General features: G+C 39.1%; 3 protein-coding genes across 3 annotated transcripts in view; 1 reads left to right on the forward strand and 2 right to left on the reverse strand.

The window, feature by feature from the left end:
* Nucleotides 1–8,808: 8,808 nt before the first annotated feature.
* LOC124282916 (macrophage mannose receptor 1-like) lies at nucleotides 8,809–10,671 on the reverse strand. The gene is made up of 3 exons (XM_046718964.1): nucleotides 10,369–10,671; nucleotides 9,777–9,950; nucleotides 8,809–9,440 (listed from the first exon to the last, which is right to left on the reverse strand). The coding sequence occupies exons 1-3, from the start codon at nucleotides 10,664–10,666 to the stop codon at nucleotides 9,238–9,240; spliced, it is 675 nt and encodes a 224-aa protein (XP_046574920.1). The 5' UTR covers nucleotides 10,667–10,671; the 3' UTR covers nucleotides 8,809–9,237.
* A 14,654-nt stretch (nucleotides 10,672–25,325) lies between these two features.
* Nucleotides 25,326–32,408, reverse strand: LOC124282915 (macrophage mannose receptor 1-like). Its single transcript, XM_046718963.1, has 3 exons — nucleotides 32,393–32,408; nucleotides 31,508–31,681; nucleotides 25,326–25,528 (listed from the first exon to the last, which is right to left on the reverse strand). The coding sequence occupies exons 1-3, from the start codon at nucleotides 32,406–32,408 to the stop codon at nucleotides 25,326–25,328; spliced, it is 393 nt and encodes a 130-aa protein (XP_046574919.1).
* Nucleotides 32,409–44,368: 11,960 nt separating this feature from the next.
* LOC124282890 (cytochrome P450 3A6-like) overlaps nucleotides 44,369–72,089 on the forward strand; it is a 50,418-nt gene continuing 22,697 nt past the window's right edge. Inside the window, exon 1 of the mRNA XM_046718924.1 lies at nucleotides 44,369–44,441. The gene's annotated coding sequence lies outside the window, so the exon portion shown is untranslated. The remainder of the gene's footprint in view (nucleotides 44,442–72,089) is intronic.

The following is a 72,089-nucleotide window of genomic DNA, read 5'->3' on the forward strand; positions in this document are numbered from 1 at the left end:
TTTTATTGCAATCTTCCCGACCACGGTCACACATCAGCCTACTTCCCACATTCTTCGCCTGATGTTTATAAACTGGACCATCAGCCATATACATTCATAAGGCTACAATGTTGGTAGGCCTTCAAATCAATGTAAATATTATTGAAACAAATCTCAAAATGGTTGACATTCAATGTGTTCAAAAAAATGTGCCTGTCAGTCAAAGATTGCATGCTCAGATTTCACGAAGAATTATAACTGCCCACCACACGCAGACCCCCGAACCGGACCACCACCCCCTCAAAAAGATAACAATAAATGAATCCTGCTTGGCTAGGTAGAATTGGTACATATTGTACATCAGCGCTGTGTCCTCGAGGTTACTTGTATAACATTAAACATGAATACACTGTTATCTGTAGTCGGCCTTAATCATCAACTGGCACCCATGAAGGGCCACCTCCTCGTGGTGGGTGCTGGGTAACGCTAAGCGCCCTTCAAACCCCCGTTGTGGACCCGGGGGGATATTAGGTCCACCAACCTGTTTGCCGTGGGTTGCGCCCCTGTGTCGGTGGAGGACGGGATTCTGGTGGTTGAGGACAAGGGCTCCAGGAACAGTGTTCCTTTGCCCAATACACCACTTCGACCCTTACTTCACCTAGACGGGTGGTTGAATGGGCCCGGTTCAACCAATCGGCTGGTCATGCCGAGCCCTGAGCACTAACTTTCATTGCTCTATCATTTTTTGGCTTGGTTCTGTTTGGACACAATATTGAAATGTTCTATTCTGTATATACTCTATTACATGGATTTTTCAAATTTGAGAAAATTTGCCTAGATGCCGGTGCCAGAAGGCGATGGCTCATGGGCCAAACTGGTAGGACTTACTACTGGTGTATATCATCCCTATATCCCTGGTGTCTGTCTGTTGGATATCCACAGGCAATAGGATACTGCCTTTCTTGGCACTCGGTGGCGGGTGGGGAGTAGGGATGATGAACCTTAATCACACAACCATGGCTTTTCAAACCCCATAAAAATCAAAACGTACTCTAGAAGTTGATTCTGAGAACGATGTGAACCATATCACAAAACCAGTGGAGCATTGGCCACGATTCTTTGTGATGGAAACACCTAATCAGACACCAATCAAATTGAACCCTTTTGCGGTTGCAAAGGGTATTTATGGAATTGCGGGTGATGTCAAAACTATCAAACGTTTGAGGACTGGTTCTATTTTAATTGAATGTGCCAAGCGACATCAAGCCACAAACCTACTGTCAGTAGAGGAATTTGTTGGAATTTCTGTGTCAGTCTCTCCACACAGATCCTTGAACACCAGCAAAGGCATCATAAGAGATCGTGATCGACTCTTTGATGACATGTCAGAGTTGGATATAGTTTCAGAAATGCATGATCAAGGGGTTACATTTGTGAAAAGATTTACCAGGAGACAAGGCACTGAAACGTTCAAAACAAACACATATTTATTTTCCTTTTCATCTCAAACGGCACCAAAATCAGTTAAAGCAGGGTATTGCAATATGCATGTTGAAATGTACATCCCTAACCCATTGAGATGCTTTAAGTGTCAGAAGTTTGGTCATGGATCTAATTCCTGCAAAAATAAGATCACGTGTGCACACTGTAGCCAAACTTCTCATGTTACAGAAGATTGTAACAGTGATGTTAAAAAGTGCCAGAATTGTTCTGGAGCACACTCGTCATCCAGTAAACCCTGCCCAGTATGGAAAAAAGAAATGGAAATAAGTAAAATAAAATGTACAAAGAATATTTCTTACACTGAAGCAAAGAAATTGGTATCTACAGATCAGACTGAAACGTATGCTTCTGTTACCAAAACGTCGACAGTTTCCTCAGCTACAGTTCAGTGTCAAACAGATTTGACATGGATTAATTCTGTTAATCCTGAACCCCACTGTCCATCTGATTCTTTCACTCAGACTGCGGATCCCTTCCCAGCTGAACAGATTCCTTCTGTGACACCATCTCAAAGGTCAGGATCACAACATGACTCCTCGACAAAATTACAATCTAGGAAAGAAAGGAATAGTTTAGCAAGGCAAAACCGTGACTCATTGTCTCGCAACAAACAGACTGATAGGATTCCTAAAGGATCAAATGATCCTATAAAACTTCACAACAAGTTTGGATCACTGGAGGAGATGGACGTTTCGGAAAGCATCCATCGCAGGACAACAAGTTTATCGCCTAAAAGAAATGGGCGAGCCAGATCTCCAGTCAATCCGCCAAAGAGATGAATAGTTCACAACGATTGATTCAGTGGAATTGTAGAGGATTTAAAACGAATTTTAATGATTTACAATTACTGACCCAAGACTACAAACCATCAGCTTTCTGTCTCCAGGAAACATATTTAAAGCAGACAGACAAACTTAAACTTACGTCAGTACAACTCATATCATTGTTTTCTCCTCCTGGCGATAGGGCCACTGGATGTTCTTCTATCTTGGTGAGGGAGGGAGTGATACACAGCCCTGTCAAACTGAACAGTAATCTTCAGGCTGTTGCCATTCGAATTACATTAAATATGGTGTTTACATTGTGCTCTTTGTATGTTCCTCCTTCTTTTGTTCTTCGGCAGTCTGATCTTCAGTCATTATATAATCAATTACCTAAACCATGTGTCATCATGGGTGATCTGAATGGCCACAATCCGCTCTGGGGTGGTCTCCACACCAACTCTAAGGGCAAGGTCCTAGAAGATTTTATTACCAATAATGATTTATGTATTTCTAATGATGATTCCCATACATATTTACATCCTGCAACAGGCACATACTCCTCACTTGATTTGTCGCTGACAGATTCTGGACTGCTCAATGAGTTCGAATGGTCAGTTCATCATGACCTTTGTGGAAGTGACCATTTTCCAACTTTACTTTCACTCGTCCATCCAGCTGATACCCCACCTTCATCCAGATATAATTTTACAAAGGCAAATTGGTCTTTATTTGAGACATTATGTCAACGGACAATTACACCTGAATTAATTTTTAATACTTCTGACCCGATTCAGATCTTTTCAGAAGAATTACTGAAAATTGCAAATGAAACTATTCCTAAATCCTCTACAAATCCACATATACGAAAACCATGGTATACTGACGACTGTAAACAAGCTAGAAAAGCAAGGAAGAAGGCAGAAAAATATTTTCGCAATCACCCCACCGTCCACAACTTAAACAAATTTAAGATATCAAATGCTAAAGCCCGACGCACCTTCAAGCAATCTAAACGCCAATCCTGGCACAAATATGTATCTAAAATCAATTCCAGAACTCCAATGTCCAAGGTTTGGAATATGATACAAAAAATTTAAGGAAAAGGTTCCGGATCTCGTGTTCACCATCTAAAGGAGGGTAACACATTACTAACAGATACAGCAGATATCGCAAACAAACTTGGGGAATCTTTAGCCAAACATTCCTCCTCATCAAATTACACACCAAAATTTCAGAAATTTAAAGACCAGGAAGAAAGAAAGAAACTTAATTTTAATTCTGCTAACGGTGAGGACTATAATGAGCTTTTCTCCTTACATGAATTGCACACTGCTTTAGGGCAAGCACACGATACAGCAACAGGGGGCGATAATATTCATTATCAACTGTTAAAGGTCACATAAACCCTAGGGGGGTACAAATACATAAATCACTAACTGGCATCGTTATAAATGAAACCCTGTCATTAAAACTACTCATTTCGACCTTTAATTGACTTAAATCGACCTTTTTGACAACAGTGCACAATTCTCACCCGCGAACGAAATTTCAACCAATCAGAGCGGCGCGTCTCTGTGACGTCATATGAGGAATAGCTTTGAGGGCCGATGCAGAATTCATCTACATTTTAGGGGGTAAATTATCTTGTTTACAGGCTTGTATAAACCTGAAATCGTGACAATTCTTGTGGAAAATGAAAGCTATATGTTCTCACAATCTACTGTCATTTAATTTTGTCTCCTGCTTTGCCTAGTTTCGGAGTTACAACTTGTTTTCATAGACGATTCTGTCAAAATCGATTGGTGTCGTTAGGCCCTATTTGTATAATGACTGATCCAAATTGATCCCATTTCTGTGTTGTTTTACCTCGATATTTAATCATGTCATGTAAAAATCTGTTTGTATTCTCAAAACAGTATCGGCCCATAAGTTTTCACATGCAATACAGCAATTAATACTCCCTCGTTGTAACCCGTGTTAGGTGGTATAAGCCTACACATGTTATTTGTCATCATTCACTTGATGGTCAGTTAATGAATTTATAACAGGTATAATTAGTGGTAACACACTTAGATTACCCGACAAAGGTTCCCATTTGGCATTTCTTGTGTCTGGAGTAAATATTCAACATTATAAACATCGATCAAAGGATTAACCGATAACACGCTGATTGATTAATTACTTTTATCTTACACAGCGGAATTGTCAAAAGGTAGTGTTTATGTATGTAGATTTACTAATCTATACTGAATACACTCTGTCGTGTCGGTGTCTGCGTAAAAACAACGTCCTTCTTTCAAAGGATTAACCGGCAATACATTGATTGATTGCCCATTATTGGCTAACTGAATTACTGTTTTTAAAGAAAGGCGGACATTATGCAATTAGTTGCCAGGTGTGCTATCTTGGGTGACCAATGAGACTATACACCAATACCTGAAAAGATTTATCACTTTTTCGTATATTAAACTGTTAAAAGACACATCATTTGGAACAGTTTTGTGGATATTGATGGATACATTCCTCGGACAAGGTAATGGCCTGATATTGTTCCTATAACTTTAATCTGTTTTAATTTTAATATTTGCATTTTGTTTTCATTCATTTGTCGTAGCATTCAACAGAATCATTGTTTTCGCCGTGAAGTGTAATGAGACAGACAACATGCACTAGGGGGTGTGTGCGAATTATGATTCACATTGGCAAACTATAAAATGTCTAGATATTACAGTTCTGTTATAAATTCACTATAAGTATCAGCAGATCGTCTACTTTTTATTTAGTTTCAAAATGCATACAAGTGTGATAATAAACTAATTAGGATTATAAGACCAAATATAAAGACGCACATTGACTAGTATCTACATACTGGTGAGTGGACATTAACCATGGGAATGTAGCAAAAGAAATTTATCAGCGCAGTATTGTGACTTTGACTCCCCACCTCGCTTCCGTGGAAGAAATCGTTATGTTATAAGTTGTGTCATGCAAAATCCGTTTGGTTATGATTCCATTACATATTTAACAACGAGTAGAAAGTAGTCTTGATTTTCTAACTTGATGAAAACAAACTAATCTCATTAATTCTAACAGATTTTTATATTTTTTAAAATGGCGGCGCCCTGTCGCGAACATCCGCCAGTCTGAGGATAAATGGTATTTAGGTTTGTTTTCACCGAGTTACAAAATCAAAACTACTTTCTACTGGTAGTAAAATATGTATTTTATTGATGGCCAATAGGATTTTGCATGACATAGCGTATATCATAACAATTTCTCTCGTGGCAGCGAGGTGGGTGTCAATATAATACTACTTACAATATTATTGTTACTTCGACCACAACCTCACTTCCGAGGAAGAAATCGTTATGTTACAAGTTGTGTCATAGAAAATCTTTATGGTCATCAATCATATGCATATTTTACTACAACTAGTAAGTAGTTTTGATTCTTTAACTTCCGTGAAGCGATCTGAACACAAGTAAGATATCGTTTCAGGCTTCCACAACGCTCGCTTCGCACTCACAAACATAACCCATTTAGCACGAACTGCGGGGTCCTGTGGAAATCTGTGCATGGGGACACCATCGCCCGACCCCTACGTTAAAACATTTACCTGATACAACTTGTCTATGACGAAGTCCTACTAATGTATGTTTGAGCAATGGCCACTTTTAATGGACTACTAAAGAATAAATTTGGTGTTCCGCATAAGACTAACCACAAATCTTCATGGCGAGTAACAAAAACAAAGTTTGCTGTCGTCATTTCCTATACTTGTCTAAACCCGGACTACTGGGATCATGGCGGATCCTTCTAATTATAGGATCCTTCTAATTATAATATCTCTTACCAGCTGTTTATGTAAAACCATGGAGAGAATGGTCAATAACCGACTGGTATGGTACCTGGAAACAAATAATCTTATAACAAATATTCAGTGTGGTTTTAGAAAAAATCGAAGTACCATTGACCATTTAGTTAGACTGGAAACGTTCGTAAAGGATGCTATCATCCAAAAACAACATGCTGTATCAATATTTTTCGATTTAGAGAAAGCGTATGATACGACCTGGAAGTATGGAATTTTAAAAGATCTTCATGAAATGGGATTGAGAGGCCGTTTGTCTCAATTTATATCTCAGTTTTTAACAGATCGGCAGTTCCAGGTACGTGTCGGTTCCACCATGTCTGATATGTATGATCAAGACCAAGGTGTACCACAAGGTAGCATATTATCTGTAACGTTATTCAGTATAAAATAAACAGCTTATCTAAAGTTTTAAATGAATCCATTGATGGTTCATTATTTGTTGATGATTTTAATGTGTCATGTCGAGGTAAAAATATGCACACGATTGAGAGACAATTGCAGTTATGCCTTAATAAAATTAATGATTGGTCAGAACGAAATGGTTTTAAGTTTTCAAAAACTAAAACTAATTGCATTCATTTCTGTCGGAAATATAAGCCGCACAGAGACCCAGAATTGCATCTAGCAGGCTCTCCAATTAAAATTGTAAAGGAAGTTAAATTTCTGGGAATAATATTTGACCAGCATCTTACTTTCTTACCACATATTAAATCTCTGAGAGCTAAATGTCTGAAGGCACTCGATTTATTAAAGGTAGTTTCAAACTCCAAGTGGGGAGGGGACCAGTCAACCCTCCTTCACTTATACAGATCACTCGTCCGTTCTAAACTCGATTATGGTTCCATCATTTATGGTGGAGCCTGCAAAAGCAATCTTAAATTATTAGATTCTGTTCATCACCAAGGTCTCAGACTTTGTGTTGGATCTTTCGAACTTCTCCTATTGACAGTCTTTCCGTAGAGGCTGATGAGCCATCTCTCAAACAACGCCGTATAAAATTATCGTTACAATATATCACAAAACTATATTCTAGTGAGTCTAACCCGGCATATAACTGTGTTTTTAATCCTCTTTATGAGGATCTATATAACAAAAGTCTTCCCTAGTTCCGCCTCTTGGGCACAGAATTAAGCCATTCATTTCTGCTGCCGGCATTGCGCTGGAAAATATATCTCCTTCGCGTCTTCTTTCTTCTCCTCCTTGGCAGCTGGTGAGGCCTGAAGTTGACCTAACTCTGACAAATTTTAAGAAATCAGAAACCAATGAATTACAATATAAACAGGAATATATTCAAATAAAAGTAAATATAATACATACAAGTCCTTATTTACAGATGGGTCCAAGGACGGTGGCGCAGTGGCTTGTGCCACTGTTATTGGATCAAAAACAATATCTTCTAGATTACCTGACAACAGCTCTATTTTCACAGCGGAAGCTAATGCCATACTCACAGCTCTTAAATATATTAACAAACACCCAAAATCTAAACAATACATAATATTTTCAGATTCTCTTTCTTGCCTGCAGGCTATTAAAAATTTGTCTTCTCAACATCCACTTTTAATTGAAATCGTTGAATTATATAATGATCTTGGTACTGGCCAATGCGACATCGTCTTTTGTTGGTTACCCAGCCATGTAGGAATCTCAGGTAACACAATGGCCGATTTTGCTGCCAAGGCAGCACTCAACAAATCTGTGACCCCACTTCTTATCCCATATTCTGATTATAAAGCCGTGATTAGATCATATATCCGAGATCTAATGCAAAAGAAGTGGGACACCCAGGTAGGTATCAATAAATTACACGAAATTAAACCAACTATCGGTCACACCTACTAGGGTTGTCAGTCCAGGTTTGAGGAGGTCATCATGCGACGATGTTGCATTGGTCATACAAGATATACACATGAGTATTTGTTGAAAGGTGAAGATCCTCCATTCTGTATCCCTTGTGATGAACGAATCACGGTCAAGCATGTCCTGCTTGACTGCATTGATTTTTCCATCACAAGGGATAAATATTTCAGTGTCAAAACACTGAAGGATCTTTTTTATACTGTCAATTCTCATTTAATAATTGTTTTTTAAAGAAATAGAATTATTGCATAAATTTTGAATAATAAGTTTTGTAAATATATAAATGGTATTTTTAAACATGGTAGTATGAATTAGCAACTGCGATTGTGAGCGGCTGTATCCTCAAAGGGGTTAAAGTATCGTAAAATTATTGTCCTCCTGAGAGGGTACGTAAGTCCCATACACTTTCAAAGTCCATATCGCACATAATCATCAACTAGCCGATGTGACTTTAAATCTTAACTTGTTCATCGGGTGCTTTGCTTATTTGTTCTGGATTTTTCGCATGGCTACATTCCACTAATGATGTGTTCCATGGTGATACCTTGTTACATATAAACCGTGAATGCATAACTCATAATGAGTTAAAACATTTAACAATGGAAATAGAAATTGATCACGACTTCTTGTTCAATGAAGTCTTTGAGCTTGCCAAGGCAGATAACTTAACAACATTCTTATTTGAGAACAAGCGTCTAAACAAGCATTGGGACATGATATTAATTGATTATACGTTGACAATAATATAATAATAATAATAATAATAATACTGTGTGCACCCATATTGCTTAAGACTCAAAGCGCTAATAGTATTACCCCGGTCAGCTGAAGAGTGGGCATTCGATTTTCATTTTCACCCCTTAGGGAATATATAATATAAGCTAACGGCCACAATATCCTGTCATCCTCCAGCAGTGGATGAGTACACAGAGTCACAGTAATAATTAAACACTCAGTCATCGAGGTAGAAACTCAAAGGCTGGAAACTCTCATGAATATTATTCTTGTAAACTCCTGCCTGTTTCTTCTGTAGTTTTGTGTAATCCTGTGTATTCTATTGTATGACCGTTTATTTCACTGTATTCCTGGGTATTCAGTTGCATTCCGTTGTTTTCCAAGTATTCCATAATATTTTTGCATATTCCATTGTATTGCATTTTATTTTAAAGTAGTACACAGCACATGCATTTCTCGAATGAAGACTCAAACTTCTGTTTTCAAGTTTCAGTTGTCTGCAACGGGTCTGGGCCTAGACTACTATTTCTCGCAGATGTATTGCTTGAGCACAGTACAGTCATCATCCTTCCACTCGCCGGATGGGATGATCATCGAGATACACTTGGCGTTGTTGTGAGGTTCATTAGGCGCCCACGGTGGGTTCACGATCGTTGTTCCATCCATCCACATCGGGGTTACGCCATTATGCAAGAAAGCCCCGATATAGAACTCAGCAGAAATACCTGCAGACAGAATTGAACAGATCTTGTATCTGTTGGGAAACTGAAAGCTAACGTTGCCTCTAAGATACCTTTTCTGGTGTCCCTTGTCGTGATATTGCTGATTTTTACTAAAAGCTACAGTAGACCATTGCAGACCAACAACGTAAAATATAAGAAAGATATGATAATGCCAATCAAACAGATCAGCGTCAAACAGCATTTTATAGTGGTCCTTTACAGTTGTGATAAGCGTACTTTACTGTATATAGTACTGGTCTACTTCAAGATGAGCAAGACACACATTACTGGTCTTCTTCAGTTCAGGGCTTTAAGTGGGTATTGATCACCTGTATTTACCTGTATTGCTCAGGTGGTCAATGATGTAGGTCTGTTTGGCAGCAGTGTTCAGGTAAATCAGATGACCGCTGTTCTCCCCACAAATCGTTCGTGCGCTGGACCAACTTGACCCGGTACTGCTAGCTCGGAAGGTCAAATGGATGCTTGGGACGCTGATAAATCCATCGCTTAACACTGCAAGACACAATGGTATTCGTACTCACAAGGAAACAGTGGACATTGACAGTGAAACGAAAAATGTTTGTGTCGCCTTAAACGTCATGCATATTGAAAGAACAGTTTCAATTAGCATAAAATAAGATAAGACCTCTATGGACAATGTTGGGGAATATTAATCGATGTTTAAGATGTAAGGTCGTTCAGTGAACCGCGGATAGACATGCGTTGAAATGGTATTTTGTTACCATGTCTGTACACAGAATCATGTTCATGTCGGGCAATTCCCCTGGGAAAGTTATTTACTAGTTGCCTTTTGTTCAACAAGCAGATCGTTATATCGAGCTTCAAAACAGTTCATTATTGTGATTTCATTTCTTTACCAAGTTGTTCGCACAGATAAGACTTTTGTATGACAACACGATTAACATATCACCATTGGCCGTTGCCTCTGTTGTTGTAGTTGATGCTGTTGTGACCAATGCTGTCGTTTCCGGAGGTGTTGTAGTAGTTGCTGTTGTGGCTTCAGTTGTGATCACATTCACTGTGGAGGTGAGTTCTGTTGTAGCCTCATCGTCGTCTGTTGAACTGATAGGTGCTGCCGCTGGATTCGTAATATCTTCTGTCGTACTTTCAGATGTTACTGTCGTAGATGACATCGTGGCCTTCATCTCAGCTACATATGAAGACACGTAATGCACGTGTCCCGGTGCAGCCTGGGAGGTGGCCGCCATGTACATCCGCATCTTGTTCAGACAGCAGGACATGTTGGGCTTGTACACGAACACGCTGTGACATAGCTTGAGACTCGAGCAGTCCTTTAGGCACTCCGTCACGCTAGTGACGTCATGGCATGACATCATGTGTGCGGTCACGGTGCGGTCATCTAGTTCGTAATCGCGTTTCCATTCAAATTCTTCAATGGAAACAACGCTGATCCTGCAAGACACGTAGTGAGTGAGTGAATGAATTAGTGGGTGGGTGGACAGAAAACGCTGAATCAGCAATTTATCGAAATAGTGATATGATATGATATGATAATCATAGTGATCTGATTATCTTTCTAGAGTTTTTGGCACAATACCCGTCTTCGGGAGTGTAGTTATACGTGCAGAACACTAAGTTTAGACTCTCAATTAAATTTGTTTAATTTAAAGTAAAAGTTAATGTTAATATTTTAAAATTGTCAACACATCTGTACACGTGCTTGTGGTGTAAAGGATTGTTCAATGGAACCGCTTATGTTAATATTCAGAAACACACAGGTTGCTGCCTAAACTTTTGCAAATTGATAACATAATTCACATCCTGGCAATCTGATCACATGAACAGAAGCACATGGGCTCAGTCAGACAGAAGGCCTCAATGTTGACAGCAGCACACATTGAGTTATGGCAGAACACAGATGTGAGTTATTTCTTGAATTTATGTTTCTTCTATGTCCACAACGAGAAAACATATTGATTCAATTAATTGAGTATTTAGAAAATATGGATTTTGAAAATTTGTACACTTTATTAGGTTCAGGTTTGGATTGTATACTAAACAAGTATTTTGTGTCTCCTTTATAGTTTCTCTGAACTTCTCGTCAACTGTTTTGTATACAACGATACAACGTATGTACTTAATGCAACGCTACAACAACGATAGACATAACGAAAACGGAAATAAACTTTGGTGAGAGTGTATCAGACTAATGTGTTTCTTGCAACAACAGTAGTGTAGCAGGAATCTAAGACCTGCATCAATGCTGAACTTTGGTTGTTATTCTACAGCAATCGTTATGTGTAAATAATCAAGTGTGGGCCAGATTGGCATCACAAGCATCGACCTAGTCAAATGGGATACGATGACATGCTTGAGCCAAGTTAGCGAGCCTGACCACCTGCTCCGCCAGGCATGAGTTGCTGAAGAGCAGTTCCAGATGCATCTTCACAGGTTCATCAACTCAGGCTTCCTACCCACATCAAATTGACACGCCGTGATAAAGCTGAGATAGCGTTCCTCCCTCCCTCTCCCGCCTTCGCTCCCTCGCTACTAACTCACTCACTGGAGAATGAAAACGATATTTCAAACATTTCTAGCAACAAATCAGTGAAAATATGATTATTTGTTTTTCAGAGGCGATAGTAAATAGCTGCATGTCGGTAACGAAACTTTAAACTCTCCATCAAAAAATAAAAACAACAACGTACTTACCATAGAAAAGCCGTTAAAAGAAGATAACTGCAAAGTGTATAAATGAAGCAGTACACCATATTCTGTGTACAACCCTCAGTTGCTCAGTGATGTTCCAGGTAAATTGTGTTGACGATAGCGTAATATGAAGACATGAAACACTCAACTTCTCACGACTAAAGCTAGTCTCCAAATAACAGCAGAGTTTGACGAACAATAGAATTAATCATCAATCGCTGCGATCCTCCCGAGCTTGCGTGACATCCCTCCCTGCACAGGAACCATAGCGCTCATCGGCTGGTCCGCTACATATGTCAATCACATAAATGGATTGATTTTTAAAAACGTACAAAGACGCTTCCTGGACCAAGGAACAAACAGCATCCCCTCTTCAGAATCTCACAGCAGCAAGCATGTGTCTATTGCAACAAGGATTTGTTCCATGGTCTGGCAGTAAATATTGACTGACTGCTGCAGTGAGTATCGTTATAAAGGCATAAAAGAGTGAGAAAAGATTTATTAATTGTAATGGAGATTCATTCCAGGAAAACACAATTATAAGCAAACTATCCTTTCCAAACGTGTTACCTTCGTATTCAGTTGTAATCCCTTTTATTCCAAGTTTTCCATAATATTTCTGCATATTCCATTGTATCACATTCTATTCCGAAGTAGTACGTACCACATACATTTCTCGAATAAAGACCCAAACTTGCCACATTTTCTGTTTTCAAGTTTGAGTCCACTGCAACGGAAAGAACTGAAAGCTATCTAATCATAAATATAATCACTGAACCTAATATCAAAGACGATGTGACTTTACAGTCACAATGCACGTCTCAGTATGGGGTGATATGGTGGGAGAATGAACGCTACGAGTCTGCTAGCCAAATAGGCTGTTTAGTCTGCCAATTTATTATTTATTACAGTTACCTGCTTTAAGGTTTCACATGACCCGGTAGAAAAATAGGAAGCTATAGTCTCCTGTTTAAATGGGCTGTTCACACTGCCAATTTATTTCGTGTAACTTGTGATAGCTTAAATGTAAGATCAGACATTGTACTTCTTGCAATTTGTATCCACAAAGGTTACATGATAATCACAGCTGCTGGGATATGAACCAATGAACCAGTAAATCAAGGTCAGCGAGCCTGACAACTCACTCATATTAGTCAACTCTTATGACACGCGTGGGCTGCTGAAGACTCATTCATTCACTCACTCACGTAATGCTAAAATGAAAACGATATTTCAAAAGATTCTAACAACAAGTAGGTGCCAATTTGATTATTTGTCATCAGGCTCTATAGAAAGTAGTTGTACGTCGGTACCTTCATATTGGATCTTTCTCATTTCAACATTTGCAAGAATAGGGATAATATTAGCACTTGTAACGAGTTAATTGAGTGAGTTGAAACGGTATTTCAAAATTTCCAGCAACAAATAAGAGTAAATTTGACTTCTTGTTTATCAAGTTTGATAGAAAACAGCTGTATTTTGGAAACGAAATCTTAAATTCTCCACCAAATTAAAACAAAACAAAACGTACTTACAACAGAAAAGCCTTTAAAAGTAGATAACTGCAAAGTGTAGAAATGAAGCAGTACACTATATTCACCCTTCAGCTGTTCAGTGATGTTCCGGGTAAATTGTGTTGACGGTAGAGTAATATAGGGCCATGAAACACTGAACGTCTCACGACTAAAATTAGTCTCCAAATAACAGTAGTGTTTGACGAACAATAGAATCACTTATCATTTGCTGCTTTCCTCCCGAGCTTACATGTCCGGCCCTCCCTGCACTGGAACCAGAGCGTTCGTCCGGTGGCAGGGAACAAATCTCAATCACACAAATGGATTGATGTTTTAAAAATCTGTGAGTCAGTGCTGAAGTATGCATGATCAGGGGGCGGTGGGGTAGCCTAGTGGTTAAGGAGTTCGCTCGTCACGCCGAGGACCCGGGTTCGATTCCCCACATGGGCACAATTGTGAAGCCCATTTCTGGTGTCCCCCGCCGTGATATTGCTGGAATATTGCTAAAAGCGGCGTAAAACTAAACTCACTCGCTCACTCATAAATGATCAGTGGTGAAAGGCTGTTTGACTTTACTGCTATGTGTGGTAATTAGCGTTATTTAATTTGTCATGTGCTTTTTACAGTGCATTCAGCAAAACTCCAGCTAATGACAGCGGTGTATATGAGTATATGTGTAAAGAGATATGGTCAGTCAGTAAGTTGCTTTTAAGCTTTTGTTACACAAGCTCGTAACAGATTCACTGAAGGAAAAGCCGAAAAGCCGCAGACCAGTGTGATGAATCCGTCGATAGCGTGTAAAGTTTAACTGTGGCGAGAAAACAACTTTAACAACACCAGCTGCCACGTGACTAAAAACTACAAGCACCCATCTACCGTTAGTCTACGGAATGTACATTGCTATTAAAGCTGAAGTATGTTTGGCTCCGACCATGTAAAACTGGCGCATATGAAAATCATTCGAATAAAGGTCTCAATATATCACTAGCATTCCATTGTCAGTTTGTTTGGAATATATACTGAGTCAAAAAAGAAACATCACATTCTTTCTTCAGGGCACTATAAAAGAACAAGAGATGGTAAGATGGTTAAATTGTTATTATTTCATTGCTGAGATCTGTGTGATGTACTCGATACACTGACAGTGCCATAATCAGTTCCATTAGGCTACACCGCCGTTCCAAAACATGGGTATACAGAATGTCAAGTCACAAGAATAAAATTGCGAAATTTCTCAGTTCAATATCGTGTATGGCCACCCCGCGCATTCGCCACTGCCAAACACTGTCTCCTCATCGACTGCCTGATGCTTGTGAACACGTGGTTGGGGATTCTGCGCCATTGCTCTTGCAAGGCAGCGCCAAGTTCCTGCAAATTCTGAGGTTGGTTCCTAAGACCACGAAGCCTTCTCCCAAGTGCATCCCAAACGTGCTCTATTGGATTAAGGTCAGGGGCCCTCGATGGCCGGGCATACCATAAGGAACACGTTTTTATGGATAACAACTTCTTTATTTCGTGAGTGCGACGTTTCGATTCAGATTCTTGTACCGTTGTCAAGCAAGAGTGATGACATCACACCAAGAAAAACCGGATTCAGGTATACTAACTGAAAAAAGAAAATACATTTCCTGGACTGAGCAGTGCCTTGTATTAATTAAGGTCGTCAGGGAATCTATTGTCTGTAAGGGAAAAGTCAATCTGGAGAATATTACAATACAAGCCAAAATTAAAGGTTTGGACTGAAAGAAAGAAAAATGGCAAAAGCAGAACACATTTATAAAACAAAATATACTCTTCAGAAATTATGAAAATCACTTTTACAAGCAACTAAGGTCATGTTGATGTTAAGATAAACAGCACCATGGATCCGTAATTACAATCCTGCAATGTATGAGAAACGAAGTGCTATGTCTTTGTGTTACATCTCACACGATTACGTGAAAAGTGATATTTAAAAGTCCAAATCTAATACATCACCAGGGCCTGTTGGCATTCAAACTGTTTACCTGTGTAGAAACACCATTACTTCACTGTTTCAATTCTCTCGTGGACATAGGCAATGGTTCTGCAAATATCGGACAATACTCCTTCCCAAAAAGGGAGACTTGACAGATTCCATTGGCTATCATATGCAGTATAAAATGTTCACAGGGTGTTTGACAAAGCTTGTGTCCTCTTAGTGCTCTTCGAATGATATGATTTATAAAGAGCAGAAAGGAGCGGGGAAGGAATGTTGCGGGTGCAAGCTTTAACTTCTTGTACAAAAATGGTTTGGGAAGAGGCTAAAAAATATCACCGCAACCTCTCCCTGTGCTAGATTGGCCATAATAAAGCATATGACCTTGATTGTATTTACCTTCCTGAGCGACGACCTCATTTACTTAAGTCTTTGATAATTTGCTGTTCGACTGGACGTAAGATATAATCACAAGTGCAGACTTCGGAATCTATTGCAGAAGGACTCGTTCAGTCCTTTGCTTTTTGTCTGTCTTTAATTCGTATGAGCTTTCTGTTCAACAAACAGGACGGATACAGTTCCGGATCTCAACAGCGCTTACTCATCTCTGTTACATGGATGACATCGTGCTGTTGAGCTTAGAGCTAAATGCTAGAAAAAAGGTCAAAGCCACCAATACCTTTGTTGTACCAGTCCTTGGCTATTCCATTGGAGTAGTTAATTGGGCAAACCGAGACACCCGGAGTCTTGACGGCCTACACAGAAGGATCATGTCTGATAACAGAGCCCTCCACCCTCGTTCCTCTCTTAATCATTTGCATATTCAAGTCTGTTCGGGAGGTCAGGTTTGATTAATGCGGTGCCTCTTCATGATAGAATTTCATTGTGTACTTTTGCACATTTTTGTTTATCGAATGATCTTCTGGGTGTCAACACTCATGATAATCTCTTGGCACATACCAGGAGAGTGCCAGTGTTGGGAGTTATTCATATTCTCCCGAAAGTTCTTGGTGGGTTCCACTCGGCAGCTCTCCCCGAGAGAAGTTCCATTCACTGTCCATTCCGTTCAAAGGTGCAAGGGACTAGAGGTGACGATGAGGATAACCAACCTGACTGCCAGGACCACCCAACCTCTCTCCTGGATTTTATTGTGATCTTCCCGACCACGGTCACACATCCTCCTACTTCACACATTCTTCGCCTGATGTATCATTTATATACTGGACCATCAGCCATATACATTCATAAGGCTACAATGCTGGTAGGCCTTCAAATCAATGTTAATATTATTGAAACAAATCTCAAAATGGTTGACATTCAATGTGTTAAACAAAATGGGCCTTCCAGTCAAAGATTGCATGCTCAGATTTCACGAAGAATTATAACTGTCCACCACACGCAGACCCACGAACCGGACCACCACCCCCTCAAATAGATAATAATAAATGAATCCTGCTGGGCTAGGTGGAATTGGTACACATTGTACATCAGCGCTGTGTCCTCGAGGTTACTTGTATAACATTAAACATGAATACACTGTTACCTGTAGTCGACCTTAATCATCAACTAGCGACAATTGTTCATCGGGTGCTTTGCTTATTTGTTCTGGATTTTTCGCTGGCTACATTCCACTAATGATGTAAACACCCGTACACTACTTGCATGTTTCATGGTGATGCCTTGTTACATATATACCGTGAATGCATAACTGATAATGAGTTAAACCATTTAACAATGGAAATAGAAATTGATCACGACTTCTTGTTCCATGAAGTCTTTGAGCTTGCCAAGGCAGATGACGTAACAACATTCTTATTTGAGAATAAGCGTCTAAACAAGCATTGGGACATGATATTAATTGATTAAACAATGATAATAATAATAATAATATTTATACTGTGTGCACCCATATTGCTTAAGACTCAAAGCGCTAATAGTATTACCCCGGTCAGCTGAAGAGTGGGCATTTGATTTACTTTTTCACCTCATAGGGAATATATAACATACGTTAACAGTCACAATACCCTGTCCTCCTACAGCAGTGGGTGGGTACACAGTACATAGTAATAAACATCAAGTCATCGAGCAATACAACATTATCCTTGTACGTTCCTGCCTGCTCCTTCTGTAGTTCTGTGTAATCCTGTGTATTGCATTGTGTGACCGTTTATTCCATTGTATTCCTGGGTATTCAGTTGTGTTCCATTGTATTCCAAGTATTCCATGATATGTTTGCATATTTCATCGTATCACTTTCTGTTCTGAAGTAGTATATAGCACATGCATTTCTCGAATGAAGACTCAAACTTGCCACAGTTTCTGTTTTCAACTTTGAGGCCATTAGAAAGCGCCAGGATCTAGATATTAATTTCTCGCAGATGTATTGCTTGAGCAGATTACAGTCATCATCCTTCCATTGGCCGGATGGGATGATCATCGAGATACACTTGGCGTTGTTGTGAGGTTCACAGGGCGCCCACGGTAGGTTCACGATCGCAGTTCCGTCCAACCACATCGGGGTTACACCATTAGAAAAGACAGCCCGATAAAGAACTCAGCAGAAATGCTTGTTCCTTCAGACAGAAATGAACAGATCTAGTACCTGTGGGGGAACTGAAAGCTATGTCCAATCATAAATATAATCACTGAACCTGGTATCAAAGGCGATCTGACTCAACAGTCGCAATGCACGTCTCATGATGAAGTGATAAGCTGGGAGAACGAACATTGCAAGTCCGCTATCCATCTTCAGACCACAGTTACCTGCTTTAAATTTTATCTTGACTCGGGAGAAATATAGAAGACTAACCTCCCTTATAAATGGGCTGTTCAGTGTGACTTGTAATACCTTAATATAATAGAGCTTGTATAACTCCAGCCATGTAATATGTCCCGTGTCGCAATAAACAACAACCAGCCTTTATATAGCTCTTACACAGTTCTCGAGCATTCTAGCAAAGCTAGGCTCCCTCATTATTCTCTCAGAGCATTAGGCGATTTTCTCGAGCATACGACCGGAAGTCAAAACAAAATAAAGCCAGCCAAGGGAGGCAACTCTGAAGTGCTATCAAAAAGGTGTACCGCTAAAAATACTATTGCCATTGAACATATACGATGCGAGATGCGAGCCAAAACCCACACTCAAAACTTTAAACATTGTGACCCATAATAATTATAACTTAATCAATGTGTTACTACAAATTTCAAATTACAAAAAAACACACTCTCATAACACTGTCGTAGATGACATCATGACCTTCTTCTCAGCTACATATGAAGACACGTAATGCACGTGTCCCGGTGCGGCCTGGGAGGTGGACGCCATGTACATCCGCATCTTGTTCAGACAGCAGGACTTGCCGGACTTGTACACGAACACGCTGTGACATAGCTTGTGACTCGAGCAGTCCTTCAGGCACTCCGTCACGGTGGTGACGTCATGGCATGATATCATGTGTGACGTCACGGTGCGGTCATCTAATTTGTAATCGCGTTTCCATTCAAATTCTTCAATGCAAACAACTCTGATCCTGCAAGACACTTAGTGAGTGAGTGGATGAATGAGTGGGTGTGTGAACAGAAGATGCTGAATCAGCAATTTATCGAAATATAGTAAGAAACTCATTTCTCCCATGACAAAGGAATGTAAGATGTATGTGTGTTCACTTTGTTTCCAAATAAGGAAAACGTATGACATCGTGGAAGACAGTCCTCCAAAATTAAAGACCCGAGAAATGTTATTGTGGAAATTATACCTCAAACATCGGCCTTAGAACTTTGTTTAGCTTAATTTGTAAACAGAGCAAACATTGGTATAAGACAATTTAACATTTGGTAAAATCCTTTGGGGCCGCGGGCCTTTAGTCTTGATTAGATGTTGAGATATGGGCATATATGATACATTATGCTTTCGACACAAATTCAAAACTTGAAAATATATAACTTCAACGTAGGGGAATCACAAGAAGATCTGCTCACTTATTATTTGCATAAAAAGTCAATGCATATTGAAGAAAAAAATAAATCTTGTCAACCTCCTCAACCCGTCTGACGCTGAATTATCAATATTTAATTTTGTTTAACACTTCGAGTGGGCGATCTATTAGCCTTAACCAACTTCGTCCTTAAGGTATAATATAACGGGGACACGGGTGGTCCAAGCATCCAAGTCACGGTAATTCAATGTTTAGATATTTGACCCTGTGGACTTCCAGACACCTTCAATTTTAGGTTCTAATCCATGTGTAGGTTTTTCGGCACAATACACATCTTCGGGAGTGTAGTGTAGCAGGAATCTAAGACCTGCATCAGTGCCAAACTTTGTTGTTTTACGCCGCGCAAAGCACTTGTTGTTTGTTAATAATCAAATCTGGGCCCAAAAAGCCAGTGATTGGCATCACGAGCATCAATTTACTCAACTGGGATACGATGACATACATGAGCCAAGTTAGCGAGCCTAACCGCCTGCTCCGACAGGCATGAATTGCTGAAGACCAGTTCTCAGCCACATCTTCACGTCTTTCTACCCACATCAAAATGACAAATCTGAGATAGCAGTCACTCACTCACTCACTCAATCATTCACTCATTCACTGCAAAATGAAAACAATATTTCAAATATTTCAAGCAACAAATTAGAGAAAATATGAATAGTTGTTTATCAAATTTTTTAGAAAATAGTTTCGTGTCGGCAGCGAAACTTTAAACTCTCCAATAAATTAAAAACAACAACGTACTTACCATAGAAATGTTGTTAAAAGAAGATAACTGCAGAGTGTATAACTGAAGCAGTACACCATATTCAGTGTACAACCCTCAGTTGCTCAGTGATGTTTCAGGTAAATTGTGTTGACGATAGGGTAATATGAAGACATGAAACACTGAACTTCTCACGACTCAAGTTAGTCTTCAAAATACATCAGTCTTTGACGAACAATAGAATTAATCCTCAATCGCTGCAATCATCCCGAGCTTTGTGTGACAAGCCCTCGTGCAGTGGAATAAGATCGCTCATCCGCTGGTGAGGGACAAATTTCAGTCACTCAAATAGATTGATTTTTAAAAACCTATGAGTCAATACTAAAGAATACATGATCAGTGGAGAAGGGCTGTTTGACTCTATTGATATGTGCGGTAATTAGCGTTATATGATTTGTCATATGTTTTTACGCTGCATTCAGCAAACCTCCAGCTAATGACAGCGACGTCTTGATATGTGTGGGGCGGTGGGGTAGCCTAGTGGTTAAAGCGTTGGCTCGTCACGCCGAAGACCCGGGTTCGATTCCCCACATGGGTACAATGTGTTAAGCCCATTTCTGGTGTCCCCGCCGTGATATTGCTGGAATATTGCTAAAAGCGGCAAAACTAAACTCAGTCAGTCGGTGTGATATGTGTGTATGTGTAAAGAGATATGGTCAGTCAGTAAGTTGCTTTTAAGCTTTTGTTACACTAGCTCGTAACAGATTCACTGATGGAAAGCCGAAAAGACGCTGACCAGTGTGATGAATCCGCCGACATCGTGTGTACGACTGAAAAATGTGCCACGTGACTAAAACTGTAACTGTAAGCACCCATCTACCGTTAGTTTACGGAATGTACATTGCTGTTAAAGCTGAAGTATGTTTGGCTCCGACCATGTGAAACTGGCGCATATGAAAATCATCCAAATAAAGGTCTCAATATATCACTAGCATTACCATTGTCAGTTTGTTTGGCATATATTATCAGTCTATGATACAAAATTGAAATTTAAACAGCATCCTACTTTACTGCATTTTATACTACTCAAGAAAAGTTAAAAAACTCCCGATTCTTTCATATTACCAGAGGTGATGCGTCAGGACAGAGTATAGTTTGTTCTTTAAATTCTTTTGAGTAGTAAATTAATGGTCGAAGTCATAGTTCTGGCTTGTTTCAAACTTGTTTCGACTTTCCGTCGAACAACACACAAAAGGCATACACAGCATCGAAACTGTAGACAAAGAGCTATTTTTGATAGCCATGTTGTAAAAGTTTCTATGGGTTTTGCAATGCACTTTTGCCACATAACGTGTCAAGGTGATCAAAGTACATGAAGTACATATGTTTGTACAAAACGTCTTATATAAAATGTTTGGTCAGTGTATCAAACAATACGTTTATGAAGTCATTTCCTTCCTGGAAATACATCTTGCCAATGAAAACCAAAACTGAGTGTTCAGTAAATTCACCTGAACAGTAATGCTTTTAAAGGATTCGAAAGTACCATAGATTCTTGCCGTATGTTTGATATTTGTTGATCCATGTATTGTGTGGACAAGATGAATAGGAAGCACTTCAGCAAACCTAAGTATCGCTAAGCTGTATTAATAGTTAAAATTGATCTGGATCATTTTCTACATGAGAGGTAAATATTTTACACACGACAAACACCATGCAGTTGACGTAAATTAAAATTTAGTGCTTACTGACATTTCACAGCAATGAAACAAGAATAGACAGACATTATTTCAGTGGGGACTCACATATAATAAGAGGGAACAATAGAGAGATGGGCTACATATTCTGATAGAACAACATATTCTGATAGAACAACATACATGAGTACAAAGCAAGTTTTAGGCAGATCACTCCTTGATAATATACGACGGACAAAAAATAAGGGGCCCTATGAAATGATAGTGAAGGTGCCGATGAAAACACTGTGTAAATATATTTGGAGAGGGTAGAGCAATATTTTGTGTGCCAACCATGTGGGCGATACATGCATGACACCTTGAAGGCATACTCTTGATTAAATATCATATGGTTGCCGTTGGTATTGCCCATTATTCCGCTTACAGAGCTACCCCAAACCTGACCTCGTTGGCAGGTGCTGGGTCTCCTGCGTACTCTCTGTCCCATGTAAACATGGCATGAGGTTAGCATGCATCTTTTCCTAAACATTAAATACATTTATTGAAGGACATTTTTTCTATGAAACTTACTTCGGAGTTTTCATTACATTAAGTTAATTGTTGTGTCTATTCTGCCGTTCGACTCTGGAGGAACTGTAGACAGCTAGGAGAATCCATCTAATGACAGCAACAAACACCAAAGAAAAACCGGATTTAGGTAAACTAACTGAAAAAAGAAAATATATTTCCTGGACTGAGCAGTGCCTTGGATTAAGGTCGTCAGGGAATCTATTGTCTGTAAGGCAAAAGTCAATCTGGAGAAAATTACAATACAAGCCAACGAATGAAAAGGTACTTGTCCAAATTGTCGAGTTCCAGAAGGCAAAATTAAAGGTTTGGACTGAAAGAAAGAAAAATGGCAAAAGCAGAACACATTTATAATACAAAATATACTCTTCAGAAATTATGAAAATCATTTTTACAGGCAACTAAGGTCATGTTGATGTTAAGATAAACAGCACCATGGATCCGTGATTACAATCCTGCAATGTATGAGAAACGAAGTGCGATGTCTTTGTGTTACATCTCACCAGATTACGTGAAAAGTGATATTTAAAAGTCCAAATCTAATACATCACCAGGGCCTGTTGGCATTCAAACTGTTTACCTGTGTCCACACACCGCTACTTCACTGTTTCAATTCTCTCGTGGACATAGTCAATGTTCCTCGATGGTTCTTCAAATGTTGGACAATACTCCTTCCCCAAAAGGGAGACTTGACAGATTCCATTGGCTATCATATGCAGTATAAAATGTTCACAGGGTGTTTGACAAAGCTTGTGTCCTCTTACTGCTCTTCGAATGATATGATTTATAAAGAGCAGAAGGGAGCGAGGAAGGAATGTTGAGGTGCAAGGTTTAACTACTTCTACAAAAATGGTTTTGGAAGAGGCTAAAAAATATCACCGCAACCTCTCCCTGTGCTGGATTGGCCATAATAACGCATATGAATGACTGTCCCTCATGAATGAATACTGAAGGGCCTTGATTGCATTTACCTTCCTGAGCGACGACCTCATTTACTTAAGTCTTTCATTAGTTGTTGATCGACTGGACTCAGATATAATCACAGGTGCAGACTTCGGAATTTATTGCAGAGGGACTAGTTCAGTCCCTTGATTTTTGTCTGTCTTTAATTCGTATGAGCTTTCTGTTCAACAAACAAGACGGATACGGTTCCGGATCTCAAGAGCGCTTACTCATCTCTGTTACATGGATGACATCAAGCTCTGGAGCTTAGAGCTAAATGCTCGAAACAAGGTCAAAGCCACCAATACCTTTGCTGTACCAGTCCTTTGCTTTGGAGTAGTTGATTGGGCAAAACAAGACACCCGGAGTCTTGACGGCCTACACAGAAGGATCATGTCTGATAACAGAGCCCTCCACCATCGTCCCTATCTTAATCGTTTGCATATTCCAGTCTATTCGGGAGGTTGGGTTTGATTACAGCAGAGGCTCTTCAAGATAAATTTTATTGTGTACTTTTGCAAATATTTATTTATCGGATGATCCTCTGGGTGTCAACACTCATGATGACCTCTTGGCACGTACCAGGAGAGTACCAATGTTGGGGGTTATTCATATTCTCCAGAAAGTTCTTGGTGGGTTCCACTCAGCAGCTCTCCCCGAGAGAAGTTCCATTCACTGCCTGGGCTGTGTGTAAAAGGGACAGGCCTAGAGCTGACGATGAGCATAACCAGCGTGACTGTGCCAGGACCACCCAACCTCTCTCCTGGATTTTATTGCAATCTTCCCCACCACGGTCACACATCAGCCTACTTCCCACATTCTTCGCCTGATGTTTATAAACTGGACCATCAGCCATATACATTCATAAGGCTACAATGCTGGTAGGCCTTCAAATCAATGTGAAAATATTATTGAAACAAATCTCAAAATGGTTGACATTCAATGTGTTAAACAAAATGTGCCTCTCAGCCAAAGATTGCATGCTCAGATTTCCTCGAAGAATTATAACTGCTTATTTGTTCTGGCCTTAATTTCGACAATTGTTCACATTCCACTTAATGATGTAATTTTTCGCACACATTACTTGCATGTTTCCATGGTGATGCCTTGTTACATATATACCGTGAATGCATAACTGATTATGAGTTAAACCATTTAACAATGGAAATAGAAATTGATCACGACTTCTTGTTCCATGAAGTCTTTAAGCTTGCCCTAGGCAGATAACTTAACAACATTCTTAATTGAGAACAAGCGTCTAAACAAGCATTGGGACATGATATTAATTGGTTATACGTTGACAATAATAATAATAATAATAATAATATGTGTGCACCCATATTGCTTAAGACTCAAAGCGCTAATATTATTACCCCGGTCAGCTGAAGAGTGAACATTCGATTTTCATTTTCACCTCATTGGGTGTACATAGCATAAGCTAACAGGCAGTATATCCTGTCATCCTCCAGCAGTTGATGGGTACATAGAGTCACAGTAATAATTAAACAATCAGTCATCGAGCAATACACAAAGGCTGGAAACTCTAATCAACAGTATCCTTGTAAATTCCTGCCTGTTCCTTCTGTAGTTCTGTGTAATCCTGTGTATTGCATTGTATGACCGTTTATTCCATTGTATTCCTGGGTATTCAGTTGTGTTCCATTGTATTCGAAGCATTCCATAATATTTTTGCATATTTCATGGTATCGCTTTCTATTCTGAAGTAGTACATAGCACATGCATTTCTCGAATGAAGACTCACACTTGCCACATTTTTTGTTTTCAAGTTTCAGTCCACTGCAAAGCGTCAGGATCTACATACCTATTTCTCGCAGATGTATTGCTTGACCGCAGTACAGTCATCATCCTTCCACTCGCCGGATGGGATGATCATCGAGATACACTTGGCGTTGTTGTGAGGTTCACCAGGCGCCCACGGTGGGTTCACGATCGCAGTTCCGTCCAACCATGTTGGGGTTACGGCATTAAGCATTTGACCCCCTATGTGAAATTCAGCAGAAATACCTGAAGACAGAAATGAAGAGATCTAGTACCAGTTGGTGGATCTGAAAGCTAAGTCTAATCATAAATATAAGCACTGAACCTGATATCAAACACGATGTGATTCAACAGTCACTACCCAGCGGGCACACAACGTTGAATCAACGTTGAATCAACGTTGAATTTTGGTTGTTTGGTTGATCAACCTTTCATAAACGTTGATTCAACGTTTATCATGCGACCAAAGAAAGTTAGTCGAGATTCGTTTAGTTGTCAACGTTGTTTCAACGTAAGGAACCAACAAAATGTCAACTAATTGTTTCCTTGGCAAATTTGATACATAATTCATATTGGTAATAGGTATCCAACTTAGCAACTATCATTTCGGAACATTATTTTCATAAAAGATCAAGATCGAGCTAGTGACAGATATAATCTTATATATTATTTGATTGTGCATCGATCAACGGACGGAAATATTACGTAAATCGCAGTTTTAGGTATAAAGTCATCAGTTATCCAAATTGCATTACATTTGATATTTTCCCACAAAACTGTGAAAATTGTATAATTCCCGACAATTTGCTTTCAAACACAAGCCAGATGTTGACCTTTCGATCGCCTCGTTTGGCCATATCCGACATGCGCACAATTATCGCGCGCGCAAAGGCAGCTGATCGTTGTCAGTTCACTTTGGCGAAGTTCAAGGCAATGTCGTTCTATTTTCACCATCTTCACGGCATGCTGGTGTTTATGTGGTAAGTATGTCCTTCATGTATAATGAAAACGTAGGAATGCCGTTTAAATCTAGCAGCAGCAAGAAACTCCGAATTAGGGCTCATGTTTTATCTCACAAGGTTACCGGTATGTCACAGTACATGTTTCTCAAAATTTTGTTTTGTTATTTTTCAATATATTTACATGCATATATTTGGCATTTTATTATATAATCGAATAAGATTTCCTTTCGTACCCATCACCTGATTTGAATTTTGCAAATATACATTTTCAAATAATCAATGAAGTACATCAATATAAGGAACCGTTCATAATTAAATATATGGCTGCGGGTGGGGGTGTTGATTGTAAGGGTTGGAGGGTGGGTGGGGTGGGGTGGGTGTCACCCATTTTGTTCAGGGAGCTAAAGGGTCAGCATTTTTGTACACACGCACTATGTTTAGAAATTATGGGAAGGGGCGAGGGCGTCATATATAATGTACATGACATGCAGGGTGGGCCGTCTCTTATTCTGTACATACTCATACACTTTTAGGGGGTGGGGTGGGGTGTAATTCACATTGTACATAAAAATCAACATCACCCCAAAGCCATACATTATGAACGGTCCCTAAGGGCAGCTATACAAAATCGGATAGGATAAATCAACATTTTATATTGCATCCCATTATTATGAACATTTGTTCGTTTGAATAGATCTATCAGTAAATGATGCATTGAGCACGCCCTGAACCCTATCAACATATGTATATTATTGGGGGGGAAGGGGTGGTGGAGAATGGCGTAAGGAAATGCAACGAAAATTTTCACTTTAAAATGTCTTGTGAAAGTCTTTGTTAAGGATTAAATTGTATATAATTTATTTGAACTTTTATTTATTTACAAAAAGTGTAACTTCACTAATGATTCTTTGATGGGACAATTAACAAAACTGCACCCACAGACTTTCATTCTTACACTTGTTTGGAAGGGATATGATAATTCATGTCTCTTAAAGGTTAAAATCTTACATACAAAAGAAGTAATTTTAATGTAAGGAACATTTAATTATGAAATAAGATTATTTTAATGGAATTTGCAGAAATCTCATCTTCGATGACTGGGTGGCAGCAATTTTGTGGATCACATAAAAGGAGCAAGGCTAAGGTAACACGTTTTTAACATTTCACATGTTTCCAGTATATCCACCACAAAGTTTAAGAGAAAGATGATAATGCTCTTTCATTACCACCTGTTTTGAATATTTGTGATAATGTTTGGTCTTTTTTGGTGATAATAGTTGGTCTTTATTTTCATTTATATATTAAGGTTGATCATTTAAGAGAAAAAAATTGACAAGGATTTCTCCCGGAGATGTTTAGTTTAATGAGCACTCCCTTGCTTGGCGCCATATTGTTTTTCGCCGTAAACAGCTGGATGCAAGATAGCACGCGAGAGGACAGAAGTCATACATTTATAGATATATAGAGATGTTTATTGCTGGGAAACACACTCTTCAGGTATTTGGTCAGCTGTAGAATTTGAATATGATGTTTTTTATTATTGTCAAAGGGTAGGTTTTTCATTATTTGCAATCTAATATGTGTGCAGTGAAACATACTGAGATTTGGAAGAGTCCATTATTTAAAGTACAGGTGTGGTTAGATATCAGCATTTTATGTACATGTTCCCTTGTTAAGATCATCTATCGAGTATATTAGAGAGAAGGTGTATATTTGTAGTGTTTTAAATCAGAGTTATTTTCAGTGTATGACCTACATTTCAATATGTTTTGGCCACCTGTCACCCCTTTGGTCAAATAGAGTAGGACTTCCATTTCTTGGAATTGAATTGAGAGTCAGAGATGCACTGTTTACAAGAATTTGCGTTAGCCAGCGATGTTTATTTACGAGTACATTTAAGTCTTTTTGAGTGTAGATTGGGAGTTGTAAGAGATGTTATTCAATGTCTTATTATTCATGGTATGATAGATTATTTCTGGCAATGTAGAGTTTAATCTCATTATTTTATTGTTCATGATTCAGAGAAGCATAGTTATGGCGTCGCAGATAATACGCACACATAATTCATTACATGAGAGATTTTCTAAGCGTTCCTATAAGAGATTACGTGTTAACATTTATGAATTATAAAAAAGTTATTTATCTGAGTTTTATGAGTGTACAAATGACAAAGAGAGAGAGAGAGAGAGTAGATAATAGAGAATATATTGTATACTTATGAGAGCTCATTATTGTTTTCAGAACTCCATGATCCATACTTCCTTGTGTTTGGGAACAAATGGTGTTGGGAGACCTCCTACAATAGACCTGTTCTTTGACCTGTGAACCACCACCCATTTTGTTTTCTTATCATTTAATGTAAAATGGCTTTTGTTACAATTTATGACTCCTGGTAGCAAAATTGCTACATCAGTTCAACTCCTATTAATTTGAAATAATCATTTCCGAGAATCTCTAAAGAAAAACTAAATCTGACAGAATAACAACAATCTTCCATTGTTTTGCAGGACAATGTCAAACAATTTGATGTCAAGAATGAATGTTGATGGGCAAAACGGCAAGTTTTCTTTTAAGACTACAAGGTTGTATTCAATCATCTCTGGTAAGTTAATTACCAAGTGCAGCATTTTCATCATGACCATAGCAAATAATATATGACAGTAAAGCATCGTCTAATTCATCCTACCGGCAATTCATAGTCTAATTAAATAATCAACTTGCAATTGAGGATTTTCTTTGAAAATGTTTAAGAAAACTTCCATTCCTTCGGTTGAAAATATAAATTGTTTACACTTTTCGTCATATTTTGTATTGATGCTGTTCATATGCTCACATGCCAAGTTACAGCAGTGAAATGAACCTTTCAAGTGATTGATTAAACAAAAACTTGAATCATTTAAGACAATATATCTTCCATATAACTTATTCATGTATTTAAATATAAAATTTCAGAATGTGTCCTATCTCAAGGGAATGAGATGGGAATGCATCCGAAGCAAATTTCAAGAAAGAGTTAGGAACGTTTCTGAAGTATCCACCTGACCGCCAGGCAGGGAGTGGCAGAGAGAAGAGGAGACGATAATTGTGCTTTTGGAGTTGTAATTGTGTTGAAAAAATCTGAACTGTGGTATTGAAATTGGTGGCGTAAATGTCACTTTGATGCTATATGCAGATGATATTGTGTTATTAGCACAACAGAGATCACCTACAGACTATGTCATGTGTGATGTTTTACATTATGCATTAAACCACGTTTTCTGTGTGCGTGTGTGTTCATAAAGATTTCATGAAAAGTGACTTGTTTTATGTGCTGTCTTCAGGTATAGTTCCTGGTCATCTTGGATCCCTTTCATGGTGAAAGTAATTGCATTGTGTTTATTCAGGGGTCTGTCTAAGAGCTGAAATTCAGACAAAATGTCTTCTCGACAATTTTCACCTTTTCAAGGTAACAATACAACAGTAAATAGTTTTTCTTAATTTGGAATACTCTTTCTTCTTACTGATTTCTACGTCTTACTGACATAAAACTTAAATGAACATTATATTGAATGTGGAATTTTAACCAAGTATTTTATCAGGTAAATATTTTACTGCAATTTTCTGTTTGAACACTGTTTATTGCAGGTAGCTTTTGGGTATTTTAGCTGGATGCAGGAGTTTGGTGGTACTTTTATATTGTAGTTTAAAGATGAAATGCGAGTCTATTTACAGGAAAGCGTAATACCTCCCAGACACAACCACGGAACAACCCATTTTCAACGTTAATAATATGTCAGACTTCAACATTGATTCCACGTCGGATATCTACGTCAAAAAAACTTTCATATACAACCTATTTTCAATCTATTTTCAACGTTGAGGATCAACCTTTTTTCAACGTTAATAATATGTCAGACTTCAACGTTGATTCCACGTCGGATATCAACGTCAAAAAAACTTTCATATACAACCTATTTTCAATCTATTTTCAACGTTGAGGATCAACCTTTTTTCAACGTTGATAATCGGTCAAACTTCAACGTTGATTCCACGTCGGATATCTACGTCAAAAAAACTTTCATATACAACCTATTTTCAATCTATTTTCAACGTTGAGGATCAACCTATTCTCAACGTTGAAACAACGTTGATGTGCCTGCTGGGTATGCACATCTCATGATGGAGTGATGAGCTGGGAGAACGAACATTGCGAGTCCACCAGCCATCTTCAGACCACAGTTCCCTGCTTTAAATTGTATCTTGACCCGGGAGAAAAATAGAAGACTATAGCCTCCAGTTTAAATGGGCTGTTCAGTGTGACTTGTGATAGCTTAAATGTAAGATCAGATATTGTGCTATTTTACAATTTGTATCCACAAAGGTAACATGATATTGATTCCAGCCTCCCATTATTTGACCCCAAGTTCAAGGGTGTTTTGAGAGCCTCGAAACTTCCGGTGACCATTGTTGGCAATGGATACTGGAAATTTGATTTGGTGGATCCAGGCCGATATTTTGCTGATTAAGCAACAAGTGGCAGGTTGGTCTGCATGCAACAGGAGAACAGCTTACGAACGATATTAATTTTGGTGGACTGGCACGGTCTCTTTTCACCGTAGAGAAAGAAACATATTGTAGTCGTACGCAAGCCATTGCGTGTCATTTCGAACTACAGAGTATTTCCAATTCATTATCATACAGTACTGTATAATATGATCGTGGATTTTAACCTGTGTCATAACGTTTCTATTTGCTGCCAGTGAGACATGATACACAAACCTGCAACTAATTCATAAGAAACATTATTGTCCTGGGCCTAGATTTTCGAAGCTCTCTTAGCGCTAAGATAGTCGTAAGTTAATGTTAATGTATGGCACTTACGATTATCTTAGCGCTAAGAGAGCTTCGAAAATCTAGGCCCTTATGTCTTAAAGACACGGATGTGACACATTATTGGTCCACTTCAAGACAATCAAGCCATGCTACTGGTCCACTGGCGCAACTCAAGCAATTACAAGATCCCTTAAACTACGTCTGTAAGGAACATGCTTAAAACGAACTGACGGACATAAGGAACTGTTTTCCCCAAGACCACTTGTATATTTTAGAAGCGAGTAGTGTAACGAAGCTGGGTTATTCCTAACTAAAATTACTGGTCCTTTTGAGATCGTGATAACTGTATGTTACTGCATATATTACTGGTCTACTTCAAGACAAGCAAGACTCATTTTCCTGGTTTTCGTTAGTGCAGGACTGTAAGTGGGTATCGATCACCTGTATTTACCTGCATTACTCAGGTGGTCAGTGATGTAGCTCTGTTTGGCCGCAGTGTTCAGGTAAATCAGATGACCACTACCTTCCACACAAACTGTTTGAGCCGCCTTATAATGCAACCCAGAACTGATAGCTTGGAAGGTCAAATTAATGCTTGGGACGTTGATAAATCCATCGCTTAACCCTGCAAGACACAAAGAAACAGTACACATTGATATTGAAACACAAATGTTTATGTCGCCTTAAACATCATGCAGATTGAAAGCGCGGTTTGAGTTGGCATAGAACAAAAAAGGCCTCAGGAGCCAATGTTTGGACAGTGTTGGGTCAAAGTTGTTGAATGCAGTTGACCCAATGTTAAATCAACGTCGGTTCAACGTTAACGCCAGCAGAGTAACGTTTTGATAACGTTGGTTGAATGCAGTTGGCCCAACGGCTTGTCAACGTTAAATCAACGCTGGTCCAACGTTCGACAAAAGTCTATGCAGATATAATTAGCTGAGTGGGTTTGGATATCTTGCATATCATATATATTACTGATACAAACTATATTATGGGAGCCATTGTACTTTCGAATCCCGGATGGGACAAAACTCAACAAAAGTACTAGAATCTGTACTTTACTAAGAAAGTGTAATCCGAAATACGTTACACTGTATATTCGCGATATATGGTATTATAGTGAGTGAGTATAGTTTTACGCCGCACTCAGCAATACTTCAGCTAAATGGTGGCGGTCATATGGTATTATATGATATATGACGCTTTTATCTATGAAATGGTCACAATCTCTTTACCAGTTAATAGTATGTCTAATCAATGTTAAAAGGTATGCTGGGTCAGTGAACCGCGGATAGACATGCGTTCAAATGATATTTTGCTACCATGTCTGTACACAGAATCGTGTTCATGTCGGGCAATTCCCCTGGGAAAGTTATTTACTAGCTGCTTTTTTGTTCAACAAGCAGATCAGTCTATCGAGCTTAAAAACAGTTCATTATTGTGATTTCATTTATTTACCAAGTTGATCGTATGGATAAGACGTTTGTATGACAACATGATTAACATATCACCATTGGCCGTTGCCTCCGCTGTTGTAGTTGATGCTGTTGTGACCAATGCTGTCGTTTCCGGAGGTGTTGTAGTAGTTGCTGTTGTAGCCTCATCGTCGTCCGTTGAACTGATAGGTGCTGCCGTTGGATTCGTAATATCTTCTGTCGTAGTTTCAGATGTTGCTGTCGTGGATGACATCGTGGCCTTCTTCTCGGCTTCATATGAAGACACGTAATGCACGTGTCCCGGTGCGGCCTGGGAGGTGGACGCCGTGTACACGGGCATCTTATTCAGACAGCAGGACATGCTGGGCTTGTACACGAACACGCTGTGACATAGCTTGAGGCTCGAGCAGTCCTTTAGGCACTCCGTGACGGTGATGACGTCATGGCATGATATCATGTGTGACGTCACGGTGCGGTCATCTAATCTCGTAATCGCGCTTCCATTCAAATTCTTCAATGGAAACAACGCTGATCCTGCAAGACACTTAGTAAGTGAGTGGACGAATGAGTGGGTGGGTGAACAGAAAACGCTGAATCAGCAATTTATCGAAATATAGTAAGAAACTCTTTTCTCCCATGACAAAGGAATGTAAGATGTATGTGTGTTCACTTTGTTTCCAAATAAGGAAAATGTATGACATCGTGGAAGAGAGTCTGAGAAACAGAAAAATGCAAATTGTTGGGAAATTATACCTGATACCTCGGTATGAGAACTTGATTTTCCTCCTACAGCTCTTATACGATTAGGGATTATATTGGTTACTCGTAAAGTAAGCGCAACGTGGTTAGAAAAAGGCTCATTTACAGTTTTCAAGAGGTGTTTTCCTCAATTTGTAAACATGAGCAATATTGACCCAGGACATATCATGCATTTGGTAAAAAACATCTTTGGGTCCACGAATTTGGTCAAAGTAAGATAAACGGTAAAGATCTACACATTACACATAATGCTTTCGCCACAAATTCAAAACTTGAAAATATATAACGTCAAAGCCTGGGAGAGGTCACAAGAAGATTTGCACACTCATAAATGTATCTTGAAGAAATAAAAATATTTTGTCAACCTCTTCAACCTGTTTGACATTATATTATAATATATTTAATAATATTGAACATTTTGTGTGGGCAAAGTGTTAACCATAACCTTCATCGTCATTAAAGTTTGATATGATGGGGACACGGGTTGCTCAATCATCCAAGTCACCGTAAGTCACTGTTTCTAAAGATAGTTGTCCCTGTGAAGTTCAATCGTCAGTTTGAATCCCTATGTGGCTGATTATGTTTCTTGGTTTGTCAGCACAATGTCCGCTTTCGGGAGTGTAGCAGTGTGCGAAATAGCAACTGGCCCGCTAGCCCGTGGCTAGTCAAAATCCAGTCGGGCCAGTAAATCTCCACAGTCCCAGTGACCGACTGGCTAGTGAATTTTCATTTGGTCATTTTGTAAATATATCATTCTCTCCGACTTGTTAAGTTATAAAACTCTTTTACCTGATGCAAGATTAGACAGACAGACAGATATTTTATTCAGTATAAAGGCCAAAGGCCCACAATACAAAATAAATTAGTTGAAATAAGCGTACATAAAACTGACAGGTTTATATTTTTACAGTTGCAGCTCTAGTTTTATGTATACATTTCAAAAATTTACAAACATTTATGATAACATTTTTATCTGTACTGTAAAGTAAGTGTATTAAGTTATGTTTGCTGACATTATCATGCAAAAATGGAGTAATAAACCTGTTTCTAGCATCAATTTACAATCAAAAAGGACATGTGTTTCATTTTCAATACAGTTCATATTATTTAATTTACAGTAAAAACAGACTCTGTCAGCCATTGGTATGTCATTATATCTTCCTACTTCTATACCTAACCCAAAATTGCTATACCTGAACTCTGCTAGAAGAGATTTTAGGTAGGGAGAGATAGATAATGATAAGCAGCTTTCTACATGCAATAATGATTTAAAGTGTTTGTAGGCAAATGAATCTGAAAGGTTATGAACAGTGGCAGACCATGATTGTTTGAGATCATCCGAAAGCCGAAGTTTAAACTGCTGCATAAATGCCTTACTATCACCGACATCCTGTGAGAGAGCCATATAAACCCAAAACCGAATGTAAATAAGATATTTTTATGTTTTTAGCCCATGTAGTCCCTACCCGAATCATCAAGAGATTTCAACATATTATAACCCTGAAATGGGAGTCGATGTGATTCTAACTGAATTAACCTACACCAGTATTTAACCGCTCTAGACATATAATTAAATTGTAATGGAAGCCTGCCACATTCCCTAGAACCATACTACTACTTACATTCTTGCCAACTCTAAGATATTGTCTGCAAATCTTAATCTGAAGACCTTCAATAATTTTACAATATGATGTTCCCCAAACCTTAGATCCATAACACAGAATAGGCAGAATGACAGAATCAAACGACTTAAAGAGATCCTGAGTTGACAGATTACCCAAATGTCTTTGAAAGAAATAGATAGATACAAGTGCTTTATTACCCTGAGAGAGCAGACAATGGTGAGCCTTAGTCCATGATAGCCTAGGAGTAAACACTATGCCAAGATACCTATAAAATGACACAACCTCAATCTTTTTACCTTCGAAGAACCAATTTTCATAATGCGTTAAATATCCTGAGTTTCGAAACACAATAATCTTTGTGTTGTCTAAATTAATCTTCACACCAGTATGCCTGCAAAATAACTCTAGTGCACTTAGCCTCTTCTGCAACTGAAGTGCAGTATCTGCAACTCCTGACACATCATCAGCAAACATTAATGCATAGAGATGATCAACATTAACATTGATATTAACACCTTTTCCTCCAAAACTTTCTAGAACATGAAAAAGCTTGTTGATAAAGATAATGAATAATTGGGGACTCAAAATACAGCCTTGAGGGGTGCCATGATTACACCTGAAAGTATCAGTGAGGCCGTTTGAAGTCCTAACACAGGCTACCAATATTGAATACATAGACACTAAGATATTATCAATTTACCAGTTATTCCAACATCCTTTAGACAGTCAAATAAAACTTTATGATTAATTGTATCAAATGCTTTTGCAAAATCTATAAAAACAAAATAAAATCTTCCCCTTTTCTTATGAGCATACTTTTGTGCAACAGCATTCAATGAAAAACTATGGTCAACAGTTCTATAATTAGCTCTAAATCCAGCCTGACACTCACAAATTGTATTATTACTCTCACACCACTTCTGCAGCCCTAGATGTTAGAATGCAAGTAAACACTTTACCAAGTGAATCTATTAAAGGAATACCCCTATAATTACTCGGGTCTTGCTTTGTCCTGACTTGAACAGAGGGCATATAATACTTGTACCCCTTACAGCTGGGAAGTTACCTGTATTAAATATTTGGTTAAAAAGTAATGTTAGATGCTGAACAGAATATGGTTTTGATGATTTAATAAACTCAGCTGCTATGCCATTAGGCCCGGGAGATTTATTGTTTTTCAGCTTGTCAATGTTACAGTTCACCTCCTGTTCTGTAATGATGTCACTGACACACTGCACCTGGAGTGTCACATGAAGATAACATGAAGTCTTGATCACAAGTCAACAGAGAGGAAAAATGTTTGACCCAGTCACGTGGGTCAATATTAACATTTATAACAAATGTTTTCCTAGTACACTTTAGTAAGTGCCAAACCATGTTAGGGTCCTTCCTGGCGTCCACAATTTTGTGCTGCTTGTGTTCATAGTATTGATGAAAGATTATGTCCTAATAAAAATGTTCATCGCATTAGCAGCGTTTCTAGATTAGTTTCTACATTCAAATTTCGGGCTAGTGGATTATTTTGTGGGCTAGCAATTTTCAGGCATAGCTAGCCCGACTAGGTAGCAACATTTGGAAACTATTTCGCACACTGGAGTGTAGTGTACCAAAAGTCTAAAACCTGCCTGCATCCATACAGTTTGTTGTTGTTCAACGCCTCCCACAGCAATGTTTATGCTAATTGGGTGTGGTATGAAAATAATCTAGACTGGACCTGAAAATCCAGGGGCATCAATCTGCTCAAATGGGATACGATGATATGCATGAACAAAGCCTGACCACCCTTTTTCCGTTAGTCAGGGATGGGTCGCTGAAAAGCAGTTCTTCACGAGTTCACCAAGTCGGGCTTTCTACCAACACCAAGTTGACATGCCGTGGTAAATCTGAAATAGTGCTCACTCACTCACTCGATCACTCTCTGCTAATATGAAAACAAATGGGCAAATTTGATTATTTGTATTTCAAGTTCGATAGAAAATAGCTGCATGTCGGTAACGAAACTTTAAACTCTCCATCAAGTTAAAAACAACAACGTACTTACCATAGAGAAGCCGTTAATAGAAGATAACTGCAAAGTGTATCAATGAAGCAGCAGACCATATTCTGTGTACAACCCTCAGTTGCTCAGTTATGATCCAGGTAAATTGTGTTGACGATAGCGTAATATGAAGACATGAAACAATGAACTTCTCACTACTAATGTTAGTCTCCGTATAACTGCAGTGTTTGACGAACAGTAGAATCAATCATCAATTGCTGCCATCCTGTCGAGCTTGCATGACAGTCTTCCTTGCACTGGAACCAGAGCGCTCATCGGCTGGTCCGGGACAAAACCTCAATCACACAAATGGATTGATTTTTTAAATTTACAAAGACGCTCCCCTGGATCAAGGAACAAACAACATCCCCCATTTCAATAAGGATTTGTTCCATGATTGGCGTTGAATATTGATTGACTGTTGTAGCGTTTATCGTTCCAAACACATTTAAGGGTAAGAAAGGGTTTATTCAGTGTAATGGAGATTCACTCCAGGAAAACACAATTACAAGCAAAATATCTTCTCCAAACTTGTTACGGACCATGAAGCATAAACGTTATGGTCGGTTGTTTTATGAATGAACACCTTTGAAAAGCAGAGCTGGAACGGAATGAGAAACAACACCCAAACTCGCCAATACCAACAAGTCTTGGTAATGTTCATGGTACATGTAGTTATTCATTTTCTCACAGACGCGATAACGCGATACCTCTGTTTTTATGTACTCGTGTGTTATTTTCAATTATCGTCCACATTTGGAAGAATACATTCTGAAGCTGGGATCAATATACGTAATCACATTCCATGCAACTCACCAAGACTAGAGAAGAAAGGAATCTGTAACTGTTATCTCCACCTATATGTATTTATGAAGGCATGAATATCTACCCATCCATGAGCTGTATATGACGCAATAAGACATAAGAAGTCATATATATTAACAGTTTGTCCCAAAATATATCATACGTGGGAACTTTCTGGCGTATGAAATATGTATGCCCTCCAGTCCGTATTTGGACTGACCCATGAAGATCCGGGTTAGAATGAATCTTCAGCAACCCATGTTTGTCGTAAGAGGCGACTAACGGGATCGGGTGGTCAGGCTCGCTGGCTTGGTTGACACATGTCATCGGTTCCCAATTGCAAAGATCGATGCTCATGCTGTTGATCACTGGATTGTCTGGTTCAGACTCGATTATTTACAGACCGCCGCCATATAGCTGGAATATTGCTGAGTGCGGCGTAAAACTAAACTCACTCACTCACGTATTTGGACGGTCAGATATGCCTACATATCTATCTTCAGAGATTCACGACAATTTGTCAGAAACGAAAGCAAACGTCATTAGAAGTTTAACTAAAATACAATATGTGAAATGCTGGACTCTCTCCTTGACAACGCTTTTGTAAAACTTGGGGGGTAAAACATTTCAACAAGAAGTAGGCATTCCCATGGGCACCAACTGAGCTCCCCCTCCGTGCTGACGTTTATTTATGCATATGAATCGGAATTTGTTCTTTGGTTGGCAAAATGAAAACAAGGTTATTTGGCCAAGAAGTTTAATTTAAGCTTCGGGTATATCGATGATTTGATATCGTTCAATAAGCATGAGAAAGTCAATTGCCTTCCACTGATTTATCCACCAGAACTTGAAATTAAGGAGACACGTGAGGCCGCCTCAACTGTTTCATATTTGGAGCTATGCACACAAATTCAGAGTGACAAAAACTCTACACAAGGTTGTATGACAAAAGGGATGATTTCAACTTCCCAATAGTCCACTTTCCAGTCGAGCAGTATTCCTACAGCTCCAGGCTTTGGGGTTTACATTTCACAACTTTTGAGGTACAGCTGAGCGTGCTCTTTTTACCAAGATTTCAAAGAGCGTCATATAACTCTTCCTCAGAAATTGTTCGATCAAGGTTACGACATTCAAGGCCTCAGGAAAGATTTCAAACAGTTTTATGGCAGATATTAAGAGGACAATTCCCTATTTTGACTTAAACCATACGTTCCCGAATTATTTCAGTTGAACATATGACTGGACTTAGCATGTGTTTATGACTGATGCTACCTGTGGGGCAGGATACGCTCACCTTTTCGCGAACACCTGGTGTCATCACTATTTTGGAGTGATTCATAAACACATGCTCTGTCATCGTGTCGCATGGTGACGATTACTGGATTGTCTGATATAGACTTTATTTGTTTACAAACACCATCGTACAGCTGTAATACTGCTGAAACAAATATAGACTCATGATGAAGTCACAGTTGTACCATCCGCTTTCAGCAGAGACTTCTTATTGATGTGGAAAGGGTTTGGTCGCTTCTATTGTAGAAACTATCCTACACCGTCAGTAACACAAACATTTTTTATCTGTAAAAATCTATGATTTGTAAACCACATATAGCCATTAATATTCATATCATAATTATTACCGTAGGATTGTTATTACCTTTGACCTATGCATTAATTTTAGGTATGCACGTGCAACGATCAAAGATGAGCATCACGTGCAACATGTGTACACGTCAATTAGCAAATATCGAACTGTTCTTGATAAATCAATTGATTTCGCAGTTGATAAAAAAATGATGGCCCCTCCTCAGCGGACAAAGGCCCAACGTTGTCAAATTATTAAAATGCAGAATGCTCGCATGTCATTGGGAGCTATTGCAAGAGATGTTAGTTGTCACCCATTGACTGACAGCTGACTGGCCAGAATACATCAGCAAACGAATGACGTGGAGGACGTCAGCGTTCAGGTCGATCACGACTGAAAACTCCAAGGCAGCATACAATACTTTTCAGGATCACAGGAATTCTTCAGTTCATGTCAAGTCTCGTGTTAAGCACAGGGGTACTTTCACATCGTCCAAATCACCTAAAGTCGGAAGGTTATAGAGCCAGATTGCCTATCTGGTGTAATCATCACAGGACAAAACAGCCCGAGTTGACACCGTACAATATACATGCTGTAACATGGCGGGGTAGGGGTGGTGGGTCGCCGTTTAACGTACATTCTGTAACATGGGGTGGGAGTAGTGGGTCACCGTTTAACGTACATTCTGTGACATGCGGGTATGAGATAAGGTGTCCCCATATAACGTACATTCTGTGACATGCGGGGTGGGAGTAGGCCGTCCCCGTATAACGTACATTCTGTGGCATGCGGGGTGGGAGTAGGGGTCAACGTTTATCGTACATTGTGACACATGGGGTGGTAGTAGGGCGTCACCGTATAACGTACATTCTGTAACATGCGGGTTGGGGTTAGGGTGTCCCCGTATAACGTACATTCTGTGAAATGCGGGTGGTAGTAGGGCGTCACCGTATAACGTACATTCTGTGACATGCGGGGTGGTAGTAGGGCGTCACCGTATAACGTACATTGTGTGACATGCGGGTTGGGAGTAGGGCGTCACCGTATAACGTACATACTGTGACATTCGGGTTGGGGATAGGCTGTGCCCGTTTAACGTACATTGTGTGACATGCGGGTTGGGGATACGTTGTCCCCATATAACGCGTACGTTCTGTGACATTCGGGTTGGGGATAGGCTGTGCCCGTTTAACGGACATTCTGTGGCATGTGGGTTGGGAGTAGGGTGTCACCGTTTAACGTACATTCTGTAACATGCAGGATTACCGTGTGACGTACATTCTGTAACATGCGGTCATCATCGTATAATTCACACTCGGCGACATAGTGTTACGTACACAGTTTGACTTGTAACCATCCAACTTTCACATTGAGACGCCGTTAATATTCATAGCAGTTTAAGTTGTTGGACGGATTTCAAGTTATCGACCTTCACCAACTTCCAGTAATCCATTCATCAAGAAATTGATCTATTGTGGAGAAATCAATGTTAATTACATTAACCGTTTCATACTCACGAGATTGAAAGGCAAGCAAGGCGGTGTCAAAACGAATAGAGAAACAACATACAGAAACCCATATCTGCGGCCAGTGCTATGCTGCAACCGTATTCTATATTTATCATTATTACCATCACCATCACCATTACCATAATCATCGTCGTCGTCGTCGTCGTCGTCGTCGTCGTATAACCATTACCCTCGACCTATAGATTCGATTTCAGTCCGTTTCCAATGTCACAATACTAAAGTGTTTAAGTCCAATAGTGCCATGCATAACACTCTTTTGGGGAGCTTCTGATATCAGAATTGGAACTTAGCTGTAAATATTGACGTCACTTCCTGCTTTTTCCTCATTATTGATATGGAATCGAGATATTGGGAAAACTGGGAAAGAAGTCTATTTATGAGCTGCCATATCGTGATGTAACTGGAATACTGTTAAAAGAGGCGTTAAATACAACTCAATCACTGACTAGTCGTTACTGGTAAACCTACCAAAGTGTCAAACTCTATGGATGACTATAAGATAGTCTTCCTGCGACACTATATTTGTCTGCGTTTGTTGTTTAACACTCAGCAACATTCCAGCTGTATGACGGCGGTCTGTAAATATTCGAGTCTTGACCAGACAAACCAGTGATCAACAGCATGAGCATCCACGCAGGTAATACGATGACATGTGTCAACCAAGTCAGCGAGTCTGACCACCTCTTACGCAGCGACACGATGACAGATAAGCCCTGGATAGTAATGGAGATACACCATATATCTTATGTTCGGAGTTCTGAACGTCATGAATATCATACGTTATGCGTTTGTCTTGAGATCTCGTCCTAAACGTCAAATATAACTTAACCTACTCATGAGCCTAATGTATTTTAATGCTACATCCTGTGTACGTGATAATGCACCTGTGTCGTGACGCGTAGGACCAGTGTTTGCCGAAGGCTAAATGACGGTGAGGCTTGGTTCATAGGATATCCAGTGAATCATCTTGTACCATATAGTGTTATATCTGATCTCAGATAACTTGAATTGAAATTATCTTTCTCTCGTGTGTAACGGGTCGGAGACAAATTTAGCCAGGGTGCGCCTTTTTTGCTGCAGCTCGCTCAACATTTACGTAACTGATGGTAATTTCGTGGTGTAGTGTTGAGTACTATATTTCCGAAAGGGCTATAGCAATATATGGATGAACAACTTCTTTATTAGAGTTACATTAACACGGTTATCAAGTAAGTGATGAATTGAATAAGGATTTAGAGACATGGAGATTTAGAGACTGTGTGCGAGCTGGCCAAGGCGCCAGGCTAGCATCCAGCGAGGTTGAGGTGTCGGGATCGAGCCTACCTGTGACCGGGTGTAAATACCTTGGAGTCAACTTTGTGTACAGACTCTTTCAGTGTTGTCACAACCCCTAGTGTACAGTACACAACCCTGTGCACTTAAAAGAACCCACGAATCCGTTGGTATATGACCAGATGGTGGCCACATGAATACGTGCAAACACTTAGTTGTGGGTACAGCAACGTGCAGTGAACTTGGACAAAGTACTGAGACTATGTGTCCCAGTCCACCCAGCTGTGAATGGGTACATCGTTAGGATGAGAAAGCCACAATAACTCGGTGCGCCTAATGGCTGCAAGAGTTGTATACTCCCCAGGGAGTTGAGATTGATAACATGATGTGCCGTTGAGATTGACATCCAAAGATCGAGGGAAAAATACCAGCACCTTGAGCATGCACTAATTGTATGGATATGTGGGCTATATAAATATCCTATACTACTAATAATATATACTCAACGAAAACAGTTATGGACCACCCCAATATCCAATATATCAAGTGTGATATGGATCATAATATGAACTCTTAAATATTTTAAAATGGAAAATTGGGGTTGTCCTTAATTTTCTTTGTTGATATATATACAAGTGTGGGGAAGTCTTTGTACAGTACAATGGTAATTACGAATCCAATTGTTTCCCCACACATGTATCTGTTCAGTACAGTGATTGACATTACGAGCGTCCATATTCGCAACTTGGATACAATAATTATCATATCAACCGAGCTAGCGTGTCTGACTGCCTCATCCCTTTATAGTTGAAGTGTTTTTGTTATCCACTCTTGATAAGCTGAGAGTTGATATTGATATTCTGATTGTCATGACAATAAATATTACTAAAAGTACTCAGATATGCGGGAAATAATTGTAAGGTTGGGCGTAGGATTGGTGGCGATGTCACAAAGGTGTGAGGAATGTAGACTATCTATAGAGTGAAATCACGATCATCCGGACACCATGGCTCCGTTGAAATACCCTGAGCTGTTTAAACCAACAACATAACAATAACACTAAAAAACACAAACAGATTTCGAACAACCAACAAGTACTAAAACTGTGACGAATGAAGGCTATCTTCAGGGTGACCCCCGTCATCCGGACACCATGGCTCCACTGAAGTACCCTACACTGTTTAAACCAACAACATAACAATAACACTTCAAAACACAAACAGATTTCGAACAACCAACAAGTACTAAAACTGTGACGAATGAAGGCTATCTTCAGGGTGACCCCCGTCATCCGGACACCATGGCTCCACTGAAGTACCCTACACTGTTTAAACCAACAACATAACAATAACACTTCAAAACACAAACAGATTTCGAACAACCAACAAATACTAAAACTGTGACGAATGAAGGCTATCTTCAGGGTGACCCCCGTCATCCGGACACCATGGCTCCACTGAAATCCCAAACGCTACTTAAACCCACAATATAACAGCAAAACTTAAAACACACACCACACAAACAGATTTCAAACAATCAAAAAGTACTCAAACTGTGACGAGAGTAGGGTTTGTATTCACCACCACAGTGAAACCATCACCACTGATTCACGATTCGTGTATGTGAAGTTGTGTATCTGTCTGTTCACATGTACCCATGGGGACTCCACATTTGTCCCTAACCTCAATAACCCCCACGGAAGGCGTGTTCCCGGGTCCGGACAAATGAGACTCTACTTATCACCGAGGATTGGCTTCAATCAAAACTCCTCCCTTCATGTGCGATTGTCGAGCTTGCTAAAATATTTTAATTACATGAATTTATAAGGGATCGATGTCAATCGTGAATGCCATAAAGTGCGCAAAATCTCATCAAGTGCGCATACACACGTAAACGCCCAAATATGCATTGCGACACCTGTGTCATTGTTCCGTCACATTTACCTCTCGTGTCTCCATGACAACGCGCCATCACCCGCCCATGACTAATGTCTACTACCTGGCCATACTAGAAAATGTTTAGGAGTGGAAATTATTCAGTGTTGAACCGTAACGGGTGTAACGCTGTACGTATCCGGGTATTACGTGCTTCAGCATTCCAGATCCGTGAAAGTGGTTATTAGCATGTCCTTATATGGACGACAAAGGGCAACCGGTGTAATCTTCGTTTTGGTTAAACGCACCCCTATATTTATATTAGGTGCTTTTTTATTCGTACTATGTATATAGTACACATGTCTTAAACGAAGCATACACGTGCGGTGAACGTGGAGGTGTGATTACCTTTGAAGAACGGAATACATCGTAACTTGCTTGACAGAGAAACAGTTACCCGGTAGGTACGAACATAGCCAATGCTTTATATTGAGAAAGTACTTTACGAAAGTATTCTCTTCTACACACACTTTTGATTAGGAGATAAACATACTGTGTCGGAGAAATTATAATAGCTCTTACATTATAATAGCTTTAATTTCTTTTATTTAAAACCTTACGTTTCGCGTTCGGTATTAATTCAAATTTAGAACTATTATAATTTCGTTATATATCTCTGTTGTCCAACACAGTATGTTTATCTCCATTCTACCATAACCGCGTTATTAAGATTTTTTTTTAAATCATGCTGTGTTGGAAAATCAGAGGTATATAGCGTTATTATATACCGCTGAATGACTTAACCAATCACTATCCAGTATTTTACTGAAGTCCTGGTGCTACCGAGACCCAGGCTAATCAGAACCACAGTCTAGTGACTGTTTCGAATTTACAAAGAAATAAAGCCTTTTCATAAAGAATGTTTCATTGAAATGTAAAAAATACTTCTAAACAACCAAGGCACGTTTATGGAAAGACTGAACTTGTTTTCACCAATAATCTATTTAAGTTTATAATTATTTTCTGACTTTCTGTCTTCGACCAACTCATGGAATTCGTTAATTTCTGTATCTAAATTTATTCATTTATTGATTTATTCACGTTCGCTTTTAAATCAAATTTAGAACTATTATAATTTCGTTATATACCTCTGACTATCCAACACAATATGTTTATCTCCATTCTACCATAACCGCGTTATTAAGATTTAAAAAAAATACATACTGTGTTGGAAAATCAGAGGTATATCATGTGATCATATACCTCGGAATGACTTTAATTAACCAATCACAATCCAGTATTTACTGAAGTCATGGTAGAAGTTCTTATAAATTATCATTATATTCACGGCGCAGTGAGAATTAGTTTAAGTCTTTTTCAGCAATGTTCCAGACAGGATTAGGCTTGATACATTCTAACCATGTTGGGATTGACAAATGACCGCTTGGACCACTAGGATACCTTGTGTTCCCCTTACGCTGTGTTTACCGAGTCTCAGGCTAACCAGAACCACAGTCGTGTGACTGTTTCGAGTTTATTGAAGGTTTCATTGAAACGTAAAAATACGTTTAAACGACCAAGACATGTTTATGGAAAGACTAAACTTGTTTTCACCAATAGTTTATTAATGTATATAATTATTTTCTGGCTTTCTGGCTTCGACCTAACATGGAATTCGTTAGTTTTCTGTGTTTACATTCATCGATTTTTTTTAAATTTAGAAGAAAATTTACAAATGATATATTTCGATTATCGAATATGTCAGTTTTAAAGCAGGACCACGCCCCAAGCGAAAGTTATGAATGAGTGAAAATAAGTCGATAAAAATGATTCAGAAGAAATACGTATCATTTGATGCATGAGACCGACATTGAGATTCAAACTTGAATTAAGTGTTGTTGGATCTACAAGTAACATATTTATCCCCTTTATACCACGACATTACAGTTAAACACCGCTGTATTGAAGTTCAAATACCAAGTAAATACTTCGATGTATCCGAAAAATGATAACTAGAAAAGGAACACCACTCTTACTTCGAGGCAACCGCGATTTCAACATGACATAGTTTGAGTGTACGTAATGCACACTCTTAGTCAGTCAGACTATCTCCTGGGTCGAGTGGAGAGAGTGACCAGCTTGAGTGTGCGTGACTACAGACAGCACTTCTGTTGTTCTTTTTCACAGGGCGGTGGGTAGTCCAGTGGTTAAAGCGTTCGCTCGTCACGCCGAAGAACCCGGGTTCGATTCTCCACATGATTTTAATGTGTGAAGCCCATTTCTGGTGTCCCCCGCCGTGATATTGCTGGAATTGGCTAAAAGCGGCGTAAAACTAAACTCACTCTCTTTCATAAATTAGGAAAGAAACGTTGCCGAGCAGGATATATGTGCTGGCAGTGAGATGGGAACATCCTACCTGGACTCCTGAAGTCCACTTACATCTGCTTTTGAAATGTTGTTATACTTTTAATATACTTGCATTTAATTTAATTAAGTCACACATTATTAAACCAGTGAATCTAGGTCATCTGCATGCGTGTCGTTAGAGGCGACTAATGAGATCGGGTGATCAGGCTCGCTGACTTGGTTGACACATGTCATCGTATCCAAGTTGTGTAGATCGATGCTCATTCTGTTGATCACTGTCTGGTCCAGGCGCGATTATTTACAGACTGCCGCCATATAGCTGGAATATTGCTGAGTGTGGCGTTAAACAACAACCAACCAACAAGGCCATCTGGTTTATCAAATATTCCTAAACTTCTTGCCTGTCCAGGAAGGATTTTACTAACGTTTGATTTACTTGTTGACACACTTCTCCCGCCGTGATTTTCGTGTTTTTCTTCAACGCTGCGTTCAGCAATATTCGAGCGTCCGTTGTGTAATCGACCAAACCGAAACATGAGTCTCATTAACCTATTCTGACAATGACCTACTTTTCAGCCGATTCGAATTTTCTCGTGTGAAAGTGAAAATAGACACAGCAAACAACTATGGTTACACTGAATTCCAATTCCTTGTTTCATAAGAAAATGGTATTAACAAGTTAATTTTAATTTCAAACTTTAATAACATAGTACATGTATTTCTATATTTTATGGCGAGGTGTAGGCAGCATGACCTTAACTAAAACGATTTCCAGATTTCCGTTTGTCAGAGCACGCTGTACGACAGAGCACGCTGCACGACGTGTTTGCAAGGATTAGAAGGAGCGTAGTGTCGCAATATACAAGTGGTTAGATGTATCAAATAATACTTAGTCTAATTAATATTTATGTATCCAGTTGAATGAATTGGTCTCAAAATTCTGGACTGGTTATTGTACTAAGTTGCGCAATAGGACGGAACCTAGTCAGAAACGAGACTGTTGTGTAATCAATGTTTGGACTTGCTGGACGAGATAAACTAGTGGTTGATACTACTAGCAAAGTATTACAATGTGTATTATCATGTTGCCGATGCGTTCAGCAATATTCGAGCGTCCGTTGTATAATCGACTCTGGACAAGATAAACTAGTGGTTGATACTTCTAGCAAAGTATTACAATGTGTATTATCATGTTGCCGATGCGTTCAGCAATATTCGAGCGTCCGTTGTACAATCGACTCTGGACAAGATAAACTAGTGGTTGATACTTCTAGCAAAGTATTACCTTGTGTATTATCATGTTGCCGATGCGTTCAGCAATATTCGAGCGTCCGTTGTATAATCGACTCTGGACAAGGTTTAAACTAGTGGTTGATATCTTTCAGTGGCATTTAGAAGTTGTACATTGATGTCCAAGATATTTTTATGGATTAAACTTCTTTTAATTTCTCTCACAACGTTTCGAGACCATTCCAGGTCCCTTCATCAGGTGAACTGGCAGTTAGGACTATGACGTCGTCACTATGACGTCATTACTGAGTTATGACGTCACAATGCAAGTGACATCACAGTACACTAGGGAGAGTACTGTATAAGTGAGTTAGTTACATAATGATGAAATTCATGCTAAATAATAGAGTTGAAAGTTGAATTGTCAATACACAACAACTGCTAATTACACAAAGGTTACTTGATAGCAGGCTTTCCAAAAGAATAGTAGACTCGTTTTTCTTGTATCTAAAGTTCATCTAAAGTTCATCAAAAGTTAATCAAGAGGTCCCACGCACTTGGCAGGTATACACCTTGATCACGATTAATTGCTGGTTTATGTCTCCTTATCTCGACAGCTTCCTGTAGTTTTCTCCGACGCCAGTCATTGTTATTTCTCGAAATCACCCTAATATCATTCCACATGATTACATGACTTGGGTTATTTGCCTTGTGCTCCGATATAGCTGACTTATCATTTTGTTTGCATACTGATGACTTGTGTTCAGCAACCCGGGTGTTAATGGGCCTGAGAGTCTCGCCAATATATTGATCGCCACAGCTGCATGGTATTTGGTATACACATCCTCTAGGGTTGGGGCTTCTTGTCTCCAGGACTATCACCAAAACGCTTGAAGTATCAGAACCGCGCCTCAAGCCTGAACCATCCCCGATCAGGATCACAATACCCTACGTGGGACCAGTCAGCCATCAAATAGCCCGACTAATCAAGAGCAAAGCGGGCTTTGATATAACTTTCTCTAGCGGTACAGCAATTAAGACACTCCTCCGGGCAAATGGTAGAGGATCTTGCAATGGAAGCCCCAACCCTAGAGGATGTGTATACCAAATACCATGCAGCTGTGGCGATCAATATATTGGCGAGACTCTCAGGCCCATTAACACCCGGGTTGCTGAACACAAGTCATCAGTATGCAAACAAAATGATAAGTCAGCTATATCGGAGCACAAGGCAAATAACCCAAGTCATGTAATCATGTGGAATGATATTAGGGTGATTTCGAGAAATAACAATGACTGGCGTCGGAGAAAACTACAGGAAGCTGTCGAGATAAGGAGACATAAACCAGCAATTAATCGTGATCAAGGTGTATACCTGCCAAGTGCGTGGGACCTCTTGATTAACTTTTGATGAACTTTAGATGAACTTTAGATACAAGAAAAAACGAGTCTACTATTCTTTTTGGAAAGCCTGCTATCAAGTAACCTTTGTGTAATTAGCAGTTGTTGTGTATTGACAATTCAACTTTCAACTCTATTATTTAGCATGAATTTCATCATTATGTAACTAACTCACTTATACAGTACTCTCCCTAGTGTACTGTGATGTCACTTGCATTGTGACGTCATAACTCAGTAATGACGTCACAGTGACGACGTCATAGTCCTAACTGCCAGTTCACCTGATGAAGGGACCTGGAATGGTCTCGAAACGTTGTGAGAGAAATTAAAAAGAAGTTTAACCCCCTGGATGCCACAGGGACATATATGTCCTTCCCCTTCAACCCTCAATTTGAAGTCGAATAAAAATCAAAATATCCCACGCACACAAATACACTTCACAGTTTCGAATTCTGCGGGAAATTTCCTGTTTCTTGATACCATCCACTATTATTTTAGACAAAGCTCAAGTGCTGAAAATGACCTTACAAAATAGGCTTCATCGAAAATGGCGACATTTTTTGACACAGTATGAAATCGCGATTCACAGCGTTATTTGCTGTATGTTTTGAAATGTGAAAATCGGATAATTACTGTGAGTATTGAATTTCAAAAATAACATATTTATGATCACTGATATCAGTTTTACATGATTTCGCTAATTATAATTCTGAAACGTTGCCGATGAATCTAGAATCGGTTGGGATGTTTTCGAAAATGCACTTACACGAACACCGTAGAGCGCTTTCCGCCATATTGGATAGTGTTTACAAAATCACGTTTCGCGAAGGCCGGTATTGAGACGCCTATTACATCACGTATATTTCATAATCAGCTTCGAAAAATGCATCACTGAATTCCCCATACATTTTAGAATCAAATTGCAAATGGTCTGTTTCACCAATAATAACTGTCTAGATAAAATGAGACGAAACATATTGGGTGTGAAAACGAACGCTGTGCTTGAAAGACTGCGTTAGTCTGAAATGTAAACAAAGACAAATTCCGATTTTACACTGCGTAGCATTTTCTGAAATTTTTCAACATTCATCCGTCTATTCATTACTTGCAATGGCTCAATACCTTTAGAATATACATGGAAAGAGTATCGTAGCAAGAAATAGGAAATTATAAATAGATACAATGCAATGATTTGATAATTCATAAGAAATTGTCAAAGTTTCCGTGCAGCGTGACGCCATGACTGACGCCAAATCACGCCGAACGACAACGGTAATTATCTGCATTTCTGTCCTTTTCTCTTACGTATAGTGAAAACGTTAAAACATATAACAATACACAGATAGTCAGAATCATTCTGATTACTTACATCTCAGATTTATGTACAAACGATCCCTAAATCAGTGGAAGGGTCCTCACAAAATCCTGTGTACCCTTGTCAGCAAAGCCGCCATTTTGTAAGAAATCGGTCAGCGGTAGTGATGTCATACGTCAACATTGTTGTACATATTAGGCAATTTCTTTGAGGTGAAGGTCGGTTGAACAAGAGTAAACACAATCGCCATATCCTTCCGATTACACTGTCAGTATTATGATGTATATTTTGCGGATATTTCGGATACTTTTTCATGAAACTGACTTCAGTATCTACATTTAGCCTTGTTCAATATCATATCATGCAGGTATGTAGGGTTTACCGTGTTTAATTCTTTGAAAGTTTTTGATTGTTTGAATCATATTTACATAAGAAATTGACATATTTATAAACCTTTACACAAGTGTTAGAAGATCAAACGTAGCCATAACTGCAATTACTTTAGTTCTTATCATGTACAATATTCAATTTATTTGGACTAATATTGCAATTTCATATGAACAGGTTAATGAACGGTGATATAATTCAACCTTATATGCAAAACTGATAATATTAATGACAATGATTTATATATGGTATGAAATGTACATGCACACATATTTAAAGGAATTGTCTTGTTCATTGCATAATTGTGTGTCGTTTTATAGACAAAAGAATGATGCATATAGATCGGCAAGGTGCGCGTTTGTTGGCAACGTTTAATGATTCTCTATCATTGTTTTCGATAATATATTCAATTCATATTCGATTAAATAATATTGTGATGACAGGATATCAAACTCTAACTACTTATAGGAAAATTGTTGAAAAATATATATACCATCTCATGTGTTAATTCGCACAAATCTTATATCCATATTCTAATATATAGTTCCATATATAAAAAGCTATCTTTATGCATCTTTCATTGCATACGTATGAAGAGAAATAGGTTCATAATCATAAACAAACAAAATTCTTATCCCAAACAAAATTTTCAGGTGTTGTGAAATATTATTTTTATTTACGTTAAATTGATGCCAAACAGGTGCGCGTGTTGGTCACAATAAGATACGCTGTCAAACTGTCTAATTGTTGATATATTCAGGACACTATTTAAAAGAAAATCATTCATTTTATGTTTTGTCTAAAGGGTGTTAAATTCTGACATAGAAGTCTAGACCTTTTATACAATTAATGGAAATTAAGTGAGATATATACTAATCAGAATACCAATGTCGTCGTTTTCCAACGTCGCAAAATGCACAAAACAAGCGATGACGTCAACTAAAATGTTGTATTATTTTCAGCAATTTCGTTACATTTGAAGATATGGCTAGTATTCTGGTAATAACGATGCAAAATTAGTCAAATTACATCTACACAAACAGGAGAATATGGGAATCTAAGAACTAACTTATATATCGGATAGGGCCATTCAAATCGCTATTACGTGCTTTCACATGTAATACGTTGTCATCTTTTCTTATAAATTGTGAAACTACCAAAGCGCATCCGTTCACATTGGGGAACTTTGAATTGGAATAGTGAGGTTCACCATGAATATAAAATAACGAAAATATAGCGTCCGTATCCACAACACATTTTCGCCAAGTGATCTGAGTTACATTGACCTAGTGTTACGCATAACGGAGTTATGCCCCCTTATAATTATACGTGTATGACCTCTCTGTCGTCGTTTGACGTCATAGAAGAAAATACATTTTTGACATTTATTGCGAGTCATTTTTAATGTTGAGCGTATAACGTTATGCACAAGCAGATAAACCCAATTCATATACACTTATGTCGTTCAGATATCAGGCTGTATTTTCTTCGCTCACACTTTCCGTAAACATGCCCCATTAAAAAATTCGTAGCACAGTGCTTTTATCGGTGCGGGATAAAAAGCGGAGAAATTTACTGTTTTTTAACACATAACAAAAATTTGGACAACATTTAGCAAGGTCTATTTCTCAAACCGCCAAGGTAGTTGCACTTATATTTATACCAACGGATAGGAAATTTAATATTCTACATTTCTGTGTAATTTTATAGCCTTACGTAGATCCAGGACCACGCGAGAGCAATTCTCGCACAACGTTCACTTTTCAAAGCGTATGAAAATGTGCGCCTGAAAAAAAACTCGGCAGCCAGGGGGTTAACACTCATAATCCCCAAGGGAGGTTTGTGAGTAAGTGAGTATGGTTTTACGCCGCTTTTAGCAATGTTCCAGCAATATCACGGCAGGGGAACCAGAAATGTACCGATGTGACGATTTGAACCCGGGTATTCAGCGTAACGAGCAAACGCTTTAACCACTAGGCTATCCCACCGCCCAGGAGGTTTGTGAGTCAGTTACACTCGTGAGTGAGTTAGTTTAGTTTTACGCCGCTTTTAGCAATATTCCAGCAGTATCACGGCGGGGACACTAGAAATGGGCTTCACACATTGTACCCATCAGTTACACTAAAACACCACTGAGTCAAAGTTTAAGAGGCCTACATAAATACTTTCAGTTACCTGAGGTTCGACAGAATCGATAAAAAAGAAATACGTAAAGATAACTGTAACTTCGACACATCAAAGTTCGGCTTAACAGTATTTTACTGTATCTATACTAATTACAGTTTCAGTGATCAATTTATTTTGATATTTTATCTTGGGTTAAAGTGTGTTATTCTGTTCCCTTTAAAGTATTACAACATCCTATGATATATATGGCCCATGAAACGATAGTGAATTGAGAGTCCATCATCAAAGAGTTTGATAAGCACCTTGATCATATTAGAACGTGTCTGTAATATGCTGAGGAAACAAATCATAGACCTTAACGTCACAGAAACCCGTGTTTAGAACTGGTCTTCTGTAACCCATGCTTGTCTTAAGAGGCGACTAACGGGACAGGTGGTCAGGCTAGCTGATTCGGTTGACACACGTTATCGTATCCCAATTGCGCAGATCGATGCTCATGGTGTCAATCACTGGATTCTCTGGTCCAGACTTGATTATTTACAGAGGCTGCTATATAGCTGGAATATTGCCGAGTGACCGTTGAACAACAAACAAAGGTTATTATCCAGCCTCATGTAAAAATGTCGAGTTTTGATTAGTTTACGTGACTCTGATAAAATACCATGTACACCCGTCACGATCCGCGAGCAGGGAGTACAAAAGTCGTATCATCCCGTGACGCTTCGGTGACCACGCGAAGTGAGAAAAGCGTGCATCGCCAAGCCTTTAGTAACGTGCGCTGCATTGAGGTCAATTTATCAGCTGGTGTCAACATGACAGCAAGGAAACGTTTTGCGACAACTGAGAATGAAATTGATGCGTATTGTTTTCTTTTGATTTAGTTAAAACATTCGGCTAGATAAATGCGTTATCACATCGTGTCTCGGGAAATATTTCCCGAGACACGATGTGATAACTTATATAGACTTCTATGGTTCGCCTGAGGGCCGCAACTCTGAAATGATAAACGTCTTTGTTGACCGGACAAACCATGCCACGTTGTATATGCAGTCACAGTCGTAGACACAGTCTTTAAACAGGTTAGCAGACAGAGTCGTCAAGTAACGATCATCATCATTGCGAATTTCTGCAGTGTCCCGTATTGCTTCACGCTATTTATTGGCGCGGTGGGGTAGCCGAATGGTTAAAGCGTCCGCTCGTCACGCCGAAGACCCGGGTTCGATTCCTCACATGGTTACAATGTATGAAACCCAGGTCTGGTATCCCCTGCCGTGATATTGTTTGAGTATTGCTACAAGCGGCGTAAAACCATATTCACTCACGATATTTACATACCGCATCCGCGTCGATCTCGCTACGGGCTCAGGTCAATCAACTCTGACTTAAGTGGAATGTGTACCTGCGCAATCGGAAAGTCGTCGCAACAACATCGATGAAGATGAGGAAGTAGTTCCAACAGGAGTGCTGGCGGGAACATGGAGTGTCCCCGGATGGAACATATTATGCCCTCTTATAACACTGCGTGTAAATGGCTTAATGCGACTATGTACTATTATTTCAGGCAGTGGACGTTCGTTCGCCATGCCTGATTCCCCAAGTAGATGGCATGTATAAAGCCCTTTTCTCTTGTCCCTCGCAATGTTATGCAAAACGGATATGATAATCACTATTGATGTATTGAGAGTAAAATGGTTTCAGGAACGAGGTAACACAGACTAGGGGTACTGTGTTAATTATCATTTGTTTCTAGTGACCCCAGGATCCCAAAAGGGCTGCGCGACAAAATTAGTTTAGTTTTACGCGACTTTTAGCAATATTCCGGCAATATCACGGCGGGGGGACACCAGAAATCGGCTTCACAAATTGTACCCATGTGACGAATCGAACCCGGGTCTTCAGCGTAACGAGCAAACGCTTTAACCACTGGACTACCCCACCGCCCCGGAGGTTTGTGAGTCAGTTACACTCAAACACCACTGAGTCAAAGTTTAAGAGGCCTACATAAATACTTTGAGTTACCTGAGGTTCGACAGATTCGATAAATAGAAATACGTAAAGACAACTGTATCTACGACACATCAAAGTTCGCCTTAATGATATGTTACAAAATTGCAAAAGGGGCACCCTTATTCCAAAACGGGCATGCGATAGCATATTTCCAAGCCTTGTGTTACGGTATCCATGCATATGATTCTTAAAGGATCAGATAGCACAGTTATTTCACTATATTTCAAATGAAATAGAAACTATGGAAGCTTTCCATACACACATCGATAAATTGAACTAACACTAGGTAAAAATCTTCCAGAAACAAGGGGGTGGTTGAGTATTTATCCTGTATTGCTTCCGAATGGTTAAAGCGTTCGCTCGTCACGCCGAAGACCTGAGTTCGATTCTCCACATGGGTACAATGTGTGAAGCCCAATCTGGCGTCACGCGCCGTGACATTGCTGTAATGTTACTATAAGAGGTGTAAAGCTAAACCCACTCACTCCAGACACCAGGATACAACTTGTACACGCTAAGAATAAATTGTTCTCAGTAAATTTGTGAATGGAAACATCATGTCCGTGTTTGTTAACCTTTTAGAGAAGAGACACTTAACAGTACGATAGACGATTTTGTCCATTTCATCCACAGATAAAATATTCTCTTCTTTAGTGCATGTAGATATCTGCTTCCTGGTAAAATGCATCTTGGAAGCATGGAAACAATAGTACTTAACTCATAGTGACGTCACTGAAATATAGCACAGACTCAAGGGTGTACTATACACCCTTCGTCATGAAGCTTAGATCGTTCCAGCCATTCCTATATCGAGGAATAATCTACAAATCTGTTTCATCCTACTTCTGGTTTTGTTGCTAAAGTTTCTGTAGCCTTAACTATATGCGTACTGACGATTGCATCACTCAATACCATACACCTACTTCTACTGTTTACACTATTTATATAAATAATTTCTGAATTCAAGTCGTGAATAAAATACAAAGTCAATAGTATGATTACTTTTTCTTTCTTCTTTTTCCTCCTACAGTTTGAAGCAGTCAGAAATAATGTAAATTTTAAAAGAAATATTTTTAGAATTTGAAACTATTTTAGTAGGGTTTTTTTCAGAGGTGATACTAGATCATGACAGTAGATATAAAGTAAATCAGTGTCTACTCTACAGAAGTTTGGTATCTAGAGATATGTGTGAAACATGTCCGTAAATATATTTCAGTGACATCTGGGCATACTTTCTGAGAAAACCTATATCTAAGGCCTACTTTCCCATTACGTTAGATATCTAGGTTATATTTTTCGCAGTGGATTTAGGTATGACAAGATATAAGTAAAAAATATAATTGGTATGTCTTACGTATCTATCGACATACGGATAACCTTCTATGTTGTAAATACATTTTATCGTAGATAGTGGCTAGATAGAGATACTAAATGACCCCATTGTATTTCATGAGAGTAACTACCGACCAAGGGTGTTATTTATTTATTTTATTTATTTATTTAATTATTTATTTATTTATTTATTTATTTATTTATTTATTTATTTATTTATTTATTTATTTATTTATTTATTTATTTATTTATTTATTTATTTATTTATTTATTTATTTATTTATTTATTTATTTATTTCCTTTCCGCCTCTAAACACAGTTTACAACATCACCAGCTTACAAACATCCGTATTGAAAATAACTAGAAATTCCGATCTGAGTGGGCGTGAACGTCCGCAAGAAGCTAATGTCACGGTGGCTCAGAGGCTAGCGGCGCAACTATTCGAATGTCCCATTCGCACTTGATGACTTAAGAAATACACACTGTTCAATTACAAATCTCTGCAGGTGGCCTCTGCAGTAATTAAGTATTTTGGGGAACGCCGGATGTCAATCCAAAGTGAATGTTAACTATCTATCATTAGAGTTCAAATTCCACTCGCTTGTATTCACCGTTGTGTCGAAGCTGAAGCGAGTTATCCGATGTTCTACACAACCGAAACATGATGAATACACAGGGGCCAAACCACACCTCGGCACAAACGTATGTTCAACACAACGGTGGTTGACTGCATATTTACTGAAACGTATTTATAGCTAGTCCATAAACATTCTTAACACATTCTTAACCATGAATTTCTTAAAGCTGAATGAGGAAAAGACTGAGATGCTTGTGATTACATCAAAAGCCATAAGACCAAAGTCAACACTTCCCATTCTTAAGTTGTCATCTTGTGTCATCGAACCTAGCCAGAGGGCTAGAAATCTTGGTGCCATGTTTGATTCCACACTCAGTGCTGAATACCATGTAAGCCGGGTCTGCTAAAAGGCTTACATGAATATCCGAAACATCAGTCAAAACAACAGATTTGCTCGCTCAAGCCTGTGTTATCTCCCATCTGGATTATTGCAACTCCCTTCTTCTCTGGCTGCCAAAACGTCTTGTCTTTAAACTTCAGAAAGTTCAGAATTCTGTCGCTTGACTAATCAAAAGAACCAGAAGATCAGTACAAATCACCCCAATCCTGAAAGATCTCCACTGGCTCAAAGTTGAGAACAGAATCAAGATTAAAGTGCTGACCCTGACATTCCGTGCTATCCACCGAGATGCTCCTCCGTTCATTTCTGAACTCATCCAAGAATATAAACCTGAGAGAACTCTACGTTCTTGTAACCAGTGTCTTTTGAAGATTCCGTCAGCTCGTATATCATTTGGCGATAGAAGTTTCGAAATCTCAGCCCCCCAGATATGGAGCTCCCTCCCACTTGAAATAAGAAGTGCCCCTGAGTTCGAATCATTCAAATCACTACTGAAAACACATTTGTTTAAAGTCTGCTGCTGTTAGACTGTGTATTCCAAGGACAGTTCATTGCTCACAAGCGCTTTTGAGCAGTTGATTATACTGGAAACAAGCGCTATATAAGTGTATGTTTATTATTTTAGGGCGACGGAGTAGCTAGTTGAAGACCCGAGTTTGATTCCCCACATGGGTACAATGTGTGAAGCCCCCGCCGTGATATTGCTGGAATATTGCTAAACCTTAAACTTACTCACTCACTCTTAACTCATTTTTGCTTTTGCAGCTGCTGCTGCTTGTATTATTCTATTAAATACTATCCACAAAAAGACACGCATAGGCCAGAAATATGTTGCGAAAATGTTGTATTTTCAAACATGTATAACTCGTCCAGTAGAACATGGTTATAGCGAACACGGATATAGCGTACAAACGGATATAGCGAACAAATTTAAAAGTCCCGTCAACAGTCCTTTATAATATCATTAAAATTATACGTGAATAACGAACTCGTGAGTAGCGAATTAACGGCTATAGCGAACTGATTTACTACCCCCAAGACCCAATTAACGACGTGATTAGCGAACTCACTCAGTGTCAGCTCAGCCACTTAGCGGTACAGTATACATCAATCTTGTTGGCGGTGAATCAACATTGTTTGATGGTCATTAATTAATTAACAAAACAAACATATCGTGTTTAACCCATTCAACACCGCAGGCCGAATAATCGGCCACAACGTTATGAAAAACGAAAGTTTTCGTTGACGAGGACGGTATCCATTGCCGTAGTATGATTGGCTGCCTTAGGTCACGTGTCTGATTTTGACCAATCACGATCCTTATAGCAGACTGTGGCGAAAAAGCGTCATTAGAAACCAATCTTTATCCAATAAAATCGCTTTTTACAACTGTGAAAATACTCTCGGCAAGGGTACAGTGATATTGTTGATGTTCCAGAGCTGTCGAACGATACCAGACACCACACGATTCGCCTCGCATGTTATTCATACGAAGCTTCGAAAACGGAGGTATTTCCCGTTGTTGTGTCATGTTAACGAACGGAAAGCCTGATTACATAAAAATGAAAATATAAAAGAAAAAGGCACGGGCATGTTATGACATGTCACAAATGGAAAAAAAATCGCTACAGTTTTTGCTTCTTTCGTGGTTTATCTGGACATTATAAATGTAAGCTTGCATTTTCATTAAAAAATAAATTTATTTAAGTTGTAGTTGTATTATTTCAATTTTATTATAAAAATAAACTTCATATTTATCAACATGATATAGGTAATGTCTGTGAATGTCTACATCTCTACAATCCAAGATGGCGGTCTTGGAGTTCGTTATATCCGTGTTAATAACGAACAACGGATATAGCGAACTAAATTTCTTGGTCCCTGTAAGAGTTCGTTATATCCGTGTTGTAAAGTCTGTTAATATTCCAGCTATATGGAGGCGGTCTGTAAAAATCGAGTCTGGACCAGACAATCCGGTGATCAACATCATGGGCATCAATCTGTAGACGCAACGGAGAAACGATGACATGCGTCAACCAAGTAAGCGAGCCTGACCACCCGATCCGGTTAGTAGCCTCTTACGACAATCATGGGTTGCTGAAGACCAATTCTAACCCGGACCTTCACGGGTATACACCTAATGAATACCTGCGAGGCATCCTGGTCATGACGCTGCACAACTTACAATCCGTGTGAGTCCATATCTTGCATAGTCACGAAGACGTGTCTCTTAAATATCCTGTTTATGTACTTCACCGGGTGCCTGGAAGTTCAGTCGGAATGAATACCGGTTGTGACGTGGCGCTGTGCATGAAACACCGCTTAGTCTGTGTACTCATGATGACGTCGTGGACGAAGGGGTAAACACGTGGTTAAAGCGTGGGGTCGTCACGCCAATGACCAGTACTCGATTCCCTCCTGGGTACAGTGTCTTATTCTCGTTTCTCCCCTGTGTCGTGATATTCCGGGCAAAATGCTAAAAGCGGCGTAAAATAATACTCATTCACCTAACGGTATTGTCGAAATGGTAAAATCGGTTCCATCAGCAGGGATATCTTTTGAATATAGGATGATTTTATTTCGTTTTGTAGTCACAACCCTGTGATCTTTGATAACCATGGTTGATCAGTGGTTGACCAGTGTCGGCACATGTTGCCTGAACGTTAAGAGTTGACTATACCTCAAGATCAGACGTGAAGATCCTGATGAGAATTGGTCTTCATCAACCCATGCAGCTCGTAAAAGGCGAATAACGGGATCGGGTGGTCTGGATCGCTGGCTGGTTTGCATTGATACACGTCATCGTGTCCCAATTGCGTAGATCGATGCTCATAATGTTGATCACTGGACTCGATTATTTACAAACCGTCGCCATATAGGTGGAATATTGCTGAATGCAGCGCTAAAAACAACAACAACATCAACAACAAAACACACCAGAAGATCAATATATAATGAACAAAACAAACAAATTATATTTGTGTCGAAGGCTCACTTTGTGTGTTCCATTTTGTCTACTGCCCCAAGTTATCCCCGGTTAATACTACCTGTTTAACGCAGTTGAATCTAGTCAGGTCTGCTTGATAGAAATGTGGCAACAACATGTCACGTTATTTCAATTATATCACAGCATGACAGGTTAACGTTGGAGAATGCCTGATCCGATGAAAGTCTTAAGCCTTGTTTACATGCACCACTTTTACCCCCATGGGTATTTTGCCCCAGGGGGTAAATTTACCCGCAGGGGCAAATGGAAAAATTGTGCCTGCGTTTACATGGTGGGAGGTATTGATATTTCTTGTCACTTCTCTATAACCATGGATGAATATACTAGACGTTTGTCCAAATCTAGAAAACGGAAGAGATTCGTCCGAACTTTGTGCGTGGGTTCATCACTAGAGAACCCCTTGTTTTGGAAAAGGAAAGGAGTAGATATTGGTGGGAAGTAACTGTACCACGTTTTGATGAAACTCAGTGTAAAGAAAACGTCAGAATGTCAAGGGACATGTGCCAGCGCATCTGTGAAAAGTTCCATCTTCACATTCAAAACGATTCGAGTAGCAGTGGCAATATACTACTTGGCCACAACAGTAGAATATCGCATTGTTGGTAATCTGTTTGGGATTCACAGGTCAACAGTTTGTTGTGTACTACATGAAGTGTGTTATGCCACTTGTACACACGTGTTTCCAGATGTTGTGAAGTTTCCTATAGGCGAGGAAAGCTTCACAGCTTACAACAGGCTGGAAGGAAAGCGTGGGTAGATGCCTGTCGTCATCATTGCACATCCGGCCTATCACATGTCTCACTAGCTCTTAACACTTTACGGCAACGGAGGAACCCAATCAGATGAGAAGTCATACGCTTCAAAGGAAGATGTAGGCGCATAACATGTGTGAATCAGACCACATGTTCAACCCTGACTGGCTAGATGAGGTTTAGATACGTGATGGCGACCAAGGACCACAACAAGTTGATACCACTGGACAAGAATGTTGGACATTGGATGGATGATGGATTGGCATATGGTGTTCATGATGAACTGTAGCATACGCAATTGGTGTTCTCTGTCAGAAGCTTTCTGTCTTTCTCTTTTATCCAGTTTCCTAAGTGCAAGCTCTCTATTTTCTTTCTCTCGTCATTTTTCTCATTTCCAGCTCAATTTGTTTCTTTTCCAACTCAATCTGCCTTGTTTCAATATCTTCATTAGGTTTAGCAAACTAGTCCATGACAGTTTTCAAAGTTGTTTGCAGTTTGGGTTTTCTTTGTTTTCCTTTTTGTTTGTTTTCATATGACCATTTTGTTGGCCATTTTTAACACATTCATAATCTCCTGGCTCAGCAAGTTCGACATCATCAGCAATGTTGTCGGTAACATGATCATCAGTAACTTCAAGATCAGATATGTCTGTATCTGATGCAACTGACTGCTGGAGACTTTGAATGCCCTTTCCAGGTGATGTCGCAAAATTTCATTTAGCTGTTCATAAAATGTGCAGAGTTTTCGGGGCTGTCCACTCCTCTTAAGTGAATCCCTACACTGTCCATATGATTTTTAAGTGTTTTCGTTCGTTCTGTGCATTGTATGGCCGTTTTCTCAAAGCCCAGTTCATGCATTACTTTGTTCACCTTTGAATAAACAGCTGTATCAGCTTTTGAGGGGCTGTCCAGAAGGGACTGGATGGGCATGTCTCCGCAGATACTAAGCAGAACCTTTGTCTCATCATCTGTCCAGGCTTAACCACGTCGTAAACGCTTGTTTATCGGAGGCATGTTTCCAGTGTAGAGCTACAGATTAATGACAGGGTGGGTAGTGCATACCAACAACATACTTACCAACAAAATGCATGTCTAGATTTCCTGGAAAACCATTCCATTATAAGCAGAGATGGATGGTTCTATAAATGTACCCCTGGTTGTATTTAGCTTGATAGACCGTTTACATGACACTTTTACCCCCAAGGGGTAGAACACCCCCGGGGGTAACTGAATTTGCTCCACCTCTTGACCAGGGGCAGAATACCCCCCTGTGGGTATAATTTACCCCCCTGTTAGACCCGTTTATACGACACAATTTGCCTCTCAGGGGTATTTTAACCCCATGTGGTATTTTACCCCCGGGGGCAAAGGGGTGTATGTAAACAAGGCTTTAGACATTTGTTTACACTTTTTCCAACACCTAAGAACGCCGGCATGGCGAATCCTCAAGTGCCATTGACGATCAAATGTTTCTGCAACTCTGCTTGCGGTATTTTAGACGATTTCGTGTACTCAGAGCTCGGGAACGGGAAATGCATTGTGTCTATTTTTACTCCTAATTCAACTCTTACGCTAACACGTGGAGCACTGTTTATAATTAGGTGGGTTTTTTTTGTGTGTGGTTTAATCTCTTTGACGATCAGCTTAGGTTGGGCGTTAGCCAAAGTCTGCTGCAGACATTAAACACTCTGAGACATGAAACTGATAAGGGGTTCGTGTATTCCAGACGCAGACATCATTAACAACTTAACGGTGAAGTCAGTTGAAATGGGCTTCGCATACTGTACCCATGTAGTGATTCGAACCGGGTTTTCGGCTCGACGAGCGAACTCTTTAACCACTAGGCTACCCCACCGCCCCATATAACATAGAATAACATAGCCAGTCGGTTTGGCCGTTCACAGGACACGGGATTAGTCGCCTTGTCTTTGCTGTACACGGTATCTTAGAAAGATACTTTTGTTTTAATATTAATTAAAAACTGAACAGCATCACAGTCCTCTTCAGATGGGCTTTCAGTTCACATGGTGCGTTTTTCAAGAGGTAGTTACACATCACCTCTTGAAACATCATATGATCTCACTCCACCCACATGGTCCATGTCTGTAGGGATTACGATATTGTACCTATATAGTTCAGGCGGAAATAGTCAAGGGTATAACGTCTTCACTTTCCTTACCATGTCCTAAACTAACTCGTAACATCCGTAGCTTAGTTGTCGCTAACTCGACTGAAGCGTGGGCGATTGTCACCTACTGACGGTAAACATAATTTAATGTCACGCTGACTTAAACATGCTTATTGAACCACAAATCAAGATAACCTCTGTGTTTTTTTTCACAGAACGGACATCCTACGCGCATTGTACTTTGATATCCTGTAGATAATATTTTTACGTGGGGGCGATTTACATTTATGTGAACAAAATGTCTATTTAGTTGACACGCGGGTCGAATACTTATTAGTCACATTTCCAAATCGTACTTTTTGTTTGTTTGGTTGGTTGTTTGATTATTGTTTAACGCCGACTCAGCAATATTCCAACTATATGGCGGCGGTCTGTAAATAATCGAGTCTGGACCAGGCAATCCAGTGATCAACAGCATGAGCATCGATAAACGCAATTGGGATACGATGACATGTTTGTTTGAGTTTTTTAAGTATGGTGTGTGCGTGCGTATGAGTGGTTGCTTGTGTGTCTAATCCCTTAAACAATTGGGATTAACTCAGTCTGTTTCGGAAAAGGCCTTCACATTTTCTCTTCATGATATGATATATATATATAAGTATACATCAATATTCAAAATCGTCTTGATTCTTTTTACTTCAGGAATCCAACATCAGATTTGTTTCGTACATTTTGTCTGTGAGGGAACCATGTTTATATTCTCTATATATTATCATGCCAATAATGGTTGTCACCCCCTCCCCACCCCAACCCCCTACACCCCACACACCCCCACCCCTCTCCAATTAAAAAATTGAAGGGGTGACAACCATTATTGGCATGAGTGTATAATTAGACATAATGATAGAAATAATCATTGAATACGTTTCACTCAATTTAGCTAATATAATCCGTGTTTACTCAAATTAGTTATTAGAAATCGAGTTCACGCAATCCAGTTCACTAATTAATGAGTTCGAACTCAGTCTGCCAAATGCTCATGTCCCCCCATATTGTTGCGGTTTAGAAATTATTGTGATGAAAGGCTTGTGAGTCCCCTTTAAACCAGCAAAATAAAACACAAACAAGCCTATGATATTCAATTATACATTAGATCTTTTAAATGGTGTATGGGATGTAGTAGCAATAACGTTTTACAAGCTTATAATTTCCTTCATAAACATATAGGCTTCATCTCTGACCTCAGAGTCTCGATAGTAAGGAAAGATATCAAGGGGAAGTAACTCGGTGCATATACTGTGGTTTCAGCAGTACGAACGTTTCACTATCCGAACGTTTTTTTTATAAAAAACCAAAGTGTTCGTATTAACGAGGTCTGACTGTATATTGAATAAAGGATAAATAAGGTTACGGCGAATGACAGTACAGATTTGTAAAACAATACTATTGGGTCACAAATCTAAAATATTAACTAAACGGCAGTAGTTACCAGAGTCTTGAACCTTGTCGATATACAGATTGAAGTTTGTTGTCAGCTGTTGAAAGTTTAATGTGGACGAGGCCTCTCGGGAGGTCGATTTTTAAACGCCGACGTTAGCAGACAGATGAACGTAAATCCCAAGACGCGCCCCTCATACATCTCAACAATCATCCCTTATGTACAAATTATACAGTACTAGAGAATTCTAGCAAAAACCATGCCACACCACGATCATGTAGAAATTCTACCGGAAGCAAAACAAACAAAGGGGGAGGTAACTCCTCAGCTTACTCTTAACAGGTGAAATTAGATAGCCTAAGTGCAAGGTGTGGGTTTAAATTCACACTCAGCGCTTGAAGTTTTCTGACCCATAAGAACCAAAAGTTAATCAATGTGACATTCCAATTAACAAAAACACACCCTCATAGCAATATGCGACTATAGCTGACAACTACTCACTGAAACAGACTGTTTGTGCGTGTGTTTGAGTGTGTGAGTTTGTCTATAAGAAGTGTTGCTTTGGGGTCTGAAAACGGATGGGGATGAATCTTAAGATGGGGTCTTATCCCATCATTAATCTATCCAGTAGACATGACCACAGCTGGCTCGTTTATCAACATTTGATTTCTTATTATGTGTATTATTTTGTTATATTTCATGGTACTTTAACAAAGTATTCATACAATGAGATAGTCCCCTTGGTTTATAGACATACAGACTGTATTGTCTGAGAAGGGACAAAATAAGGAAGACGTATGTTTGTGTTGACAGTTGTGCGGAATGTATGACAAGTCCGTACCTTCAACCCAACATTGCGCCGGATATCCGTATAAATATCCATCTAGAAATAGACAAGGGTACATCCCTGTTTTATATGTCTGACGTAGTTTCTGACAGGGCCAATGGTGATGCTTGAATCACAACAGTACATATATCTTCAAGAATGACACAAACACACCTTACTGTCACAATACTGCATCTATGACTCAGTACTTGCCAATCAGATTAGAAAGGACATCCTATTCACACCGTTGCCCCTAAGCAGCTGGTTTAAACCTATTCGTATTTCAAAGAAATCTGAATCGTTAAAAAAGAAAAAACTTATGTAAATACCTCTCCAGGTAATGTGGAACATTATAAGTATGCATTTATCCTTTCCACGTAAGTTTAAACTTGCTTTTTGACGATAAAATCGTGAACAGATTGAATGATGTCCATGTTTGTGGAACTGCTCACTGAACTATGGCCATAAACAACTGATGTCTGGTCATACCTATGAATGTAAAACTACAGAGTCTTTTTCTAACACTGTCCTAGTTGTGGCAGGTAAGGGAACATTAGTTGTATCCTAGTACATCTGAAACTCTGACATTGTCTACACTGGATACGATCATCATCTCGAGTTTTAAAATATGGTGTAATTCTTGTAGATTCTGTAGTAGTTTGCTTCAAACCGTACATAGTTGGTAAATTTTCGATCTCTTGGTTGGTTTCACATATACTGTCTAGATTGAAATCGCTTGTAACAACTGTAAACATATCAAGATCATTTGCATTGCCTATCGACTCATCAGTAAAGTTCCAGTAGTAGACACTTATATCAGCACGATAAAAGGACCAATTAAGTATTTGCGGGTTTTGCAGGTGACCTGTATCCATATCGATTGAAACTCGGCAAGTTGTAAATTTACTATCATTTTAGCGCATAAATTGTGTTTAAGATAAACTGCAACGCCACCACCACGTGTTCTTCTGTCTTTTCTAAATCATAACTGAAAAACAGGGATCTGAACATCCCCGCTTCGAATGTCTTCACATAGCCATGTTTCAGTCAAACAAATCGACCGCCTCCGTTAGTGGTTAGAGCGTCCGCCCGGCGAGCGGAAGGTCGCGCGTTCGACGTTACACCCAATTTCACCTCACCTCACCTCAAACAAATCACATCAGATGACCCACCATCTCCACTTAAAATAATTAATTTATCCTTTAAATGCGTGAAATTTAAGTCTTTTATGGTATTTAGGTTCAGGATGAAGATGAGGTGAGGTGAGGTGAAATTGGGTTTAACCTTCGTGCTTGAGAATATTTCGCTCATATGACGACGTGCATGCGTGTGTATGTGTATGTGCGGCTGCTTGTACTAGCCCACACTTAAGCTGGTTTTATAGTGCTAGCCCACTGAGATACCATGCCGCAGTGAAGCATGAATACCCCACTCAGACACATTATACTCACTAATGTACAAAGATTGCGCACACATGAAAGAACTGGGTTGAAATGATAGTGACTGCATTACTCACTCCCTCACTCACCCACTCACTCACAAATCATCACACATGAAAGAATCGGGTTGCCCTTTAAAATGACTTCATAACTTGCACATCAATGGACACTCACTCACTCACTCACTCACTCACTCACTCACTCACTCACTCACTCACTCACTCACTCACTCACTCACTCACTCACTCACTCACTCACTCACTCACTCACGTGTTTAATGTTGACCGCGATCTAGCCAAGGTTATGCAAGCACATCAATGGACGCTGTTTCTAATGTAGCCTCTTACTCCATACTCTGTGTTATCGTGTACGTCATGTATCTCTAAAGCTGATGGTGGATATCCGGACAGTCACCAGTTAAGGAACAACGCCTCTCTTCGTCTGCTGCACGGTGTTGTCAGTCTTCAAAAACATGAACCATGATGTATCTGCAATGCACAAATACCATCGGATCGGAGTTTTGTTACTGGATAGAAACGTCAATTCGGGAGCCGCCCTGTGTCGGCAAGATACGTGGGCGCCCATATATGCCGTACAGCATTTGTGGTGTCAGTGGCTAGTTCAAGGCTCATGTAAATATACTGAAGGTAGAAAATAAAGGATCGCTTCTATCTTTGAGAATGATATCTTAATTACGTAATTTTATTGGAAGTATGCCCAGACGTTGGCAGACAGTTGTGAGAGTACGCGGAGAATATACTCGTTGCTGACTTTCTTTATTTAAACTGAAACAATGACTCTAATCTGTTATGTTTGACGTGATTAAAATCTGAAATTTTGTGCGATCCCTCATTTTTTTTTCTCAGTATATTTACCCCATATATTTATATATCGTCTCAAGAACATACCATCATATCGAATCTGTATTATTATGTTTAAGCCATACCATGCCCCTATTCATATGTTTCACAACAAAGGTACTGCCTTGGTGGTCCAGTGGGTAGAGCGGTAGATTGGACACTGTGGTTCGATCCCCGGCGCCTTATCTCAACCTCCGTAAAAAAACCCGGTACTTGATGTTTCCCTGCATGGACCTTGGCACGAAGGGGACAAAACAAGGACTGATGTATGGGCTGGTAGGAGCAGCCGTACACACATGCTCACACACGTACGCACGCACGCATGCAAGCACGCACACATCCCTGTGTATGCTTTATAAGTTCAAAACTCCTAAATCCGATGTTGACAGAAAGTGCGCTCAACATTTCCGCGGATACGTATTGTAGTTAAACAATTCCCCGAGAATCAGAAGGACAAATATAGCGTTTAATCTCATTACCATGTAGGTTCACAATTACAAATGGAATCATTTTTTTTAATGACGAACACTGAAATGATGGATATGAACCAATATATAATATGAGTTCCAAATCTGCGATTTCTCTGAAATACTTGGCAAATGAGATGACTATTTGTGGGGCTGTTTAAGACATTGAAGGTTAATAAAATTTAAAACTTTCCTTTTAATATGAATTGCATAATCATAAGCCGGAATTCAGTAATTTTCTTGGTCTGAACTACACACACACACCCCTTCCCCCCTCAAAACAAACAAACGAAAGAAATAACGAAAAAACATCCCAAATAAATAGACTGATTAAAATCAGTTTAACAGTAAAGTAAAACCCACATTACCGCCCACACTCAAGGACAGAATTGAATCATGGACGCCCCAACACAGGGACCGTTCGAGTATGTTGAGTCACGAGCCACAACACAAATTCACATCCTCCCCTCACACGTCCTCAGACCCCACCCCACCTCCCCACCTCATTTGCTTCTGCTTGTGCACAGTGTATTTATTCAGGGGTTATTATAATCGATTCAAATCTGTATATATGCTGTGTGCCCATTTCCTCTGTGATACTGTTACAAACATGTATAAACGGCGTCAATCATTATCTTAAATATTATACACTACTTGTATCTTAAGTTTTAATTGTATTAATATTCTACCCTTTCATTCATTGACATTAGATGAGTGCATCACATGGTGTATGAATGTTATGCATTGTAAGGCTGTACGAATGTACGTAACTGTATTGTATTTCATTGTATTGTTTGTATTGTGTGCTGGGTACCTGTATCTGTATGTATGTGGGTATACAATGTGTGATTATAATATATGTATATTTGTGTGTATGTATGTATGCATGTATGTATGTATGTATGTATGTATGTATGTATGTATGTATGTATGTATGTATGTATGTATGTATGTATGTATGTATGTATGTATGTATGTATGTATGTATGTATGTTGGTATGTATGTATATGTATGTATGTGGTGTTTATGTGTGTGTGTATGTATGTGGTGTGTATGTGTGTGTATGTATGTATGTATGTACATGTATGTGTATGTATGTATGCATGTATGTATGCATGCGTGTATGTGTTAGTGTGCATGCGTGCATGCGTGTAGTATGTATGTATGTATGTATGTATGTATGTATGTATGTATGTATGTATGTATGTATGTATGTATGTATGTATGTATGTATGTATGTGCGGGTATGCGGGTATTATGTGCGGTTGTATGGCTGTTTTGTATATGTTTGTATGTATGTATGTTTGTTGTATATATGTTATGTATGTATGCATACCTGTACTTTTTAACTTCAAATATATACGGTTATATGTGTGTACATACTGTAGGTTTGCAATGATTTTATTGGTTTTAAATAGGCTCTCATAACCTAACGGGTGGTTTCTGTACTTTTAAACTCCACCAAAAGGCTTGCATTATATGACAATCTACAGAAAGTAAGACTCAAATAGACATTATCTCTCTCTCTCTCTGTAAGTGTGATTAAAATTCGGGGCCTTATTAAAATTATGTGACAATATCATGAGGGGTAAATTTTTCAGTCTGTGAGATTCCCTTTACAGATCATATTTAATTACCATTGTGTTCGAATAGGACGCACTCATAGCGCCAAAGCTAATTTTAGTGTTCACATAATTCTTGTGAACACTTCACATACACACTGCGAAGGGATGTATAACAAAATAATTATAATGCCATCATCAACAACAACAATGACGACGACGATGATGATGATGATGGTGATGATGATGTAATTAAGAATCATTTATTCAAGTAAAAAGTAATGTGCCGAAGGTTTATTCATTCACCGCTGCTGACGACTTAATAGCTGATTTCAACAATATGCTGATATTTCACATTTTTCAAACTGTGCTAATCGATCCCGTGTTCAAGAACACGTGTAGCGAGAAGAGTGTGAGCAGGCGCGTATGCTATAAGTTATTAGACGTGCAACATCTCACGATCGGACACGACCTCCCGTTCAACAGATAAAGGTCAGAGTACGCTCCCACTAAACAGGCTGTAGTTGTAAAATCCGATTTCCAATACTATAATCTGCATTCATTTCTATATTATTTCCAAAAATGATTTTATTACATGATTAGTATTTTTAAAAATATGTTAAAATAATGGAATCAATTAATATTACCAGTGACAACTCAATTTAGTTACATTTTAGTATTCAAATAATTTAGCCTGACTGTTTTGGAAAGTGATGCTTTGTTGTACTCCAACATAATTTTCTTAGTGAATCTGATAAATATTGTTATCATTGTTTCTTTCAGGAAAATTTTATGTTATTTATTTTAAAAATGATTCCTCACCTCTGTTTTCAAACAGCCAACTTTCTCGGTCCTGCTTGAATGCATTACTACACGTTTAGAAAACACTGATGTAGTATCGTATTGGGTCTTCCATTTGAGGTAGCCTAGAGGTTAAAGCGTCCGTTCGTCACGCCGAAGACCCGGGTTCGATTCCCCACATGGGTACAATGTGTCGTGCCCATTGATGGTGTCCCCGCCGTGATATTGCTGGAATATTGCTAAAAGAGGCATAAAACCTAAACTTACTCCAATCAACTCAATTCACATTTTTCTACACAGTCAGCGACATATGTTTTACACTGATAAACACCAGGTGTTTATATAATATATAGAATCATGCGATGTGGTTAGTTACAACGGGCGTCAGATCCTTTTAAAATTATGCTGGTGTTCGACAAGGGGAACGTTTATCACCTTTACTTTAATCAGTTGGTTTTTTTCAAATTTGAGAAATTGAATGTAATGAATGTGACGAAGATGATACCTTCTGTATGTTACATTATAATTTCTGTTTTACACGGATGAATCCTTTCTTTTAGACAAGAGACCAGATTCCCGGAAACCTGTTGACGCTGTGTATAATCACTGCATTAAACTGAAATTACCAACCAAGATAAAGACAAAATGAAAATGTTATATCCAATTATAGCGCTGAAAAGGAACTCAAAATAGTTATTGATTGCAAATTCAGTGAGTAAAGTTTTGCAAGAAACTGCGTCAATTCACAGCAGTCAAAGGTTTGTCAGAAAGGGTTAAAAAAGTAAGATTTTCTAAACATAAATCTCGCACTGGAATGTTTCAACATTCTATCGGTTGGTTACAACAGTTTACCACTATGGAAAAGTTTGGGATCGTAAATAACTGAGAAATTACAACCTAGTTTTAAATGATATAGGCTACTCTATCTATAGTTACCTCTATTTTCAAAGTAATGGAACTAGTAGTAAATGGTTAGGAAATATAACCAAAAAATTAAATTAGTGTAACGTGGTTGAAAGGCTCGTTTCGACAAAATGTCTCTCAATCCATATTGAACACATCGTTAATAATTCGAATAATACTGAGCCCAGGTTTACTTAGACTGTATTGAAAGAGTAAAGCCTGCCGAACATGCCGCTTTTTACATGAAGGATACTTGAAAAATATTTAATACACTTGGTTTTCATTCGAAATGTATCCGGTTTTTTAGATATATTTGAAAATATAGTCTCCATACACGACAGCACACGCACGCACTGTTACGGTTAATAATTTGCCGTGACAAAAGGTTTAAAAGTCCCCTTTGAACCAGCAAAATAGAACACATACAAGTCTAAAATATTCAATAATATATTGAGCGAACAATGAGCAAACTACAATGAATGACAATACAGATATTTAGTACAATGCAATTGAGTGACAAATCTAAAGTAATGGGTCACAAATATAAAATATTAACTAACCAGAGTCTTGACATTTACAGTGAGAGCAGATAAACTGAAAAAAGGTTGTTTACAATGACATATGTTGAATATGTACGAGCAGCACGGTCAGTGTTGAATGTAGCCTATTGTAGGTCAGACGATGACGATGGCAGACAGATGTATACAAATCCAGTCATGTAATAAAGTCCCGTGTGTTAGTCCCGCCGCACAACGCCACAACTAGCCTTTATATAGCTTTT

This window comes from Haliotis rubra, unplaced genomic scaffold (genome assembly GCF_003918875.1).
Source record: "Haliotis rubra isolate DU_JTF1 unplaced genomic scaffold, ASM391887v1 Scf306, whole genome shotgun sequence".
NCBI lineage: Eukaryota > Metazoa > Mollusca > Gastropoda > Lepetellida > Haliotidae > Haliotis > Haliotis rubra.

Bases quoted from the DNA above. Each gene is read 5' to 3' on its own strand.
- LOC124282916 (XM_046718964.1), bottom strand. From the start codon at position 10,666: ATGGCGGCCACCTCCCAGGCTGCACCGGGACACGTGCATTACGTGTCT. The intron at 9,951-10,368 runs GTGATATGTTAA...TGTGTCTTGCAG, and splicing joins AACAGAGGCAACGGCCAATG to TGTTAAGCGATGGATTTATC. The intron at 9,441-9,776 runs GTAAATACAGGT...TTCTGTCTGCAG, and splicing joins TGACCACCTGAGCAATACAG to GTATTTCTGCTGAGTTCTAT.
- LOC124282915 (XM_046718963.1), bottom strand. The intron at 25,529-31,507 runs GTAAATACAGGT...TTCTGTCTTCAG, and splicing joins TGACCACCTGAGTAATGCAG to GTATTTCTGCTGAATTTCAC.